This window comes from Cynocephalus volans, chromosome 7 (genome assembly GCF_027409185.1).
Source record: "Cynocephalus volans isolate mCynVol1 chromosome 7, mCynVol1.pri, whole genome shotgun sequence".
NCBI classification, from domain to species: domain Eukaryota; kingdom Metazoa; phylum Chordata; class Mammalia; order Dermoptera; family Cynocephalidae; genus Cynocephalus; species Cynocephalus volans.
Window position 1 is genome coordinate 125,299,063 of NC_084466.1, and position 72,089 is coordinate 125,371,151.

At 37.9% G+C, this 72,089-nt stretch overlaps 1 protein-coding gene across 3 annotated transcripts; it reads right to left on the bottom strand.

Annotated features, from left to right (window-relative positions):
• Positions 1-3,848: 3,848 nt before the first annotated feature.
• On the bottom strand, positions 3,849-59,099 carry LOC134382600 (cytochrome P450 2C9-like). 3 transcript variants are annotated; one of them, XM_063103299.1, is made up of 9 exons: positions 58,932-59,099; positions 57,612-57,774; positions 57,293-57,442; positions 54,412-54,572; positions 52,828-53,004; positions 19,843-19,984; positions 16,815-17,002; positions 5,687-5,828; positions 3,849-4,030 (listed from the first exon to the last, which is right to left on the bottom strand). In XM_063103299.1, the coding sequence occupies exons 1-9, from the start codon at positions 59,097-59,099 to the stop codon at positions 3,849-3,851; spliced, it is 1,473 nt and encodes a 490-aa protein (XP_062959369.1). The 3 variants fall into 3 exon arrangements, with proteins under 3 accessions (XP_062959369.1, XP_062959370.1, XP_062959371.1); XM_063103300.1 differs by lacking the exon at positions 52,828-53,004; XM_063103301.1 differs by lacking the exons at positions 57,612-57,774; positions 58,932-59,099 and adding an exon at positions 58,894-58,918.
• Positions 59,100-72,089: the final 12,990 nt, after the last annotated feature.

A 72,089-nucleotide genomic window follows, 5' to 3' on the forward strand; every position in this document is an offset into this window, starting at 1 on the left:
ATTTATAGATCTACCAGGATCACGGTTGGGGAATGGAGGAAGACAAGGAGGTGGAGGGTCTTGGCAGCCAAGGGGAGGGTCTGAGGAGAGAGGCCAGGGACTTTCCTGTCCCAGGGGAAGCAGCACTCGGTGCACAGAGATCAGGGAGATTATGCTCACTGACAATGGCTCCACCAAAGTCAACAAAAGCCTGGGGATTCATTTCTCGAGGCTCAAGATAAATTGCCGCTTGGGCCATTCTTTAGCTCAGCCCTGTAATCTTCTGTCTAGAAATCACAAGATTTCCTTCACCCACTCGAGCCCTCCACATATGATCATGAACTTTCAGTTCCAGCAACGAGTTCACCTCTGAGAAGATTAAGTGTTTTTTTCCATCTATCCTTTGAGACTTTAAGTCTCTTTCTGGTCTCCAGCTCTTCATATTCACAGCTCATCAGTCATTGGCTTCAGAACATCCCATCTCTTCCTGCAAGTCACAATCCACAATATGAGGTAAAATCCGAGATGCTTCCCTTTCTCTGTTGACAAAACTCAGTCATTTCACTTCCTCCCCCCTCAAGATGTTGATCTTCCCATTTGATCAGGGCTTCCTCAGTCTGGACGTCTTTATGGTGGCCTGTCTGTCAGGTGGACTATTTTCTTTCCTTCTTCAGCTACATTGGTATACGACAGATTTGTCTTGCTACTTTGAAGATTTAAATGCACACTTGACTCTGAAGCCTCCCTCTGTGTCCTCCTAAATCCTTTGCTGGGTCGTCAACATTCCATCCCCTGATTTCACCTTATCAGCCATGTTTTCACCCCAAGAGAAGTTGCCAGGACTTTGACCTTGAGCTAATGTCCTGCAGAGAATTTGCCTAACTCTCACACAGGCCTTACAGGTAACTGTGGAGACCCAGAGTCTTTTGTCAGTTGCTCACAGTAGTTTTAACTGTGTTTTAGCTCTTTCTGCTTGTGCTTCTATGAAATTGTTTTCATCTTCTCGAGCCTGGATCTATCTTGCTGTGAATCTTTTTTAGTACAATGTTATGCTACAATTCACATAATGTTCCTCAGTACTGGTGTAAACATGTCCAGGTCATCAGACACTTCTGTGCTGGCATCTTCCTCCAATCCAGGATGAAACTTGTTGAGAGTATTACCTTTTCCTACATCAGTGCTGAAATGCAAGTGGCCTGATCCTTGTCTCACTGTGGAGAAAGGCTTTCTTTGACTGCCGAGAAAATTCTGCCTATAAGCAAGATAGGAGAGCACACCTGAACTATCTCAGCACTTTTCACCATTTCCCATTAGAATGCAGGGACAGCAAGACTTGGTGTTTCATCATCAGTGGATTCTGCCATGAAACTCTTCAGTATCACCCAGGGTTCTTTAAAAATGCAGATCCCAAGCAGGATGAAGTCCATCCATATTAGCCCAATCTCCCCAATCTCATGCAGAGGCCCCTGCAGACACTATAGACTTTTGGAACACATCACACTGCAGAGATCACTGAGCTGAGTTCCACCAGGAACGAATCGTGTGCCAGGAAACCAGAACTGACCGTAATATAATTATTGTAGTAGAAGAAAGTAAACAGGAAATAATAAACACAGTAAGAGTTAATAGCATAATATGGATTAAACTGGAGGACATTATGCTAGTGAAATAAGCCAGTTACAAAAAGACAAATACTGTATAATTCCATGAATATAAAGTACCTAAAGTAGTCAAGATCATAGAGACAGTAAGTAAAAAATGATATCTAGGGGCTGGGGGTGGGGGACAGGGAAATGGAGAATTGTTTAATGGGTAAAGAGTTTCAGTTTTATAAGGTGAAAAATGTTATAGAGATGGATATTGGTGATGGTTGCACAACATTATGAATGTATTTTCAACCACTGTACTGAACAATTAAAACAGGTAAGTACAGCCTTGTAACACAAAGTTTACAGGATCAGATCCCTGTGCTGTCCAGCTGCAAAAAAAAAAAAAAAAAAAAAGGAAAGAAAGACATATATGGGAACTCAAACAAATTTTTTAAAATTAATAAAATAGTTAAGATTATAAATTTTGTTATGTGTATTATACCACAATTTAAAAAACTGGGGAAAAAGTATTAATAGCAAAGTTATTAGCAACCTCTCTTTTCCAACCAGATTGCCCTGGTTCAGGTCTTGCCTCTGTACCTTACCAGCTGTGTGACCTTGAACAAGATACATATCAAAATTTCACCTCAGGTGTTTATTGCTAAAATGGACATAATAATAGTGTGGTAGGCTGAATAATGACCTCATCCCCCACCAAAGATGTCCATGTCCTAATCCTTGGAAACTGTGAACCTGTAAATGTTACTTTATGAGGTAAAAGAGACATTGCAAGTGTGATTGTGCTAAGGATCACGACATGGGCAGAGTATAGTGGATTATCCAGGTGGGCCCAGTGTAATCTCAATGATCCCTATAAGAAGAAAATAAGAAGGTGTCAGTAGTAGAAGATATGATACTCCAAGCAAGAGATCTGTTCCTCTAAGAACAGATGCAAAGAAGGAGTCATCTTTATTTACTTATTTTTTATTACGAATGATGATGAGATACAAAGCTAATTGTCACCACTTGTGCCCATGATGTGAGGACCAGATTCACACTGGCAGCATACCTATTACCAGAAATTACTTTTGTACCCTGTGTCCCCAACCCAAGTAACCCCCAACCTCCCTCCCCCTCTCCTTTCCCTCCCCACTCCACTTCGTAGCCCTTAGGAATGTTCCCTCCTTCTGTAAGACCATCGCAATACTGTGGTCTTTCCTTCCTGCCTTCCTTCTTTCTCAAAGAAGGAGTCAAAGCCAAGAAATATTGGTGGACTCTAGAAGCAGAAAAAGTTAAGGGAAATGGATTATCTCCTAGAGCTCCTGGGAGGAACCATATCTATTGACACCTTGAACTCAGCCCAGTCCAGTTGATATTGGACCTCTGAACTCCAGAATTGTAATATAATCATTTGTATTATTTTAAGACATTAAGTTTGTGGTGATTTGTTAGAGTAGTAATAGAAATTAATATAAATACTATCTACCTCTTAGGTTTATAAGAAAGACTAAGTAACATAAAACTTGCAAAAGACTAAAAACAGTGTAAAAGGAATCAGAAGTCAATTGATGGGGGAAGGTGTTCACAGACAGGAGATTACAAGTTTTGATAAGACACTCAGGATAGTGTAGCCCCCATTGAGAATCTGCCTTTATTTACCTGTACAAGACTTCCTGTATGACCACACCATTGCCAACCCTTACATTAATACATTTTCATTTTCCAATCAAGAGGGTTTAAAATGTATACGATATATTTTAATTTGCACTTTTTATTTTTTTCATGTTTAATAACATTTTCTATTTCCCCTTTGTCCCTCTTTGTGCTTACCATGAGGAGAACCAGCATGGCTTGTTGGGACACTTCTTGTTTCTTACCTACATTATGCATAGAAGAATGAAAGGCTGCCCATTAACCTTACAATTAATAATGCTTTATATTTAGAACATACACAGAAGAAATGGCTCTGAATTGGGATATGATAACCATATTTCTGTGTTTTATATGACAACATTTTAATATTTTCACAGTAGATAAGTGGTAACGTATGTGGTGGTAAACACAAATTTTAGAGAATATAGGAAATAGGTGCATTTGTGCAGGGAAACTTCAGAAACTCTCCTTAATGAAGGTTGGGTATTCATTTGATCTTCAGGTAATGGCAAATGTGAGAAAAGAGGTCAGAGAAGGAAAACCCAGTAGTAGAAGGAGGTGGCCAACGCCCCAGAGGAGGGAAGGTTGCAGACAACAGCACAGCAGCAGTGGACAATCTGCCCTTCTTCAGACAGGATTGAAGCAGATCTGGTACGACGGCGGCACAGATGCCAATCCACTGGCAACTGGGGTGGTATCAAGGTCCTTTGCATCAACCAGAGATTTCAGGTTAAAGTTCTGTAAAATGGTGGTCAGGAACAAAAACAGCTCCATGCGGGCCAGGCTCTCTCCCAGACAAATCCGTTTGCCTGAAAATGACAAACATAGAAGGTAGTAACTCCATATGTGGAACTGTGATTGGGACAAATACTGCGTTGGTGACAGGCACACATGGAATATGCAGTAACTGATGACAGATTCAATGGATGGGTGGATGGGAAGAAGGAAGGATAGCTGGAAGGACGGTGGAATAGACTGATGGATGGAAGAATGGACACCTAACATCTATCAGCCTAATATCTGATCTGATCAGGCACTCTTCATTCAACAAATATTTATTGAGTATCATCTCGATGCCCTTCATTAAGTATTCTCAGATTATAACTGCTATTTTGACATTTCGAGTGTCCATCTATATTTTTCAAGAAACATGCCCACATTCTGTGTTTCCTGTTTTGAGTATTATGTTCCGGGATCTTTCCTCCATTCTTCATACCCAGTGTGCTCAGCTCTGGCTGTACACAATCTTCATCAATCTCAAACACACTATATAGCTTCAAGTTCTATATCATGCTGGTCTTTTTGACTAAGATGCACTTTGCTTGTACTACATTCAGGGCCTAGGTCCTATTTTCACTCTTTGTGATTCCCTCAAGCAATAAAACCTTGCCTTCTCTGGGTTTCCTCAACATTATATTCATGCTTCCATTGAAGCATGGCTCACCTGAAATCATAATTCCCTATTTATTTATATTTCTATTGTGCTATAATGTGAATTATTGAAGGGAGATCTCTGTCCTTGTCATCTTGTTATCCACAGTGCCAGTTTTAAAGCAGGCATCAAAAGTCATCCAGAGCCCATGCACAGAGACTCAGCATACACATTTCAGGATTTGAGATCACAGTTTCCAATATGTATGATCATGACTGAAGGAAGGGTAGGCTGCTCTCGAATTATGGCAAAGGATCCTGCCATATTCACAATATTACTCTGACCCTGTCATTATTTGGAAAAGGTTCTGGTACCCTAGATGTAGAGCAAATGTCCTGCTCCTGTGGTTTATTACCTCCTTAAAAAGGTCCTGCCTCCTCTTCTTTCCATTCTCTCTGACCCCGTTGAGGCAGCTCAAATGTCATTTCTGCTATTAGAATGTTGCTTACTCCATTTTATGCCTCTTTGTGGTTTATGAGAGAGCATGAAGTAGGCAGCTTCTCCACAACCCTGAAGCCTCCGTCCCCCTGCTATCCTTGCTTCCCTCTCTCACAGCACTAGTTGTATTGGAATTCAATGATCTCTTTACTCATCTGCCTAACTAACTCAGAAGTGAGCCTCTTAAGAAGCCATTCCGAGCTCAAGGGCACTGATGGACACTATGGAGAAGACACTCAAAGTTGTGGAGGTAGAAACCTTTCTCATATCTGGTCAGGACTGTCTACAAGAGTTTCTACTTTAAAGAGGAGCTCTAGGGTGCCTCAGTTTTATATCAAGAGGCAGAATTCAATTGTCCCATACTCTAGGTTTCTGAATCTGAAAGAACTGGGTCAACTCCCATGAGATTCACTCATGTGGCCCAACAATGAGGATGTATTATGTGCAGGAAAAATGTGTGGGTATTAGGACTGGTGCTCCTGATGATGTACAAAAAGCAATTCTTCCAGCACCAGAGGAGGCACCATGTGAGTTCCAACTGATCGCCAAATCTATCTCGTACCCTGACATAGAAATGGTAGTGAATTTCTATTACCTGCTGAGAAAGGCATGAAGTAGTCACTTTTCTTAAAGTTTCCACTCTCATCCAGAAAGTGGCCAGGGTCAAACACCTTTGGGTTGGGGAATTCCTTCTCATCGTGCAGCACAGATGAAAGTGATGTAAATATGGTTGTGCCCTGGAGTAAACACACAAAGATAAACTGAGTGATAGAGAATTCATGGAGCTGGAAGAAACAATGATTATCACTTACTTGAGTGTTTTTTATCTATAGATGAGGAAACTGAGGTCCAAAAAATGGCATTTTCATCCAGACAGACCAATTAATAAACAGGGATGAGTTTAGGGCTAGTGTCAATGAATTTGCCAACGTGGCCTCCAAATTGATGTAGTGGAGAGATTGATACGACAGTTTTCGCACATCTCATATATAGATTATGATTTTAAATGGTAGTCTGTATTGGCATTTGTAAAGTCCAAAGTGGGGGACCTCAGGAAGCGAGAGCAGTCAGTCCCCAGATACTGCTGGTAAGAGTGTGGGGCAAAATTGCATTGGTGGCCCTCTGCTGCTGCAGATCCTGCTGCCACATGGGTACTCTACCACTGCCACTGCCACAGCCACCAATGGCTGCAAGAGCAGCCTTCCAACACTAGCACCACAAAAGTGTTCTGCCTTAATAGCAACTGCCACTGCCAACACAGAAGCCACCACTGCCATCACAACCACAGATACTGTGCTGCCAGCCTGCCAACCACTCAACTGCACTGACATATCATCAGCAGAGACCAGAGGAAAAGGGTAGTGAGTGCAAACCCACAACCTGGTGGCCCAACCCACAAGGGGATTTACAGTGCCCAAGACAGTAATACACCTGGGGGTGGGAGGTACATGTGCAGCTCACATGAATGCCTTGATCCAGAAAGAGACACAAACAGAACCCCTAGAGAGTGCAGAAACCCAGGATAGCCAAATAGACTGAGGAAGAGAATTGCCAACCACCACCAACACAGCCCCAATGCAGGGAAGCAAGGAACCAGGAGGAGTCTCTGCCTGTAGGAAAGAAGAAAGAGAAACACCGTTCAGGGTCATGCATTCAAACTGAGAAGCTCCAGTGTACCCCAGTGCACCCATCATGGTAACAGGATGCTAGCTGGGGTTCCAAGTAGCCCACTCAGGGTCACCCATTCAGACTGAAGTGCTCTAATACATCCTAGTGCACACATCAGGGTCACAGGACACTAGCCAGGAGGCCAAAAAGCCCACCCAAGGTCATCCAACTAGCCAAAGAGTGACAGGGCACCCAGGTACTTCTCCCCAAAACTTGAGAGCTCAACCACATTTTCAACAGCCCAGCATAGTGTCACTAACCTCAGCAAGGAATCACTAAGGACCCCAGTGCCTAAACCATGGAGGCACTCACATGCAACTCCACCATTGAATACAACTAGTTACCCACAGACAGACTACAGAACTGCATCTACCCAGAAGCAATACTAAAACATGCTTATCAATGGTCATTATAAAACACATCTACAGGAGGAAGTCTGTCTCCTCAACTCCCACTCCAGAGTAATAGAAGAAGCAATTGCTCTTCTAGATGACCAGACATCAATGTAGAGATACTAGAAATATGACAGAACAAGGAAATATGACACCACCAAAGGAATACTATAATTCTCAAGTACTAGACCCCATAGAGCATGAAACACTTCAAATGACCAAAAAGTATTTCCGGGCAACAATCTTAAGGAAACTCAATGATATACAAGGAGAATCAGATAGACAACACACTGAAATGAGAAAAGTTATCCAGGATATGAAGGAAGAAATTTATGAAAACATTAATACCATTAAAAAGAAAGTAACAGAACTCCTGGAACTGAAGGATTCATTCAGAGAAATAAAAAAACACATCCAAGAGTTTAAGCAGCAGAATAGAGCAATCAGAAGAAATAACTCCTGATCTTGAAGACTGGAGGACTTCAAAATAATTTTTTGAAATAACTTAGAAGGACTAAAAGGAAAAAAAAATGAATAAAAAAATGAAGAAAGTCTAAGAGAGCTATCAGATAAGCTTAAGTGCACAAACATTCAAGTCATGGGTGTTCTGGAAGTGGAGAAGAAAGGAAAAAGCATTGAAAATACATTCAACAAAATAATAGCAGAAAACTGACCAAGTGTAGGGAGAGACATGGACTTTCAGATCCAGAATGCTCAAGATCCCCAAACAGGTTCAATTCAAAAATATCCTCTACAAGACATGGGTATCGTCTAACAGGCAACAGTGAAAGAAAGAATCGTGAAAACAGCGAGAGAAAATCTTCAAGTCATTTATAATGGAGTCCCCTCAGACTAGCAGCAGACTTCTCAACAGAAATTATACAGACCAGAAGAGAATGGGATGATATATTCAGAATCATAAAGGAAAAACCTGCCAGCCAAGAGTGTTATAACCTGCAAGGCTATCATTCAGAAACAAAGGAGAAGTAGGGTATTTTCGAGAAAAACAAAAAAGGTCGGTGTTTACCACCACACAACCAGAACTACAGGAAACCTAGTAATGCATCTGGAAACCAAAAAGCAGTAACTGTAACCATGAATATACAAGAAAGAACAAAACCCATTCGCAGAAAAAAATGCAATTAAGAAAGTGAAAGAAACTATGCCATGCCACCTCAAAAAACCAAGGAACACTGAAGACAAACAGTAAAAGGGGAAGAAAGGAATGAAAGATACTTTAAAACTCCAATGAAATTGATAGAATGCCAAAAGTAAGACAATACCTTTGAATAACAACAATAAATGTAAATGGATTGAATTCCCCACTTAAAAGGCCAACTGGCCAAATGGATTAAAAAACTAGACCCAATGATGTGTTGTTTACAAGAAGCACATGTCACCTGTAAATACTTATATTGAGTAATAGTGAAGGGATGAAGAAAGATGTACCACACAAATGGAAACCGAAAATGAGCAGGAGTAGCAATTCTAATATGAGATAAAATAGGCTTTAAACAAAAAACCATTAAAAGAGACAAAGAACACCATCATATAATGATAAAAGAATCAATCCAGCAAGAAGACATAAGGCTCCAAATTGGTCAGCTGCCACACAAAAAAAAATTCTCTTAAAAAAAGGAAAGAAGACATAATAATCACAAATATACATACACTCAAACTAGAACACTAAGATACATAAAATAAACACAATTAGACCTAAAGAAAGAGATAAAGTCCAATGCAGTAATAGTGGAGGACCTGAGTATCCCTCTCTCAGCCTTGCACAGGTCATTTTGCCAACAAATCAACAGACAAACACGAGATTTAAACTCACTTTAGAAGAACTAGGCTTGGCAGATTCTACAGAACATTTCATCCAATGACCACAGAATATAAATTCTTCTCATCAGCACATGGAACATTCTCCAGGGTGGAAAATATGTTAGATCACAAATCAAGTCTCAACAAATTTTTAAAAACTGCATTCATTTCAAGTATCTTTTCAGACTGCAACTGTTTAGAAGTACAAATCAATACCAAGCAAAACTCTGGAGACTTTACAAATACATGGAAATCAAACAACATGCTCCTGATCAGACTATGGGTCCAAGAAGGAATTAAACAGGAAATCAAAGAAATTATTGAAATCTTGAAAACAAGAGCACATCATACCAAAACCTGCGGGATGCTCACAAAGTAATACTGAGGGAAGTACATTGCAATAAAGGCTTATATGTGAAGAATAGGAAGATTTCAAATAAACAACCTAATGCTACGTCTCAAAGGACTAGGAAAACAATAATCCAATCCCAAATCAGTAGACAGAAAGATTAATTAAGATAAGAGCAGAACTTAATGAAACAGAGACCTAAAAAGTGACACAAAAGATCAGAGAAACAAAAAGTTTTTTTTTTTTTTTTTTTTTTTTTTGTGAAGATAAACAAAATATACAGACCATTAGCTAGGCTTACTACAAAAAGAAGAAAGAAGATGCAAATAATGAAAACAAGAAATGAAAAAGGAGGCATTACGAGTGATACCACAGAAATACAAAGAATCATTAAAGACCATTTATAAACAACTAAACAACAACAAATTTCAAACACTGGAGGAAATGGATGCAATTCTGGACACACGCAAACTACGAAGATTAACCAAGAAGAAATAGAAAACCTGAACAGGCAAAGGACAAGCAATGAGATTGAAGCAGTATTCAGTCTCCCAATGAAGAAAAGCCAAGTATTGGACAGCTTTACTGCTGTATTCTATAAAACCTTTAAAGAAGAATTAACGCCAATTCTCTTCAAACTATTCCAAAAAATTAAAAGGAAGGCCATTCTCCCAAACTCATTCTATGAGGCCAGCATCACCCTGATACCAAAATGAGACAAAGATAAAAGAAACAAACAAAAATATAAGCTACAGCCCAATATATTTGATGAACATAGACAAAAATATCCTCAACAAAGTATCAGTGAATAGAGTACAGCATCATGTCAAAAAGACGATACACCACATCGAGTGTGATTCATCACAGGGATGTAAGGATGGTTCAACATATGTAAGTGAATAAATGTGATTTGCTGCTTTGACAAAATCAAGGACACAAACCATAGTATTACATCAATAGATGCAGAAAAAGCATTGGAAAAAATCCAGTGTCATTTCATGAGAAAGGCTCTCAGAAAATTAGGTATAGAAGGAAAGTATTTCAACATGATAAAAGCCATATATGCCAAAACCTCAACCAATATCATCCTAAATGCTATCAGCTTTTCCCATAAGAACAGGAAGACAAGGATGTCCATTCTCTCCAATCCTGTTTAGTATCATATTGGAGGTACTAGCCAGAGAAATCAAACAAAAGAAACAAAGGATATCTACTTTGGAAAAGATGGAATCAAACTGACTCTTTGCAGATTACATGATCCAATACATATTAAAAACCCTAAAGACTCTACAAAAAAACACTTAGATCTGACAAATGATTTAAGTAAAGGTGCCGAGTACAAAACCAACATACAAAAAATAACATGCCATATAACAAAATCAACTCTTAATGAATTAAAGACTTAAATACAAGATCTGAAACTTTAAAATGTCTAGGAAAAAATGGAGAAAAAACTCCTGGATGTAGGACTAGACAAAACTTTCTAAATAAGACCCACAAAACACAGGCAACAAAAGAAAAAATAATTAAATGTGATTATATCAAACTAAAAACCTTGTGCACAGCAAAGGAACTAATCAACAGAATGAAAAGACAATTAACAGAACAGGAGAAAATAATATGCAACTTACACACCCAGTAAGGGGTTGATAACTAGAATATACGAAGAGCTCAAACGACTTTAGGGTAACAACCTGAATAATCCAATTAAAAAATGGGCAAAGGAGCTGAATACACATTTCTCAAAGGAGGACATACAAATGGCAAAAAGGTTTGTGAAAAAATGCTCAACATCACTAATTATCAGGGAAATGCAAATCAAAACTACTTTGAGATACCATCTCACCCCTGTTATACTGGCTATTAACAAAAAGACAGAGAATATCAAATGTGGGTGAGGATGTGGAGAAAAGGGAATCCTCCTAAACTGATGAATGGGACTGTAAATAGGTGCTACCGTTATTGAAAACAGTATGGAGGTTCCTCAAACAACTACGGACAGAAATGCCATAAGATCAAGCAACGAAATTGTCCACTGACGGATGACTCGATAATGAAAATGTGGTATATATACATAAGGGAATATTACTCAGCCATAAAAAAGAGTGAAATTCTGCCATTTGCAGCAACATGGATGAGCCTGGAGAATATTATGCTAAGTGAAGCAATCCAGGTGCAGTAAGTGACACCACATGCCCTCACTCATAAGCGGGAGCTGAATCCATAAATACACAGACAATAAAGAGAGAAACAACAATCACAATAATATATCAAACTTTTAGAAGGAAAGGAAAGAACTGTAGTTACTAGAGGAGGAAAAGGGGAGGGAAGGTCTACAGGGAAGGGGGTTTATGAGAAACTGGTTAATGGACACAAAGAATGATTATGTACCATAATGATGAAAAAGCTGACTATCCTGATCTGAGCATCACACGTTGTACACAACTATCGAAAGTCAACTCTGTACCCCAATTATATGTATAATCAACCACATTGTATATTGACAAAGTAAAATAAAATAAAATAAAAATGGATTAAAGACTTAAATATATGTCCAGAACAATAAAACTCCTTAAAAAAACATAGGGGAAATACTTCAGGAAGTAGGATTGGGTATAGACTTTATGAAAACGACCCCAAAAGCACATGCAACCAAAGAGGAAAAGTGAATAGGATTATATCAAACAAAAAGGCTTCCACATAGCAAAAGAAACAATTGACAGAGGAAAAAGACAAACAAGAGAGTGGGAGAAAATATTTGCAAAATATGAATCTGACAAAAGATTAATATCCAGAATATACAGGGAACTCAAACAACTTAACAGCTAAAAACCAAGGAACCCAATTTAAAAATGGGCATAGGAGCAGCATAGGCATTTCTCAAAGGAAGATATGTGAGTGGCCAATGGACACATGAAAAAATCCTCAGCATCACTTAGCATTCAGGAAATGCTAACCAATACCACTTTCAAGTACCATCTCACTCCAGTTTGGAAGGATAATTTCCAAAGACTGTGAATTATAAATGCTGGCAAGGATGTGGATGAACAGGAACCCTCCTACACTGTTGGTGGGACTTCAGAATGGTGCAGCATTCATGGAAAATTGTATGGAGTTTCCTCAAGCAATTACAGATACATCTATCGTGTTACCCAGAATTCCACTGTTGGGTATATACACAAAGGAATGGAAATCATCATGTTGAAGGGATACCTGTACTCCCTGTTTATTGCAGAACTATTTACAATAGCCAAGAGTTGGAACCAGCCTAAATGTCCAACATTGGATTAGAGGATAAGGAAAATGTGGTATATCTACACAATGGAATACTACTCTGCTATATATATATATACACACACACACACACACACACATATATACGTATACATATATATACGTATACATATATATATACGTATATATGTGTGTATATATATATGTATATATGTATATGTATATATATATATATGTGTGTGTATATATATATATAAATAAAATGAAATACTACCAGTTGCAGTAACTCAGATGGACTTAGAGAAAATTTTATTGACTGAAATAAGCCAGGCACAGAAAGAGAAGTACCATATGTTCTTACTTACTTGTGGGAGCCAATCAAAATAAATACATAAATATACAAACAAATAAATGGTGGGAGGAGGAAGAAGACACAACAATCACAACAATTCCTTGAACTTGTTAAGGCAAGTAAACAGATATGATTTGATGGGTGGGGGGAAGTGTAGAAGGAGGAGGGAAAATGAGGAATTGGTAAAGGGACACAAATATCAACTACATTGTATAATGATAAATTAAATTTTTTGTAGTCATTCTCATTTGTTTACACAGTGTCTGTGACTACTTCCATACCACAATGGCAGATTTCAGTAGTGCAACAGAAACCGCATGGCCTGCAAAGTCTAAAAATTTCCTGTCTGGTGCATTAAAGAAAAAGTTTACTAATTCATGTATGTGGCCATTATCTCCACCTAGATCAGTGCCTCAGCCTCTGGAATAAAAAAAAATCATTTACCTGATTTCTAAGGAAGGAGTCAGTCATGCAGTGTTGCATATTTCTATAATGGGCTGTCCAAGGCAGAAGGGAATGGATGGGCTTGGGGATCTGTGCTCTTTAGGCTCAAAAGCCACCAGAGTCTGCAGGTGCCACCATGCAAAGGAGTGAACAGGTGAGCTCAGCAGGTGCAACCCTCCCTTCAAGCAGCCCCCAAAGCTGATGCAGTGGATGGGGGATAGTGTCAATCCCTGCCTGATTCTTCAGTCTGTTTACCATTTAGGTGCTAAGAGGAGAGAGAAGTTTCATTGGTATTACCCTCAGACCCCAATATTAAGAAATATACTTCTTTGGTGAAAACACAGTGGAATGAAGTCTTACTCTTATACCTAATCTATAATCATCAAGACAAGTCCCATTACCTCTTGGTAGAGGCATCAATTCCTTCTTCTCCATGGCATGACATTAGTAAATGCAACCTTACCAATTTCACTACTTTTTTCCCCCATGAAAATACAATGTTTACTTACATTATTTCTAATTTTAAAAATAACATGCTCTAGCTTCAATTGGAGTAGAGAAGCTTGAAGCATGTAAACAAGAACTTCTAGATAAATACAGAATCCATGTGTTAGAAGGCACTGTAAAGCTGTTAAGAGAAAAGCTGGTCTCAAGATTTCAGAGATGAGAGAACCAAAGAGAGGTAAGCTAACAACTACAGTCAATTTTCAACTGTGTTTGTATCATGTCCAATGCTGAATCAGCACAGAAAGTGTTATATCATTAATACACCCTATAAGAGGGCAATAAAATCCTTCTGGAAGAACATAAACATCATCTGAAACTGCATTTTTTTATATATACTACCTGGCATTTAGGTATTCATCCAAAAGTTTTTACTCATTTAAGATACAACTAAGTGTCCACAAGCAGAAGAGTGAAAGGAGAGGAGGGTAATGGAAGCAGGCACACATTAAAGATCATTTCTAACCCAATGTTGTGAGGCCAGCATTACCTGAGCAGAAATCTGTCAAGAAAACTTTGAGGAAGAATAATCATAGACTGAGGGGGCTTCCAGTCAAGATGGTGGAATAGATGCTCCCCAACATCACCCTCTCCCTCAAATAAAGCTATTTCAACTATTAAAAGCCAGCAACAGCTTAGGTGGGGCCACTAGAGCACAAGGGATGAGGAGGAGAGACCTATAGAGCTCATGAAAGCAGGAGAAGCTGCAATGAGAGAAAGAAAGGACCACTCCGACTATTTTGAGCCCTGGCTGCTTCAAGGATGGAGCTGCTGAGCACACAGTACAAGAGGTGGCAAACCCGCAGCTGTGCATTTTGTAGGAAGTTGCTTGGAGGTGGCAAGGGAGAAAAGGGCCTTGGTGGCCCCCAGGCCATTAAGACCACTAACAGCATTCCTGTGGACCAACATAGGAACAAAGGTCCACAGACAAGAGATAAAAGGAACCACTTGCAAGACCAGCAAATGGTCCCAATTACAAGGGACCAGAAAATGGACCACCCCATGGGAAGAGTTTGGAGTGCAGGTGGTGAGGGAGATGGGCCCACTGGGGGAACATTGGGGCACATCATGGACAGCTGTCCTCCAATCAGCACAGGTCCACTAAGGGTAGACTGGTCAGGAATACAGAATTGCAGGGAGTGCAGTTTTCTGAAAAGACTCAAGCCTAGACCAGAGTTTCTACACAATTCAGGTCTACTGGAACTCAGAAGACCTGGAAGTACTTGTAAGGTCAACAGTTACAACCTGAGCTGCACAAAAAGCTTTCCCCAGGAAATTAACAGCAAAGTAACTTAGGTCAACTACAGGGCTCAAGTGCAGGTCCCCAGAGGAAGCTCGCCCTTTCTAGAAGTAAGCAAAGAACAACAGAATAGTTCCAGTGCAGGGTTTAAGAGGTGGGAACAGTGTATAATCCAACATAGAACTAAAAGAAAAAACAAAATACCCAGAGATCAGAGACAAATTCTGATATTAGCTAGTAAAGGTCTAACACCACCAAAGAACACAAAGAACACCTGCAAAACCTAGAAGGATGGGAAGGCCCCTGCGCTCCCAAGCCAGGAAGAGGGGAGGGCCATTGGCCAAAGACACAACCCCCCAACAACTATACCCAGCCCAGTGATGATCACCAGGTTGCCACCAGAAGCACCCTGGGTGCCCAAGCTTGGGCAGTGTTGGGCTGAGGGCCTCAGCCATGGCCCCCCAATGTCCACAACCAGCCCAGTGACAACCACTGAATCAATACAGGAAGCACAACTGGCTCCAGAGCCAGCAGGCAGCTAATGACCTTAGCCACACTGCCCTAACATCTGCAACCAGCCCAGCAACTACCAGCAAGCCACCACCCGAAACCCCTTGGTCACCCTTGACAGAATGAGGAGGGTGCCACGGGCCTCCACCAAGCCTCCCCTCCTTCCTATTCCTCCCATCCTATTTCCTTCCCCTTCTCCTCTCCCCTCTCCACAACTGCTTTGCAAAAACATTTTAGAATGTAAGAAAATGAAAATATTAATAAATACATAATTTTTTTAAAAAAAGAAAAATCAAAGACTGAAATCTCTTTTAAGTATGAATAAAGAAGCCCCAAATAATATGGAGCAAATCATATCCAGCTGTGCATTTACCTATACTATGTACACTTAGTGAGGAATGGGAAGCCATCTCATACAATCATACCAGTATATGAAGAGAATCAATATGAAAAAATTAGATATATTTTCAATATAAAAATTTATATAAAAATAACAGAAAATGATATACTTCTATAATCTGATAAAGAATAACTGCCAAAATGTACTTAAAAATATCGTTCTCAGTATTGAGATCTTAAACCCCCACCCACTATCACCAGTCTCTTCAATGCTATCCTGGAAATCCTGGCCAGTGTGATAATACAAAAAAGTGAAAATAAAGACACAAGAATTGGAAAATGAAATAAAACAAGTATTAACTCAGATAGCAGGATAATGTACATAGAAATTCAAAAGGAATCTACAGGAAAAATATTAATAATGATTAGTAAATTTAGTGAGGTTTTTGGGTATATGTTCATCAGTATAATAAAATCTATTATATTAATATATTCCAGGTACAGAAAATGGAAGAACCACAAACCTAACAAAAGATTTACAAGGCACTTCACTGAAAACACATCACATCCCAGTGTTTTGGGAATTTGACAAACTGATACTTTTAATTAATACTTATTAGAAAATGCAAACACCTAAGAGTGGCCAAAACAATCCTAAAAAAGCAGAGCAAATTTATAGATACAGTACAAGATATCAAGATCTGTTACGAAGCTTTAGAGCCCCAAACTGTAAACAGCATAAAGTCCATTAAGCTACCACATGTATGAGTTTTGCTCTTCTCCCATCTTTGTTGATAGAGGTTTGGAACCAAACTGTGACTTTGGGAACTTCAAGAACCCTGAGGAATAGTGTGTGAGAAACAATGTTACCTTAGGGATGAAGTAGTTTCTGAATTTAATGTCACATGTCACGGCATGGGGCAGGTTGGTGGGAAGGAGGTTAATGTATCTCTGGATCTCATGCACCACAGCATCCGTGTAAGGCATGCGGCTCCTGTCCTGCATGCAGGGACTCCGGTGTCTGCCAACCACACGGCCAATCTCTTCCTGGACTTTAGCTGATAAGACACAAGGAAGAACTGATGGAAAAGGAGAAAAATGGCACATTTGTGGTAGCAATTCAGGATTACATGAAGTATTATGAAGGTGTTCCACCAGCATTATAAACATAAATTATAGGGGAAGATTGCTATAATACAATAATATAATTGTGCCATTAATTAAATCTGAACATACATATATAAGCATATACATTAGTAATGCAAATAGAAATGATAAAATGTTTGAAAATATTGTTAGCATATATTTAAGTCAAGAAAATACTGTCTTGCAGAAAGAAAAACAGGAATCAGATATTAATTTTATTTCAAAACAATTATATGGTGCTTAAAAAATTAGATTCAGGATGGCTGGTTAGCTCATTGGATAGAGTGGGGTGTTAACACCAAGGTCCAAGTTTTGATCCCTGTACCAACCAGCTGCCAATGAAGAAAAAGTTAAAAAGAATTAAATCATGCTAAAGTACCTATTTGTAATGTATGTTTCTGTGCATGTTTACGTGTCCGTGTGTGTCTGTGTGTGCGTGCAGTTAACTATGGTACTGTCTTCAAATCCCCACTTCCCAGATGTGGCCATTTTGAACATTCTAGTAGCTTCTTCTAAAAATTAGATTCATATTTCTAAATAGCAACTCAGAATAAATAACAACTCTATTTTTCGCTTATCCATTTTCAACAATATTAATCATTTTCTGGTATGAGAAATGAGAATTCTAATCTCCATCTTCACCTCATATTTGGACTCACACCCACACACAGATACATAAACACACGTCTCCCCACTCTATTTTCTAGAATATATTTAGGCCAAAATTTAGGATATATCAATATTTATAATACACATGATTCCGACTATAGAAACATGGTTCCCTGGTAAGACCACTGAGATAACGTTTATTTTTGGCATTTTCCTGGACTTAATCATGTCTCTTTATTTCTATTCATAATTTTGTTTCCTGAGTTAGAATTATTTCCAAATACTCAGGCAGATGTTTGAAACTCCTCATAACAATTTCCTAATTACTGAGAAACCTCATAAAATCCATCACTTCTCTTCTGTTCTTGGGGTCTGCCCTCACACCTGCATTGTCCACCTGGTCCTTTCTGAGGTGGGTGTTTTCTAGGCCTGGTGTCCAGCAGCCTCCCTGACAGTCTCATTCTCCTACATGAGGCCTGCTGATCCCTGGAGCCCATGACTTACTCTGACTTGGTTTCAGACATTTGGATGGAGCACATCCTCCAGTATTCTTCTGAAAAAGGAAAACTAGGGGATAATGTTTTTGGCAAATGTGCAGGTTGGAAGATACCCTTTGTCCATGAATAAATGAGCTAATAGTTACTCTTGAGAATTCTGATACTGTTATAAATCCTAATCCTTTATATATGATCTGGTAGCTCTCTGAAAGTTTTTATGATTTTCTTTTTAATACTGGTGTTTTGAAAATTCATAACCCTGTACCTTGGGAAGGATATTTTTTATTTTATTCACTGTGCTGGACAAATGGAAAGAATTTTTGATTTAGATGGAAAAATACAACGATCTTTTCTCTAGAGCTGTGCACTCTCTGAAGGGTATGTCTGGCTGCTGAATTTCCAGAAGCAAGATGGAGAATAGTGCTAAGAGTCTCTGAATTCAAGAAGAGGATTCTTATGAAACATTCTCTTCCAGCCCCACATCTCACTCTTTCCCTGTCACTGCCCAGTGTCCCCAGTATAGGGGTTCTCAGACTCACTTTCTCTGAAGAGTGAGCCTTTGTTTTTCTTGAGAGAAAATCAGTTACCGGATAAAAGGAGTCATGGAGGGAACATGGGCAGGGAGAGACTCCTTTGTCAGCTTTATTCTCTACCTTCTCTGACACTTGCTACTTCCAAATAAATACAGAACCTTGTGGGATTTTAGGGGCACAGATTGGCTTTTCTTCCTTGATATAGCTTCCTCTTCTGACAATTAGGTTACAACTTCATCCAGTTTGCTGAGTTAGTGATCACCCTTCAATCTGCTCTCTGTGCTTCAAAAAAATTCTGAAGACTTCTTGGCTGTTTCCTGCACTTCTCTCCACCGACTTTAAAAGGACTAATCCTCATTTGTAATTCGGTTATTGCCATTTCAGTGGGATCCTGACACGGGTGGGGGCAAAGAGCATGTTTTTTATCTGCTGAATAATGGGAAATATTTAAAGATAAATTTCTAAAGTAAAATAATTTGTGAAAGATAGAATCATTGACAGATCCCCCCACCAAATTCTTATCGTGAGTCCACTAGTTTTATCACAAAAGACTTCTGAAATATTAAAATTCCTTTTGGTATATCTTCTGCCTAAGCAGAAACACCTTTCTTATGAATCTAAATTTTAGATTTCTTCACAGGCTGGAAATTATCTCAGGCAGCATCACTAAATTTCTAGAGTTTCCACTAATGTTTCAATAAACAGAGTTTCCCTTTTCCTACCCCAGTACTAGAACACCCAATTTGTAGAATGAGGAAAGGTATTTGCAAGAAGGTACCTATGTTAAAGGTGGCCTTTTTGTAATAAAACCAACACGCAATCCAGGCAAATTGATGCTGGCTCTGCATGCCATGAATCACCTCCCATGACATCCAGACATGGCACCAGAGCTTTATTGCTTTTCCTACTGCCATGCTGCCTTCACTCTTCTCAGTCACCCTCCTGTATTCTGCAAAGATGCCCCATTTTATCACATCCTTAAATTGGACAGATTACAGATGGTAGCACAGAAGTTTAATAATGAAGTCTCTCTAAGAGAAACAATGTGGAGGGCATTAGAAGGGTCTTCACATCTTTGCTGAAATTCACTGTGCTCCTCAGCTATGGTCTTACCTGTGACCTCCGGGTGCTTCAGTAGGAGCAAGAGTCCATATCTCATGGTGGTGCTTGTTGTCTCTGTCCCAGCTCCAAACAAATCAGATACACTGTATACCAAATTTTCAATAGTGAATCCAGAATGCTGATTGTGTTTTTCCTAAAAATGATTTGATACAATTACCTCACTAATTATTTATAAGCACATTTAACTGCACAAAATCCCAAATAACTCACCTTGCTGTAAAGTTAGCCAACACAGAAACTGGAAAGTCTATTGTTAGAAAAACTACTACATGGTATAGCACAGACTATGGATCAATTGGCCTGAACTTCATTTCTTACTCCATTATTCTTTGCTTGTCAAAAATTTCCATTCATGAGACTCTTTGCAGCTTGGTGAGCCAGGCAGCATATTACTTTCCCACAAAGCTATAAGTAGAATCCTATTGGTGCTCCTTCTCTATTTTCTCCCTCTCACGTAAAACACAGATGTGAATTAGGAGGTAAAGTGGACATCATCTTGGGATGTGAGGATTTAACCAAAGAAATGAAGCCTACATACCAAATATGGTGAATAAAAATGGAAGGCATGTGACTCTCTGATGCTTCAAGGCTAACATATTATCTGTACACTGGTCCACCATGAAAATCTTTCTATTTGAAGTAAATAAACCCACCACTTGTTTAAACCATTATAAACCAGATTTTCTCTTATTTAGAAGCAAACACAATCTTAATTAATCAAAATAGGTAAATAAAGGTCACAGCATAAAGATGTTATAAACCTGAAATAAGAGTGTGAATTCTCTTCTTCTGTCAAAAATTGACATAAATTCAATATTGCCTGCAGACTCATCATGAAATTGAAATTGTGCAAAAGCTAAAATGGAAGCAAAATCTAAAATGAATTATACGAAAAGGGATTGGGGTCACAAAGACAAGATGAAGCCAGCATTACTGTAGTCCAGATGGGAGAAATTGGGCAACTTGGTACAGGGAACAAATGCAGGAATGAATAGGATATACAAATTAAAGAGTCATTACTGCCATGAAGATAGAGAGTTTGAGGTGCTAACTGCCCATCAGGGATAAAGGAAATTGTAGGAGTAATGCATATATTCAGGCTGAGTGACTCATGAATGGAGTTCCCATGAATAGAAATTTGGGTGAGAGAAAGCAATTGACAGGGATAAGTAAGTTTGGTTTGGACCTGAAAAGATGATATGTCACAGAAGTGACAAGGGGGCAATTTTAAATATAAACTACAGAGGATCATTTATATTCAAATATATTATTTTCTAACCAGCAAGCATTAAATTAATAATGCTTTTATAATCTGCAGGTAACCTACGGCATGTCTAATATTATTTAATCAGCACCATGAAGATTAACTAACCCCTCTCAATACATTCCCTTGCAAGACAAAGACGGTCATTTTCCACAGTAATGTCGGCTTCACACAGTATTCTAAGCTCATCGACTTCAAATTACTCTTAAGCCAGAAGAGAAGTAGTGCACTCACAAATCAATAATTATATTTCCATCTGTTGAAGGGAATTTGGAGATTTAAGGGTTACATGCACATAACCTATCATAATTAAACAAGACTATATAAAATAATGTTGAAAGAAATAAAATAAAACCTAAATAAATGAAAATACATTTGATGTCACAGTATGAAATCCTAATGTTATGATGGCATTATGAGAGTAATATCACAAAAATGGTAAATCAGGAAGTTCAGCAATGAGTTCCTCCACATAAACAACCAGTGACCTTGTACAATATGTATGAAGAAATTATTTGGGGACTCTGGAGTCTAGTCAAACACTTGCATCATCTAAGGAATGTTTGATGAAGAAAGAGGTAAATTTCAGTAAATTAGACATCTTGTATAGAGGCTAACATTCCTCATAACCTACCACTGTGGTGGGAAGTTTGGGGGCATAGTGTACTATGTACCTGAGCAGATCACTGATGCTAGACTGGGCATTAGAAACCTTGTCCTACAAATGGGTAAAGGGCCACAAATAGCAATGATGGTGTATATTATTGAATATAATAATTATTCTGATGTGAGCATCACATATTGCATACGAGTATTGATGTTCAATTCTGTACACCACAGATATGTACAATCAACTTTGTTACAATAAATTTTTTTAAAAATCACAATCCAAAAAAAAGAAACATTTTTTTTTCCTTCAAAAATCAGCATTGTGTCTTTTGATTGCTGATGGGCTGACACAATCCCCATGGGCTAAAGCAATTTCCCCAGTGTCATTGGATTTGGGAATTTAAAGAAACAGAATGACTTCTTTTCTGTTATTTTGTTATTGGATCCAGGAACTTAAGGAAATTTGTGTCAGGTCACTGATTGACTGCAGAGGTAGCAGAAAAGAGATTCAAGTGATTATACATAACAAAAGATACAAAAATAGTTTGAAATAGTCACTAAAAAATTGATGACTGGAGCCTTCATCAAGGAACACCAGTAATTGCTGGAAGTAAAAAAAAACAAAACAAACAAAAAAAACCACCTTATATTCAGAGTTGACATATTACAATATACTAAATTTTAGGTTTTTAAAAAACTACAGAGCTACCAAGAAGCAAACAAAGAAACAAAACAAAACAAAACAAACATGTACTATGGCCTATTAACACTTAAAAAAGAAAATTTTGGCAGAAATCATCTCTAAAGAAGCCCAGAAATTTGACTTACAAGATAAAACCTTTAGTAAATGTCTTAAATATCCTCAGAAAATTGGAAGAACTATGTACAAGGAACTAAAGATATTGGGAGAATACTGAATTACAAAGCCAGGAATGTCAACAATGAGAAAGAAATTATGAAACGAAACCAAATGGAAATTCTGGAGCTAAAAATACAATAGCTGAAAGAAAAAAAAATTACTAAAGGGGTTCAACAGCAGACTGGAGCAAACAGAAGTAACAAATAGCAAACATGAGAATAGGACAACGGAAATTACCCAGTTTCAGTAGCAGAAAGAAAAACAAACAAAAAAATGAACAAAACCTAAAGGACCAATGGAACTGCATGAAGTGTACCAACATACACATTGCAGAAGCACTAGAGAGTGGAGTCAGAAAAAGAGGAGAAAAATATTAGAAGAAATAATGGCTGAAAACTTTATAAATCTGATAAAAGATGTGAATGTATATATCTTCAAGCTCAACGCACTCCAAGGAGGATAAAACCAAAGAGACTCATACAAAGGCCTATTTTAACTAAAGTGTTGAAAACCAGAGATAAACGGAGAGTGTTGAATGCAGCAAGAGAGAAGTTACTCAACCTGTACAAGGATCCTCAATAGAAGTAATAGCTGAGTTTTCCTCAGAAACTATGAAGGCCAGAAATCAGGGGAAGAATACCTTTAAAGCACTGACAGAAAAAAACAAGTAAACTAAAAACTGTATTTCTTTCAAAACTATCTTTACACAATAAAGGAAAAATTAAGACATTTCAGGATTTTTCAAAAACTAACAGTTCTTCACTAGTAGAGCTCACCTACAAAAATGCTAAAGGGACTTAGCTTTCAGGCTGATTAAAAAAAGCCAGTAAACAATAAATCAAAGCAATAGTAATATAAATATCTCTGTTGAGTAATTATATAAGTGTATGTAAAAGCTAATATTACTATATATTTGTATGTAACCCTCTTTATGTTTCTATATGATTTACAACAATAATTATAAATCTATGATAAAAATGCATGACACACAAGGTATAAGTATGTAATTTGAAACAACAACACAAAGGGGGAATGGAGTTGGATGAGATCAGAGCTAACGTATACAATTTGAAACTAATTTGGTATCAATTTTATATAAATTCAAACCAGTAATTTATTCTCTATTATTATTGAAATGGAATTGATTGTACATATCTTTGGGGTACAGCATTGAATATCAGTACCAATGTGCAACGTGTGATAATTATATATAGTCAGGATAATTAGTATATTCAACATCATACAATGTAGTCATTTTTGTGACTTTTGCCAATTACTCACTAACCTCCCTCTCCCTTCTCATTTCCCACATCTGGTGGCCTTGGTTCAGTTCTCTCATTTTGAAAGTTCAATGAATTATTGTGATTGTTGTATCTTTCTTTTTTATTGATGTGTTCATTTTTTAACTCCTACTTGTGAGTGAGGACATGTGGTATTTCTCTTTCTGTGCCTGAATTATTTCAATTAACATAATTATCTCTAAGTTCACCTCTGTTGGTTCAGATGATAGAATTTCATTCTTCTTATGGCAGAGTAGTATTCCATTGTGTATATCTGCCACCTTTCCCTTACTCGCTCATCAATAAATGGATATTTAGGTTGGTTCCAATTCTTCGCTATTGTAAATAGAGTTGCAATAAACATAGGAGTGCAGGTATCCCTTCAACATGATGATTTCCATCAAATCAGTATGTAATAAGATATATAAGATGTTAACAACAATCCACATGGTAACTATTAAGAAAAAAACTTAAAAATATACAGAGATAGAAATCAAAAGTGAATCAAAACATTTCATTAGAAAAAAAAATGATTAAGCAAAGAGTAAGGCGATACTGAAGGAATTGAACAAAAAAGATGTTAGGCATATAGAAAGATAGCATTACGGCAGAAGTAATTTTTTTAATATGGCTAATCACTTTAAATATAAATAAAATGAACTTGCCATTTGTAATGCAGATATTGAAAGAATGGATTTAAAAGAGAAACTTTATGCTATCTACAGGAGACTCACTTTATACCCAAAGACACATATATGTTGAAAGTGAAAGACTAGAAAACAACTTCCCATCCAGATTGTAACCAAAGAGAGCTGGGATGGCTATACTAATATCATACAAAAGAGATTTTAAGCAAAAGTTGTTAAAAGAAGCAAATAAGATTCTTCTATATGAGAAAAAAGTGAATTCATCAAGAATATGTAACTTTATAATGTATTTACCTCACTCAAAGAACCCCAAAATATGTAAAACAGACATTGACAGAATTAAAGGAGCAAATAGACAGTTCTACAATAATAGTGAGAGACTACAATACCCAACTTTCAATAATGGATAGGCCATCTAGACAGAAGATTGATAAAGAAATAGAAGACTTGAACAACACTAGATATCAACTATACTAACAGACATATGCAGCACACTTGACTCGACAACAGCAGAATAAACATTCTTCTCAAGTGCACATAGAACTTTCTCCAGGATAGACCACATGTTAGGTCATAAACAATTCTCACCAAATTTGAAAAGATCAAAATCATACAAACTATATTCTCTGACCACACTGAAATGAACCTAGAAATCAATAAGAGAACAAAATTGGACACTGAACAACATTCATTTGAACAACCAATGGTTAAGGAAGAAATCACTGGGAAAATTATCAAATATTGAGAGATAATGGAAATGAAACTTAATATGACAAAATAAGGTTATGTGACAAAAGCCGATCTCAGAGCAAAATTTATAGGTGTAAATATCTCTATTAAAAAAGAAACAGCTCCAATAAAGAACAGGCTTTACAACCTAGGAACCAGAAAAAGAACAATGAATTAAACTCCAACCCAACAGAAGGAAGCAGAGATAAATGAAAAAGGGAACACAAAAACAAACACAAAAGTAATTTGTAAAACCAATTCTTGGTTCTTCAAAAAGACTGACAAAATTGACAAACCATTAGCTATACTGGCTAAATAAAAAGAAAGAGAGAAGACACCAATAACAAAAATTGGAAATGAAAGCAGAGACATTACTACTGATTTCACAGAAATAAAAAGGATTATAAGAGAATACAATAAACAGTTGTGCACCAACAAATTCAATAATCCAGATAAATGGAAGACATCCTAGAAACACACAAATTATCAAAACTGACTCAAGGTGCAATAGAAAATGAGAACACCCAATAAGCAAAGACGTTGAATTGGAAATCAGAAATTCCCCAAAAAGGCAAAGAACAAAATGACTTCACTGGTGGATTCTACCAAAAAATTCAGAAAGAATTAAAATTAATCTTACTCAATTCTTTAAAAATTAGAAGAGGAGAGAATACATTCTAACACACTCTACAGTGCTACCCTGACACAAAAGCCAGATAAAGATGCTACAAAATAAGACCAGCATCTGTTATGAATATAGATGCAAAATTCTCAACAAAATATTAGTAAACCAAGTCCAACAGCACATTCAAAGTATTACACACACACACACGCACAGAAACCTATACAATCTGGTTCTTAAATGGGCACAGGACTTGAATAGAAGTATACAAATAGTGAATGAGCACCTGAAAAAAATGCTTGATGTCACTAACCATTAGAGAAATACAAATCAAAACCATATGAGATACCGCCTGACCCATTAGGAGAGCTTCTATTAAAAAACAAAAGACAGAAAATAACAAGTGTTGGCAAGGAAATCAAAACCTTTGTGTTCTGTTGGTGCACATGTAAAATGGTGTAGCACTATGCAAAACAGAGTGGCAGTTCTTCAAAAAATTAAAAATAGAATTACCATATAATTCAGCAATTCTACATCTGAGTATCTACCCAAAAGAACCAAAAGCGGAGTTTCAAAGAGGTATATGTGCAACCATGTTCACAGTGGCATTATTTACAATAGCCACAAGGTAGAAGTAACCCCAGTGTCTATCAACAGATGAGTGGATAAACAGAATGTCGTATATACATACAAGAGAATATTATTCACCCTTAAAATGGAAAGAATTTCTGATACATGCTACACATAAATGTAACATGAGGACATTATGCAAAGTTAAAAAAATTCAGTCACAAAAAGACGAATTCTGTAAGAGTTCATTTTTATGAGATACCTAGACTAATCAAATTTATAAAGATAGAAAGTAGAATGGTGCTTGCCAGGGGTTAAAGGGAGGAATAAATGGGAAGTTATTGTTTAATGGGTACAGAGTTTCCACTCTTCAAGGTAATAAGAGTTCTGGAGATAAATAGTGGTTGTGGTAGCACAAAAATGTGAATGAGCTTAATACCATTAAACTGTACACATAAAATGGTGAATATAGCAACTTTTATGTTGTGCATATTTTGCCAAGATTTTAAAATTTTTTAAAAAGATTGTATACCAAAACCAAGTGGTATTATTCCTGGAAATGCTAGGGTGGTTCAACAAGAAAATTACTCAGGGCTAGCCAGTTAGCTCAATTGGTTCAAATGTGGTGTTGTAACTCCAAGGTCAAGGGTTCAGATACTTGTACCAGCCAGGCACCAAAAAAACAAAACAAAACAAAACAAACAAAAAAGACAGAAAATCAATCTGTACAATTGCCATATTATTAGAGTGAAAGAAAAAAAACTACATTATTATCTTAATCGATGCAGAAGAAGTATTTGACAAAATTCAAAACGCTTTATGATAAAAACATTTGGAACACTATAAATACAGTGGAAATTTCTTATCATGATAAAATACATTTATGAAACTTCCAAAGCTAAATCATTCTCATTTGTGATAGCTGATCCACTAAAATCAGGGGGAAACAACCAAGGTTGTCCATGTCACCACTTCTATTCAACATAGCACAGGAAGTCCTAGCCAGAGCAATTTGACAAGATAAAGAAATAGAAAACATTTAAGTAGGAAAAGAAGAAGTAAAACTTTGTCTATTTAGGATAACATGATTCTATATAGAGAAACCCCCCACAATCCACAATAAAAATAACTAGAGCTAATAAATTATTTCAGCATAATTTCAGCATACAAGATCAACACAAAAATCAGTTGTGTGTCTATACAACAATTGTGAACAATCTGAAAATGAATTAAAATTAACTACAATTACAATATCATACAAAAGGTTAAATACTTAAGAATCTATAATGAAGGAGGTAAAAGACTCATAAACTGAAAATTATTAAATGTTGCTAAAAAAATTAGGAATACCAAAATAAATGGAAAACCATAAAATGATCAAGAATCAGAATATGTAATGTTGTTAGTATGGCAATACACCCTAAAGCAACTTAAAGATTAAGTGCAGTCACTATCAAAATTCCAGTAGCCAGTTTTGCAGAAATGGAAAAGCCAGTCCTCAAATTCATGATAAAGCACATTTATGACACTTGTGAAGCTAAGTCATACTCAATTGTGAAAGCTGATCCACTAAAAGGAGGAAACTAAATGGAGAGAAAAGACTCAACTTCCCAACTTTTCTCCAAAGGTACACAAATGGGAAACAGCACATGAAAAGATGTTCAATATCACTAATTACTAAGAATATGCAAGTCAAAATTGCAATGAGATAACACTTTATGCTGACTAGGATGGCCTTAATATACAAAAAAAGTTACAAAAGCAAAAGTGTTGTCAATTATGTGAAAAAATAAGAACCCTTGTACATTGCTTGTGTGAATATAAAATGGTGCATTCACTGTAAAAATGTTTAGCAGTTTCTCAAACAGATAAACATAAAATTACCATATGACCCCACAATTCTACTCCTGGAAATGTACGCAAGAAAAATGGAAACACTTCCATGAAGAAGCTTGTACACAAATGTTCATAGCAGCATTATTTATAAGAGCAAAAACGTAGAAATAACACAAATGTCCATCAACAGATGAATGATAAACAAATTGGTGTGTGCGTGTATATAAAATGAAATATTTTTCAGACAGGAAGAACACAGTACTGAGACATGCTACAACTTAAATATTATGATAGGTGAAAGAAGCCAGAAACAAATGGTCACATATGCTATGAGTCCTTTTATATGGTATATTTATAATGGTCAAGTCCACAGAGGCAGAAAGCAGATGAAAGTTTACTACATGATGGGGTGAAGGAATAGCAAACAATCATTTAGTGTATATGGTATGCTTGTGTGGAGTGATGAAAATGTTTTGAAACAATGAGTGCTGCTGGTTGCACAACATTGTGAATAAACCGTACACCTCTATAGGGTACAAGAAAAATTTTCAGTTGTATGGTATGTGAATTTCATTTCAAGATGTTTTTATTAAAACAAAACTGATTGTACATATTCATGTGGGGTATCAAGCTGAATATCATTATCTGTGCGCAATATATGATGCTCAAATAAGGACAATCAGCACATTCAGCATTATACAATGTGGTCACTTCCCATGGACCTCCACCAGTCCTTCACCAATCCCCTCTCCCTCTTCCCACCTCTGGTAATCCTAGTTCTCTTCTCTCCTTTTGAAAGTTCAATGTACAATTATGATGGTTGTATCTTTCTTTCTTCTTTTTTAAAAATTTATTCATGTTTTTCTTCAAGCTCCCACTTATGTGTGAGGGCATGGGGTATTTCTCTTTCTGTGCCTGGCTTATTTCACTTAACATAATTTTCTCTAAGTTCATCCATGCTGCCGTGAATGGCAGAATTTCATTCATTGTTTATGGCAGAGTAGTATTCCATTGAGTGTATATTCCACATTTTCCTTATACAGTTGTCTGTCGATGGACATTTAGCTTGGATTCAACTCTTGGCTATTGTAAATAGAGCTGCCATAAGCATAGGAGTTGTATCCCTTTGACAAGATGATTTCAATTCCTTTGGGTATATACCCAGAAGTGGGATTGCTGGATCGTATAGCAGTACTATCTATAGTTGATTGAGGAATCTCCAAACTGTTTTCAATAATGGTTGCACTAATTTACAGTCACACTGTAACTTAGGGGCATTTCCCTTTCCTCACATCCATGCTGCTATTGGTTACTCTCTGTCTTTTTTGATAATAATTAGTCTAACTGGGGTGAGATGATATCAATGTGGTTTTGATTTGCATTTCCCTGATGTCTAGTGATGCTGAGCATTTTTTCATGTGTCTGCTGGCCATTTGCACATTTTCCTTTGAGAAATGCCTATTCAGCCACACTTCCCTATTTTTAAATCAGGTTACTTATTTTTTTGCTGTTAAGTTGTTTGAGTTCCTTGTACATTCTGGATATTAATCCTTTGTCAGATGTACAGGTTGCAAATATATTCTCCCATTCTGTAGGTTGTCTTTTCACACAGTTTATTGTTTCCTTTGTTGTGCAGAAGGTTTTTGGTTTGATATAATCCCATTTTTTAATTTTTTCTTTTGTTGCCTTGTGTTTTTGGGGTCATATTCACAGAATCTTTGTTCAGTCCTATATCCTGAAGTGTTTGCCCTATGTTTTATTTTAAGAGTTTAATAGTTTCCACTCTTATATTTCAGTCTTTAATCCATGTTGAGTTGATTTTTGTATATGGCAGGAGTTACGGGTCTACTTTCATTCCTCTACATATGAATGTCCAGTTTTCCCAGCACCATTTAATGAAGATGGAGTCTTCACCCCAATGTATGGTGTTGCTGCCTTTGTCAAAGATCAGTTGACTGGAAATATGTGGGTTGACTTCTGGGTTTTCTATACTCATCGGTCCAAGTGTCTGTTTGTATGCCAGGACCACGCTGGGTTTTTTTTGTTTGTTTGTTTTTTTTGTTGTTGTTTTTTATTTCTTTATTGTAACATACTTGATTGTACATATCTGTGGGGTACACAGTTGAATATCAATACCTATGTGCAATATGTGATGCTCAAATCAGGATAATTAGTACGCTTAACAATATACAATGTAATCATTTTTCATGGCTGTTTACCAATTCCTCCCTTATCCCCTCCCCTTCCCACCCCTGTAAACTTCCATTCTGTTCTCTTCTTTTGAAATTTCAGCATATTAGTGTGATTGTAGTAGCTTTTTTTCGCTTTTTATTTATTTATTTATTTTTAGCTATTAAGTGATGACATGCAGTTTCCTTCTTCTGTGCCTGACATATTTCACTTAATATAATTTTCTATAAATTCACCCATTTTTCTGTGAATGGCCATATCTCATTCTTTTTATGGCAGAGTGGTATTCCATTGTGTGAATATACCATATTTTCCTTATCCATTCATCTGGGAGTGGACCTTTAGGTTGGTTCCAATCTTTCCTATTGTAAATATAGCTGCAATAAAGTTATCCCTTCAATATGATGATATCCATTCCTTTGGGATTGGAAATACCCAGCAGTAGGATTGCTAGATAGTACGGCAGTTGTATCTGTAGTTGTTTGAGGAACCTCCATACCATTTTCTATAATGGCTGCACCAATTTACAGTCCCCCCAGCAATATAGAGTGTTCCCCCTTCTCCACATCCTCACCAGCATTTGTTATTCTCTGTCTTTTTTTAATAGCCAGCCTAACTGGGGTGAAATGACATCTAAATGTGGTTTTGATTTACACTTCCATTAAGCTTACTGATTTTGAGCACTTTTTCATCTTCCTTATGGCCATTTTAATATCTTCCTTTGAGAAATGCCTATTCAGCTCTTTTGCCCATTTTTTAATTCTGAATATTTTAATTTTATTTTTAATTGTGTATTCTGAATATTAATCCTGTGTCAGTTGCATAGTACTAATATATTCTCCAATTCTGTAGATTGTATTGTTGCTCTATTAATTGTTTCTTTTGCTGTGCAGAACCTTTTTAGATTGATATAATCCCGTTTGCTTATTTTTTCTTCTGTTGGCTGTGCTTTTGGGATCATATTCATAACATCTTTGCCTAATCCTACTTCCTGAAGTGTTTGCCCTATGTTTTATTTTAGGAGTTGTATAGTTTCAGGCCTTATATTTAATTCTTTAATCCATTTTGAGTTGATATTGCTGTATGGCAAGAGGTAAAGTTCTACTTTCATTCTTCTACATATGGATGTCTAGTACCCTCAGCACCATTTATTGAAGAGGTAGTTTTTTTCCTAATGTATGTTCTTGTTGCCTTTGTCAATGATCAGTTGACTATTGGTTTGTGGGTTGATTTATGGGTTCTCTATTCTGTTATTTTGCCCTGCATGTCTGTTTTTATGCCACTACAATGATGTTTTGGTTACCATAGGTTTTAAGTTTAGTTTCAGTCAGGTAGTGTTATGCCTCTGGCTTTATTTTCTTTGCTCAATATTACATTCGCTATTCAGAGTATTCTGTTGTTCCATGTGAATGTTAGGATTTTTTTTCTATTTCTGTTAAGAATGTCATTGGTATTTTGATGGAGATTGCATTGAATGTGTAGATTGCTTTGGGTAGTATGGACATTTTCACAATGTTAATTCTTCCAATCCAATAGCATGCAATGTCTTTCCATCTGTTTGTGTCCTTTTTAATTTCTCTCAGCAGTGATTTGTAGTTCTCATTGTCCAAATCTTTCACTTCCTCATTTAAATTGATTCAAAGGTAGTTTATTTTATTGGTGACTGCTGTAAACATGTTTGCTTTCTTGATTTCTTTTTTGGCAAGTTCATTGTTAGAGTATTAAAAATTCTACTGATATTCACGTGTTGATTTTGTATTCTGCAATATTACTGAAATTGATTATCAGCTTTAAGAGTTTTTGTGTAGTTTTGTACATTTTTCGACATGTAGGATCATGTTTTCTGCAAACAGGGACAGTTTGACTTCATCTTTTCCAATGTGGATGCCCTTTATTTCTTTCTCTTGCCTGATTGATCTGGTAAGTACTTTCAATATGATGTTAAAGAGGAGTGGTGAAGTGAGAGTCCACTCCATTTAGGATTGGATTGTTCTTCTTTTCTTGTTCTTCGAGGTATAACATTCGGCTGTTTATTAGAAATCTTTCTATTTATTTGATGTAGTCTCTTATTTCAATTAATTTCCCTCTCAATACTGCTTTTGCACTATCCTATAGGTTTTGGTACGATGTGTCTTTATTTTCATTAGTTTAGAGAAATTTTTTGATCTCCTGTTTAATTTCTTCTTGGACCCATAGGTCATTCAGGAGCATGTTGTTTAACTTACATGTTTTTATATAGTTTCCAGAGTTTTACTTGTTATTGATTACTAGTTTTAATGTGCTGTGGCTGGAAAGGATCCTCAAAATGATTTTAATTATTCAAAATTTGTTGAGGCTTGATTTGTGAACTAACATGCTATCCTTCCTGGAGAATGTTTCATGAACTGATAGTAAGAATATATCTGTAGTTGTTGGGTGTAATGTTCTGTAGATACTGCCAAATCCAATTGATCAAAAGTATAGTTTAAATCTTATGTTTCCCTGTTGATTTATTGCCTAGATGATATGTCCAATGCTGAGAGAGGGGTATTCAGATCCCCAAATATTATTGTATCGGGGTCTGTCTTTTTCTTAGGTCTAACAGTGATTGCTTTCTACATCCCAGTGCTCCAGTGTTGGATGTCTTTATACTTATGATTGTTATGTCTTATTCCTGAATACAGACCTTTATCATTATATCATGGCCTTCTTTATCTCTTTTTATGGTTTTTGGTCTAAAGTCTACATTATCCTAAATAAGAATAGTTACTCCTGCTCGCTTTTGATTTCCATTTGCATGGTATATCTTTTTCCATCTCTTCACTGCTAGTCTGTGTGTGTCTTTACAGTTGAGTGAGTTTCTTGTAGACAGCATATAATTGGATCCAGCTTTTTAATCCAATCAGTCAGTCTGTTACTTGGAATTCCTTTCCATACATTTCAAGGGTGTCTTGCTTTTTTTGGGGGGGGGTGTTGAGAACTATCATATTCCTTTCGTTGTGTCATATTTTCTTATTTTTTCATATTTCTAGTATCTCTGTATTGATGATTGGTAACCTCATAGGGCATTTACTTCTAGTCTGGGCTTCAAGGAGAGAGACTTCTTCCTGTAGATGTGTTTTATATTGACTGCTGAGTAGGGTGTTTTCGTATTGGTTCCATGTAGACTCAGTAGGGTAGTCTCTGTGAAGATACCTCAGCTATACTCAATGTCAATGTAGCATGTGAGTGCCTCCATGGCCTAGCCACAGGCACTTAGTGGCTCCCTGCTGTGGTTAGTGACACTGTCTTGGGTTGTCAAGGATGTGGGTAAGATCTTGATGTCTTGGGCAAAGTGCCTGTGTGGGTGCCCTGGCACTCTTTGGCCGAGGTGGGTGGACCTGAGTGGGTTTGTTGGCTCCTTGGCTACTGTCCCATGACCCTGGTGGGTGCACTTGGGTATATTGGATCTCCTCAGCTTGAATGGGTGACCCTTGGCAGGGTTTCTCTTTCTTCATTCCTACAGACTGAGGCTTCTCCTGGGTACTTGCTTTTCTTTGTAGGGGGATGGGTTGGTGGTGGCGGTGAATTTTCTTCTTATATTATTTGGCTATTCTGGGTTTCTGTCCTCTCTGAGGTCTCTGTGTGTGTCTCTCCCTGGGTTAAGGCAGTCATGTGCACTGTACACATTGCTTCCACCACAGGTGCACAGCCACAGGAGCAGCATTATTCCCACTTTGTGTTGGGCCACTGGGACACAGGTCTGTGCTGGCTTACCTCTTTCTTGTGGTTCTGCTCATGACCTCCCTTCTGTCAATGAGTAGTGGTGGTAGTGGGTTCCTCGCTTGGCCAGTCTGACTGGTGCAGTGGCAGCAGTGGCAGTGTTTATGGTTGCCAGCAGCAGCAATGGCAGGAGCAAAGAGCTACAATGCATGTGGTAGTGATGGGGTGGGGGGTGTCCTGCACACAGCTGGGCTGGCTATTTCTTCAGCATTAGCAGGGGGTCCTGTGTGTGTCCAATCTGGTTGGTGTGATGGCTGCTGCTGGTAGTAGCCACACTGCAGGCTACTTCGAGGGTGGGGGTGTCCCTGTGCAACCAGGCTGGGTGATGAGGTGATTTGGATGGGGGTCTTGCAGGTGGTTGGACTGGCTTCAGCAAAAGGGGCTGCGTGGACAGCTGCTGGTGTTGGCCACTGTCCTGCAGGAGGCTAAGGCAGGGGTCATGCACACAACAAGGCTTACTGTTGCAATGGCATAGGTGGGGATCCTGTGTGCACATGGTCTGCCTGTTCTCACCTCAATTCTTAAATGGCATCACTCCATACATTGATGTACAAATTTAATACAATCCCTGTCCAAATTTCCACTGGCTTCCTTGCAGAAATTGACAAACTTATGCTAAAATCATATGGAAATTCAAGGGACCCAGAGTGCCAAAACAGTCTTATAAAGAACAACAGGACTTCTGGGATGATGGTGGACTAGAGGTGCCCAGAGCATGTTCATCCCACAGAATAGGATCAAAATAGACCCACAACCACCACTATTGCACTTGCTGGAGCCAGTGTCCAGTCCCAGAACCATTGCCCATCACAGAACTTTTCCCTGCAAAGCATCAGTCCTTCAGGTGGCCCATCACTACAACTGCAGACTCTGCAGATGTGAGTTAATCTCACTGATTCCAAGTAGACCACAGATGCACGGGAAATGGCTACAACCAGCAGTACCACTGCCACCCACACAAGGTAACCCCACTGCTGCCAAGGACACCACAGACACAAGGGAAGAGTTGCAGCCACTAGTGTTGCTGCCACTGCCATGAAGTAACCCCACTGCTGCTGAGAACACCACAGACACAAGGGAGGCAGTTGTATCCACCAGTTCCACTTCCTCCCCCATGAGGTGACCCTGCTTCTGCTGTGGACATCACACATAAGGGAGGCTGTTGCAGCCACCAGCAATGCTGTCACTGCCATGAGGTAACCCACTGCTGCTGCAAACACTGCAGATGCAAGGGAGGCAGTTGCAGCCAATGGTGCTGTTGACATCCCCATGAGGTGACCCTGCTGCTGGCAAGGACACTGCAAACACCAGGGAGGAATTTGCAGGTGCTACCACTGCAGCTGCCGCCACAGGTAACCCTGATGCCACTGTGGATACAATAGCTGCACAGGCCACGACTACAGACTCTGTAGCCAAACAGGCAGGTGCTGCAACTGCCACTGCTACAGTCACCACCATCACCATCATCATCTGAGCAGCCTTCACCACTGGAGCCACCACTGCACCACTGCCACATGGGCATCCCACCAATGCCACTTCAACAAACACCACAAATACTAGGGTGGCTTGCTATCACAACAGCAGCAACAGTAGCCACTACCACTTTGCAGAAAGACTGCTGACCACTCAACTGCATTGACATAATGACGGTCACCATCAGAGTCCATTGTAGGAGAGTAACAGAAGAAGCAACTGCTCTACCAGATGATGAGACACTAATGTAGAGATACTAGAAAAAAAAAGAAAAAGAAAAGAAAATATGAGTCTACTGAAGGAATACAATAAGTCTCAAGTACCAGGCCCCATAGAGCAGGAAACACTTGAAATGACTGAAAAGGAATTCCAAGTAAAAATCTTAAGGAAACTCACTGAGACACAAGAATACTCAGATGATACAATGAACTGAGCAAAATTATCCAGGACATGAAAGAGGAAATATACAAAGAGATTAATACTTTAAAAAAGAATGTAGCAGAACTCACAGAACTAAACAATCATTCAACAAGACAAAGCACAACTTAAGAGCTTAAACAGCAGGCTGGAACAAACAGAAGAAAGAATTTCTGATCTTGAAGACAGTCCCTTTGAAATAACTCAGACAAAAAAGGAAAAAGAATTTAAATAAATGAGGAAAATCTAAGAGAGAGAGAACACAATCTTAAGTGCACAAACATCCAAATCGTGTTCCTGCAGGGAAGGAGAAAGGAAAAGTCATTGAGAACATGTTCAACAAAATAACAGCAGAAAACTTTCCACAAATAGGCAGAGTCATGTACCTTCAGATTCAGGAGGCTCAGAGATCCCCAAACAGATTCAGTCTAAAAAGACCCTCTCCAAAACACATTATCATTAAACTGGCAAAACTCAAAGACAAAGAGAGAATCTAAAAACAGCAAGAGAAAAGCATTAAGTCACCTAGAAGGGAGTCCCCTTCAGTCTAACAGCAGACTTTTCAACACAAACACTACAGGCCAGAAGAGAATGGGATGATATATACAAAATACTTAAAGGTTAAAAACTTCCAGGCAAGTATACTATACCCGGCAAGGCTGTCATTCAGAAATGAAAGAAAAATAGTGTATTTCCCAGACAAACAATAACTACAGGAGTTCCCCATGATATGACCAGTCATACAAGAAATCCTTAAGAGAGGCGTGCATCTGGAATACCATGAGGAAAACAGAGCTGTTTAGTCAGGCACCCTTGCCTCAGGTCTGGCTGGGTGTGGTGCAGCACATCCCTTGTAAACAATTTGTGTGCAAGTAGAGATAGTGCACATACATGCACACTTATCCTTTTACTTCTTGCTATTTTTGTGTCCTCTTCAGTGTGTGAGGCAGCAGCTCTGAACTGCTGGTCGACAGAGCATGCATCTAAAATAAAGCCTATTATTTCTTCACCCATGGCTCCAAAAACCTTTTCCTGTTACCTAGCTCACAGATCTGCATGTGAAGGGTGTGTGACCCAGTCTGGACAATGGGCTCAAGAGGTCTGTGAGCTACAGCCCTAGCGCTACAATTGGTGTAGTTGTCAGGAAGATTCTGAGCAGGCACGGGAGCCAAAAGCCCCTGGGAGGATGAAATGTGTCTGCTTGTGAATATGTTGTGCCCTATTTCCACTTTCCCATTGACGGATCTGGTTGCTGCTCACTATACTGCCAAGTCAGCATAGACCAGGCACTACAGTGGACAACCCCTTGTTAGGGGGAGGAAATGTGGCTATCTTTGAGTATGTGGTGCCTGCTGGCCACTTTTCTGCTGACTGGAGCCTGGCTACTGCTCACTATGCTGCAAACTGATCAAGATTTGAAGTGAAAAGCAGAGTCGTTAGAAGTGAACATAAATGTCCTGGAGGATGACATTCAGCAACTGGCTGCTCCTTCTTCTCACACCAGTGGTGAGTTGGAGACTTTGTGTCTCCAGGCACAAGCTGTTGTGCATCAGAAAATGAAACATGAGCAGCCTATGGGACTGCGTGGACAAGTAGTCGGCAACCTGCAGGTGACCCAATTCACTACCTATGTTCTGAAAACCCAGGTTGAATTAATTGACTTGGGGAGACAGTTTTGACAGAAACAGGGGGAGCCCCTGGATGTTTGGCTGCTACAGTTATGGGACCTAGTGGGGATAGTCTGATGTGCTCTGGTGAGGAGATGGAAAAATTGGCCTCCATTACCATGCACCTGTCCCTGAGGCAACAGCTAAAGTATAGCCACAGATATGCACAAGGGCCAGGTAATCACTCCTTAATGGAATGGGTGAGTACAGCTGCCCGAACCATGTGGGTGAATGCTGGAGAACTGCCCAAGGTTGTTAGTAAATGGCAAACATATGCTGAGTTGTTTCAAATAATTTGGGAGCTGGGGATGCGGCAGTCCATGTTTAATGTGAACACTCGTGGCCCAGACAATGAAAATTTTATAGGTAGCATGAGAGACATTGGGCTGCAAAATGCCCCATCAATGTCCTTTGGGTCACTGATGGCTATACTGGCGCGATACATTGGTCATCCTATACATGAGGTAATGACCACGATAGCCAGCCTGGGTGAAGTAGAGTATAGGAGACAAGCAAAATGGGTACAAAAGGTGGCTAAGACCAAACCCCCAAGAAATGCCCAGGATTTTATACCAAGGGGACCAAGCAAGACTAGCCATAAGCAGATGTGACTTGACTTGCTTGCAGCAGGGATTGAGAGCAAGAAAATTGACTGACAGACAAATGCAGTTCTGTTTGTCTTGTGGCAGCAATTGCGCCCTGAACAGCATTTCACCAAATGTCGGTAAACAGGTAACAAGATACGTTCAGTGGATTTAAAGGACTTTTTGGTTGTTCCCAAAGAGGTGCATGAACTGTTCCATTTCAATTAGGGAGAAATCCAAGGTGCTCATCTTTTGGGGGCAGGCAAGGACTGGAGGCATCACTTTGAATTGGCAATATATTGGTTGAGGACAAATGTGCAGCGTGTTTTGGCATTGGTGGATACAGGTGCAGAATGTAGCCTGATATATGGCAATCTAGATAAGTTTCCAGGGGCTACAGTTCATATAGATGGTTATGAAGGACAGGCTACTGAAGTTATAGCTGTGTCACTGCCATTGGGCATAGGATGATTGCCCCTTCACATATACACTGTATATATATCCCCAGTATCTGAATACATCTTGGGTATGGAGGTTCTTTATGGTTTGCACCTGCAAACAATAGTTGGAGAGTTTTGACTGCGGATACAGACAGTGAAGCCTGTGTTATGGAGACATGCTAGACATGACCCACAGGTGTTACCCAAGCCAAGGGGTGTAGTTAATGTAAAGCAGTATCACCTAGTGGGAGGACATGCAGAGATAGGTGCCACTGTACTGGAGTTAGAGAAAGTTGGCATTATTCGTCTGGCTCATGGCCTTTTAATGTTCTGGTATGGCCAGTGAAAAAAACTTGATTGTACCTGGAGAATGATTGTAGACCACCGAGAACTAAACAAAGTAGTGCCTCCTTTGCATGCAGCTGTGCCTTCAGTTCATGACTTGATGGATCAGCTGACAACTCAGCTGGGAACTTATCATTATTATTGGACCTTGCAAATGGTTTATTTTCTCTATTCCAATCTCAGCTTATAGCCAAGATCAGTTTGCCTCCACCTGGGAAGGAAAGCAGTGGATCGTTCAAGTATTGCCCCAAGGTTATCTGCATAGCCCAACCATCGGTCATGGTTTAGTGACTGGGGACCTAGCCAAGTGGACTAGACCCAGCAGGCTTACAATGTTTCACTACATTGATGACATGTTACTAACCTCTGATTCTCTTTCAGATTTATCCCAGGCAGCACCAACACTGCTAAGTCTTTTGGACCAATGTGGGTGGGCTATGAACACAGCCAAAGTGCAAGGACCTGAGATGTCAGTCAAATTCCTAGGAGTGGTCTGGTCGGGTAAGATGAGAGTCATCTCAGAAGCTATTATAGTCAAGATGCAGGCATACCCTTGATGCACAACTATAGCTCAGCTACAGACATATTTGGGACTTTTGGGGTATTGGAGAGCTTTTGTACCCCATATGGCCCAAATGGCATGCTCACTGTATGCATTAACAAAGAAAGGAGCCCTCTGGGATCGGACTGACATAGTAGAACAGGCTTACCAGGCTACAAAAAGGGCAATACAGCAAGTACAGGCTTTACAAGTGGCTGATCCCACTAAGCCTTTTGAATTAGACATATGTATACAACAAGAAGGGTTGGGATGGGATTTGTGAAAGAGACAAGACTGATTCCAAACACCTGTAGGGTTCTGTTCTCAGCTCTGGAAGGGTGTTGAAGTGCATTATTCTCTAATAAAAAAACAGCAGCTTTATATCCTGCCTTGATGGACACTGAAGCTATCACAGGAACTGCCAAAGTCTTAGTAAGGATGACATACCCCATACTAGGATGGCTGTGCACATGGGCAACCAACTCTAAAGTGGGCGTAGCTAAGACTCCCACTCTGTCTAAATGGGGAGCATATATAGAACAAAGAAGCACTGTGTCAATGAGTCCTCCATCCAAAGAGTTGCAAACTGTGCTAGGACTGGTAGAGGTTATGGAGGATACTTTGGCAAAAACCTTATCCATGGAGATGGAGGCTACATCTTTCCATGAGGGACAGGGACCTATCACAGAGCAAGCTTGGTATACAGATGGTTGGCATGGGGCCTTCAGCATCGTGGAGAGCTGTTGCTGCCCAGCCCTAAAGAGATATCATGTAGTATGAAAATGGCACAGGGCAAAGCAGTCTATGGGCTGAATTGAGGGGAGTATGGATGGTGATAAAAAATTAGCCTGGGCCATTAACCATCTGTACTGAGAGCTGGGCTGTGCATACAGGTTTAGCCCTTTGGATCTCGACTTGCAAATACCAGTGGTGGATGGTAGGCCACCAACCCCTGTGGGGACAAGCCATGTGGCAAGAGTTATGGGAATTGGGACATGAGAAAGAAGTAACTGTTTTCCATGTCACAGGACACTTCCGCTTAGCCAGTCCAGGAAATGATGAAGCCGATGCCTTGGCTAACGTGAGATGGCTGGAGAGAGCCCCAGCTACTGATATAGCCCAGTGGTTACATTGACGAACACAGCATGCTGGCAGCAAGACCATGTGCATGGTGCCTCAAAGATGTGCCTTGCCTTTAAAATGGGAAGATGTGAATGACGGTTGTGTTTGTCCAGTATGTGCTCAAGAGAGTCCACACCCCTAGTGGGTGCACCATACAGATAGGCAAATAACTTGAGGAAGGGTGTCCATGACTCGATGGCAAGTGGACTTTGTTGGACCACTGCCAGGTCAGAGAATTTCAGATACATCTTCAAAGCTGTTGATATGGCCACTGGTCTTCTGTTTGTGTGGCCTTATAAAACCCCAGACTAGGTAAACACTGTGAACACATTGAATAGCCTTACTGCCATGTATGGCCAGCCTATAATCATAGACAGTGATAATGGAACTCACTTTACTGGACATGGGGTTCAGAGGTGGGCGTCCCAGTTGTCCATTCAGTGGAAGTTACATTTGCCATATCATCCCTCGGCAGTGGGAATGATTGAATGGTACAATGGTCTTTTAAAGAAAGGACTATGGTATTTTCACAACCCCTATCACTGAAGGGGTAGACACAATGGTCATGGCCAACAGTCAGGATTCTAAATGAGAGACCCTGCAAGGGCAGGCCCTCTCCTGTGGAAGCTCTATTGCATAGGGCTGCAGCAGCTATACAACTGCAAGTCACTACTAAAGATACGCTATTGAAGCCAGGTTATGGCAAGAATGGAAATATTCTCCTACCAGCCTCAACCTGTTTGCAACAGGGACAGACAGTATAATGAAAATGGCCTTGGAGAATTGAAGCCCCCATATATGCTGGGTAGGCCTAATAGGACCTTGGGGAAAGAATTAGAAGAATACATTTAAGTTTCACCTTGGGTGACAGATACCTGGCCTCCTCAAGTAAAGGTAACATGTCCTGGAACATATAAGTGCTCTATTCCAAAAGTCACATTTGTATTATAATTATGGCTAATTATGAATTCCCCTATAGTGTTACATGTACAACCTACAGATCAAACAGTGTTAGTGGATAATGTATGTTATCATAAACCAATTAAGTTGTCTACTCCTGCAACCATCCTTTCTCAGGATGGTAAACTGGCATGTATCTTACCAGAGGGGTGAGAAATTCCCCTATTGGTACCAATAACCCTTCTGTCTTTTTGCCCATAGAGTTCTGGCTGCAGGCACTGCACCAGAGTCATGTGATCAATGTGTTTGTCTACTGAATATGCATTGAACTTCAAATCAGTATGACTACAGGATTCCCATGGAAAATCACATCAATAATGACTACTAACTGGACATGTGCAGCTAAGAGTTGAAAGGACAAGACTACTTAAGGTCAAGCCTTAAGGCATATTGAACAGACAATAGCTTATATGGATGTAAGGGTCATTTATCCTTGCAAAGGGAACATTGCGGAAGATTCTGAGTGCATAGATTGTATGGTAAGGGACCCAGAAGGGGTGGAATGTGAGGAAAATGGAGTAGTTTAGTCAGGCCCTCTCACCTCAGGTCTGGCTGGGTGTGCTGCAGCATATCCTTTGTAAACAAGTTATGTGGGAGTAGAGTTAGTGCACATGTGTGCCCATGTATACTTTTGCTTGTTGTTATTTTTGTGTGCTCTTCAGTGTGTGAGGCAGCAGCTCAGAACTGTTGGTAAGCAGAGCTCGCATCTAAAATAAAGCCTATTATTTCTTCACCCACAGCTCTAAGTACCTTTTCCTGATACCTAGATCATAGACCTGCATGTGAAGGGTTTGTGACCCAGTCCAGAAAATGGGCTTGAGGGGACTGTGAGCACCAACCATAGCTCTACAAATACAAAAACAGGAATCACTAACATGAATACACAAGAAGGAACAAAACCCACTGGTAGAGCAAAAATGCAAATGAGAAAGAGAAAGAAAATACATCTTTCCAATTCCAAAAACCAACACACAGCATAAGACAAACAATAACAGGGAAAGAAAGAAACAGGAGATATTTGAAACACATAAATGAAAATTGATAAAATGCCAGGAGAAAAACAAAATCTCTCAGTAACAACTCTAAATGTAAATGGATTAAATTCTCCACACTAATGACACAGAATGGCAGATTGGATTAAAAACTAGTCCCAACTATACGCAGTCTACAAGAGACTCATGTCACCTGTAAAAACACAGCCTATGAAGAGATGGAAAAAGATATAACATGCAAATGGAAATCAAAAACAAGCAAGAGTAGCTATTTTTATATCTGACAAAATAGAATTTAAACAAAAACCTATAAAGAGAGACAAAGAAGATCATTATTTAATGAAAAAGGGATCTATCCAGCAAGAAGACATAACATTATCAAAAATATATGCACTAAACATTGGACCACCAGATATATAAGGTGAGCCCTATTAGACCTAAGGAAAGAGATTTACCCCAATACATTAACAGTTGGGGAACTTAACATCCCTTTCTCAACAAAGGAGAGATCATCTAGGCAACAAAGCAACAGAGAAACACAGGATTTAAACCACACTTTAGACCGATTGAACTTGGCAGATATCCTCAGAACATCTCATCCAACAAGTACAGAAAATACATTCTTCTCATCACCACGTGGAACATTTTCCAGTGTCGACCACATGTTAGGTCACAAATCATGTCTCAAAAATGTTTTTAGAAATTGAAATCATATCAAGTGTCTATTCAGACCACAATGGATTAAAACTAGAAATCAATAATAAGTGAAATTCTGGAAACTATACAAACACAAGGATATTAAACAACATGCTTCTGAATGGCATATAGGTCCAAGAAGCAATTAAACAGGACATCAATACATTTCTTGATATTAATGAAAACAAAGACATCTTACCAAAACCTTAGTACTGCAAAAGCAGGACTAAGAGGGAAGTTTATTGCAATATATGTTTACATTAAAAGAATGCTCATCACAGCTCTATTTACAGTAGCCAAGATATGGAAGCAAACTTAATGTCCATCAATGGCCAACTGGCTAAGGAAAATGTGGTATATATATATACAAAATGGAATACTACTCAGCCATAAAAAAGAATGAAAGCCTGCCATTTCTAACAATATGGATAAGCCTGGAGATAATTATGTGAAGTGAAATAAACCATGTGCAGAAAGAGAAATACCACATGTCCTCATACATAATTGGGAGTAAAGAAAGGAAGAAAGGAAGAAAGGAAGGAAGAAGGGAGGGAGGGAAAGGAAAGGAAGACCACAATAAAGTGGTGTACATTCAGAAGGAGAGAAGAGAACTATGGTTACTAGAAGTGGGAAGGGGGGCAGTGATTTGGGTTAAGGAGTAATTGTGTAAGGAACACAAAGAATAATTGTGAATTGTAATCATGAACATGCTAATAATATTGATTTGATCACCATACAATTTACACAAACACTGATAGTCATCTCTGTACCCCATAAATGTGTATAATCGATTATGATTCAATTCGAAAAATAAATTTAGAAAAAGAATAGAAAGATTTTAAATAAGCAGCCTAATGCTACCCATAAAAGAACTAAAAAAACAAGAATAATCCAATCCCGTAATTAGAAGGTGGAAAGAAATAATTAAGATCAGAGCAGAACTAAATGAAACAGAGATCTAAAAATGGTGTAAAAGATGAAAAAATAAAATTTGGGTTTTTGTGATGATAAACAAAATAGACAAACATTACCTAGGATAACTAAAAAAGGAGAGAAAACACGCAAATAACAAATATTGAAATGAAAAAGGAGACATTACAGCTGATACCACAGAAATGTAAAGAATCATTAGAGACTATTATAAACAACAAAATGTCACCAAATTTGAAAATCTGAATGAAATGAATAAATTTCTTTACACACACAAATTACCAAGACTGAACCAAGAAGAAATAGAGAAAATGAGCAGACCACTTATAACAAGCAACAAGAATGAAGCAGTAATCGTCAGTCTCCTGACAAAGAAAAGCCCAGGACCAAATGTCTTTACTGCTGAATTCTACAAACCACTTAAAGAATTAATAACAATTCTCTTCAAACTATTCCAAAAGATTGAAACAAAAGTCCCTCTCCCAAACTCATTCTTTGAGGCCAGCATTACCCCGATACCAAAACCAAAGATACAACAGGAAAAGGAAAACTTCACATCAATATCTTTGGTAAACATAGACACAAAAATCCTCAATGAAATTTTAGCAAACAGAATACAGCAACACATTAAAAGATTATACACTGTCATCAAGTGGGATTCATACCAGGGATGCAAGGATGGTTCAACATATGCAGGTAAATAAATGTGATACAGCACATCAAAAAAATCAGGGACAAAATCATACAATTCTCTCAATAGACACAGAAAAAATGCTTGATAAATTCAACATCCTTTCATGAGAAAGACTCTCAGCAAATAAGGTGTAGAAGGTAATTATCTCAACACAATAAAAGCTATATGTGACAAAGCCAGCACCAGTATCATCCTGAATAGCTAAAGCTTTTCCTCTTAACAACAACAAGAAGAAAATGATGCCCACTCTCACATCTCCTCTTTAACATAATATTAGAAGTACTAGCTAGTTCAGTAAGGGAAGAGAAAAAATAAAAGGGCATCCAGACTGGAAAGAGGAAGTCAAATTGTCTCTGTTTGCAGGTGACATGATCCTATATATTGAAAAGGTTAAAGACTCTACTAAAAAAAACAACAACAACAACAAAAAGTGTTAGATTTGATAAGTGATTTCAGTAAAGTTGCAGGACATGAAATCAACAAACAAAATCAGTAGTATTTTTGTACTCCAACAACAAATTACTAGAAAAAGAAATCAGGAAACTAGGCCATTTACAATAGTCATCCCACAAATAAAATACCTAGATTAAACGTTAACCTAGGAGGTGAAAGATCTGTACAACAAGAGCAAATAACTGTTGAAAGAAAATAAAGAGGATGCAAAAAGATGGAAAGACATTCCACACTCTTGGATTGGAAGAATTAATATTGTGAAAATATCCATACTACCCAAAGAGATCTACACATTCAACACAATCCCCATTAAAATACCATTGATATTCTTAAGAGAAATGCAAAAAATAATCTGAACATTCATAGGGAATAACAAAAGACCCTGAGTAGACAATGTGATCCTATGCAAAGAAAATAAAGTCAGAGGCATAACACTGCCTGAGTTCAAATTGTACTACAATGTTATAGTAACTAAAATAGCACAGTACTGGCATACAAACACTTGGATCAATGAAAAATAATAGAGAATCCAGAAATCAAACCATACACTTACAGCCAAATGATCTTTGACAAAGGAAAGAAGAACATACATTGGGGGAAAAGATTGTCTCTTCAATAAATGATGTTGGGGAAACTGGACATCCATAAGTAGAAGAATGAAACTAGACCTGTACTTCTCTCCAAATATCAAAACCAACTCAAAATGGGTTAAAGACAAATATAAGACTTGAAACTATAATACTCCTAAAAGAAAAAAACAGGGAAACACTTCAGGAAGTAGGATTGGCAAAGACATTATGAATATGACCCCAAAAGCACAGGCGGCAAAGGGAAAAATAAACAAATGGGGTTAAACCAAACTAAAAATGTTCTGCACAGCAAAAGAAACAATGAACAAAGTGAAAAGAAAACCTACAGAGTGGGAGAAAACATTTGCAAACTATGCATCTGACAAAGGATTAATATCCAGAATATACGAGGAACCCTACAACTTAACAGCAAAAAACCAAATAACCCAATTGAAAAGTAGGCAAAGTAGCTGAATAGGCATTTCTCAAAGGAAGATATACAAATGGCCAACAGACACATGAAAAATGTTCAACAGCACTCAGTAGTGGGGAAAAGCAAATCAAAATCACATGGAGGTGCTACCTCAGCCCCGGTAGACTGGCTATGATAAACAGACATTGAGATTCTGGTCAAGATTGTGGAATAGAAGGTCACCATCATTACTCTCTCCTAAAAATCAACCAATTTACAAAATTAAAGAAGCAACGACAGCCAAGGAAGAAGGGAGGGAGGGAAAGAGGAGGAGAGACCTATGGAATTCATGAAGACAGGAGAAGCCACAGTGAAAGAAAGAAAGGATTCCTGCCACCATTACAATCCCCAGCCACTTCAAGTCTGGATCTGGTGAGCTCACGAAGCAGGAGCTGGCAAAAGCCGCAGATTTGCCATTCCTATGAAGTTGCTTGGAAGCGGCAGCGGTAAGAGGGCTTTGGTGGTCCCCAAACTAGCAAGACCACTAAAAGGCTTCCTCTACACAAACATAGAAGTGAGGTTCCACAGACAAAAGAAAAAAGGAGCCATTCAGAGGCCAGTGAGTCATCACAAGAGACTGGCACATGGTCCATACATGGGAAGTGTTTGAGTACAGGTGGTGAAGGAGATGGGCCCCCCGTGGGATACAGGGGAACAGTATGGACAGCAGATCTGTCCTCCAATCAGGGCAGGTCCACTCAGTGGAGACTGGTCAAGAATACTGACCAATAGGGGGTTCAGTTTGCTGAAAATTCTCAGGCCCAGACCAGAGTTGCCACACAACCCAGGTATACCACACCTCATGAGTTCTGGAAGTACACACAAGGTCAACAATTAAAACTTGAGCTGCACAAAAAGTCTTCCTCATGGAATTAGCAGCAATGAAGCAGCATAGCTTGGCTCAAGTGCTGGTCCCTGCAGGAAGGTCCCCCATTTTAGAAGTAAGCAAAGGATGGACAACAAATTCGTACCAGTGCAGAATTAAAGTGGTGGAAAGAGTGAATAATCCAACACAGAACTGAAAGACAAAACAAAATACCCACACACCAGAGACAAAGTTCTGATATTAACTAGTAAAGGTCTAACACCACCTAGGAACACCTTTAAAACCTAGAAGGACTGGAAGACCCCCACACTCACAAGCCAGGGAGTGGAGAGGGCCAAGGGCCTCAGCCACACCACCCCGACATCTGCATTAAGCACACTTCGATTACTGAGCTGCTGCAGTAAGCACCTCAGGCCCCTGAGCCAGCGCAGCAGGGGTAAAAGGTCTTCAGCCATGACCCCCCAGCATCCTCAACCAGCTCAGCAATGTCTGAGCCACTGCTGGAAGCTCTTTGCGCTCCCGTGTTGGAATGAGGGGTTGCTACGGAACTCAATCATGCTCCCCCTCATTCCTCCTCTTCCCATTCTATTTTCCTCCCCCTTTACCTCTCCCCTTCTCCCTAAGCTGCTCTCCAACAATGTCTTAGAATCAGGCATGGAACCAGGTGAAGGTAAACACAGCCACAAATGATGAGCTGCTACCACCACCCCGGGACCCACTGGGGCCCTGAAGTATGGAGCTGGGGGAATCCAATCCAGCGATGACTAGGTGAACTGCCACCACCATCTTGGAACCCCACCAGACGCTGAGGTATGGAGCCAGGGGAATTCGAACTCAGCCGCAGGTAGGTGAGCTGCTTCCACTGCCCTGGTGCCCTCCTGGGGTCTTGAGGCATGGGTATTCACATCCAGCTCTGTACCCCACAGAGTATGCAGTACAATCAACTGTGTTTTAATAAAAAGAACGCAGTATAATCAACTGTGTTTCAATGAAAAAAAACAAAGTTGAAGGACTCATACTCCTCAATTTGGAACTTGATGCAAAGGTGCAGTAATTAAGACTTCTAGACAGTATACTACTGGCATAAGGACAGACATAGATGAATGGAGTAGAACTGACAGCCCACAAACAAACCCTCTCATTTCTAGCCAATTGATTTTTACAAGGATGTCAAGACAACTGAATGGGAAAAATAACCTTTTCAATAAATGATGCAGTGATCCCAACAAATTCAAAATAATTGGAATTATTCCATGTGTTTTTTTTCAGATCACAATTTATTAAAATTAGAGATCAACAAGAAAAGAAACTCTGGAAACTATACAAACACATGGAAATTAAACAACATTCTACTTAATGACATAGGGGTCCAAGAAGAAATTAAACAGGAAATCAAAAAGTTTCTTGAGACTAATGAAAATAATGACATATCATACCAAATCCTGTGGGATACTGAAAAAGCAAATTTGTCACATTAAATGCTTACTTCAGAAGAATAGAAAGATGGCAAATAAACATCCTAACACTTCACCTTCAAGAACTAGAAAAACAAGAACAATCCAAACCCAAACTTAGTAGATGGAAAGAAATAATTATGGTCAGAGCAGAACTAAATGAAATAAAAACCTGAAAAATGATACAAAAGATCAATGAAACAAAAAGTTGTTTTTTGGAAAAGATAAATAAAATTGACAAACCATTAGTAAGGCTAAGAAGAGAGAAGATGCAAATAAGAAATATTAGAAATGAAAAAGTTGGTATTACAACTGATACCTCAGAAATGCAAGGAATCATTAGAGACTACTATAAGCAAGTATAAGACAACAAATTTGAAAATCTAGAGGAAATGGATAAAATTCTGGACACACACAAACAATGAAAACTGAGCCAAGAAGATATAGAAAATCTGAACAGATCAATAACAATAAAAGAGATTGAAGCTGTTATCAGAAGGCTCCCAACAAAGAAAAGCTCAGGACCGGATAGATTCAACACAGGGTTCTAGTGAAAGTTCAAAGAGGAATTGATACCAATTCTCTACAAACTATTTTAAAAGATTGAAACAGAAGCTATACTCCCAAACTCATTCTATGAGTCAAACATCATCCTGATACCAAAACCAGACAAAGATACATCAAAAATAGAAAACTACAGGCCAATATCACTGATTAATATGGATGCAGAAATCCTCAGTAAAATGCTAGCTAACAGAATACAGCAACACACACAGAAAATTATACACCACTATCAAATGGGCTTCATCCCAGGGTTGCAAGGTTGGTTCAACATATGCAAATCAATAAATGTGATACACCACATCAATAAAAGCAAAGACAAAAACAATATGATCATCTTTATAGATGCTGAAAAAGCATTTGACAAAATTCAACATTCGTTCATGGTAAAGAATCCTAGAAGTTAGGTACAGATGGAAAGTATCTCAACACAAGTAAAGGATATATGATAAGCCCACTGCTAGTATCATCCTGGAGGGGACTGGACAAGGATGCCCACTCTCACCACTCCTATTCAACATAGTGTTGGAAGTACTAGCGAGAGCAATCAGAGAAGAGAAGGAAATAAAAGGCATCCAGATTGGAAAAGATGAAGCCAAACTGTTCCTGTTTGTGTATGACATGGTCCTATATCTAAAAAAAAAGAAAAAAAGAAAAAAAAGAAAAAAAAACCTCTTAGATTTGATAAATTATTTCAGCAAAGGTTCAGGATACAAAATCAACACAGAAAAATAAGTAGCATTTCTATATTCCAACAGTGAACATGCTGAAAAGGAAATCAGGAAAGCTAGCCCATTTACAATAGCCACCAAAAAAGTAAAATACTTAGGAATAATGTTAACCAAGGATGTGAAAAATCTCTACAAAGAGAACTACAAACCACTGTTGAGTGACATTAAAGAGGACACAAGAAGAAGGAAAGATATCCCAAGCTCTTGGATCAGAAGAATAAACATTGTAAAAATGTCCATATTACCCGAAGTCATCTGAAGATTCAATGTAATCCCCATCAAAATTCCAATGACATTTTTCTCAGAATTGGAGAAAACTATCCAGACATTTATATGGAATAACAACAGACCATGCATAGCCAAAGTAATCCTGAGCAAAATAAATAAATAAATAAATAAGTAAGTAAGTAAGTAAGTAAGTAAATAAATAAATAAATAAATAAATAAGTAAGTAAGTAAGTAAGTAAGTAAATAAATAAATAAATAAAGCTGGAGGCATTACACTGCCTGACTTTAAAGTATACTAGAAGGGTATAATAACCAAAGCAGCATGGTACTGGCATAAAAGTAGACAAACAAATCAATGGAATAAAATAGAGAACTCAGAAATCAACCCACACACCTACAGCCATCTGAATTTGACAAAGGCTTCAAGTCTACACACTGGGGAAGAGACTGCCTCTTCAGAAAATGGTGCTGGGAGAACTGGATATTCACATGTAGGAGAATAAAACTAGACCCGTACCTCTCACCATATACCCAAATCAATTCAAAATGGATTAAAGAATTGAATATACATCCTGAAACAATACAACTCCTTTAAGAAAACATAGGGGAAACACTCCAGGAGGTAAGAGTTGGCGCAGACCTCATGAATATGACCCCCAAAGCACAGGCATCAAAGGAAAAATAAACAAATGGGATTCTAACAAACTAAAAAGCTTCTACACAGCAAAAACAAACAAACAAACAAACAAAAAACAATCAACAGAGTGAAAAGACAACCAACACTGTGGGAGAAAATATTTGCAAAATATACATCTGACAAAGGATTAGTATCCAGAATATACAAGGAACTCAAAACAACTTTACAGCAAAAAAACAAATGACCAAATTGAGAAATGGACAAAGAAGCCTAATAGGCATTTCTCAAAGGAAGATATACGAATGTCCAACAGACACATGAAAAAATGCTCAACATCGCTCAGGACTCGGGAAATGCAAATCAAAACCACTTTGAGATAGTACCTCACTCTATTTATGATTGCTAATATCCTGACGACTGAGAATGATAAATGCAAGCGAGGTTGCAGTGAAAAAGAACTCTTGTACATTGTTAGTGGGACTGCAAAATAGTGGAGCCTTTACGGATAACGATATGGACGTTGCTTAAACCATTACCGATAGATCTACCATATGACCCAGCTCTGAATATCCCCATATCCCACTGCTGGGAATATCTCCAGAGGAATGGAAATCATCATGCAGAAGGGATACCTGTACTCCCACGTTTTTCGCAACACTATTTACAATAGTCAAGAGTTGGAACCAGCCCAAATGTCCATCACCAGATTAGTGGATAAGGAAAATGTGGTATATTTACACCATGGAAACTATTCTGCTATAAAAAAGAATGTGATACTGCCATGTGAAACAACATGGATGGACTTAGAGAAAATTATTTTAAGTGAAACAAGTCAGGCAAAGAAAGAGAAATACCACATGTTCTCACTTATTTGTGGGAGCTAAAAATAAATAAATAAACAAAATATAAACAAATAAAGGGTGGAGTTGGGGAAGAAGGCAGAACCATCACAACAATTCCTTGAACTTGTTACAACAAGTGAGCAGACATGATGTAGTGGGGCGGGGGGTAGGAAGCGAGGAACAGGGGGAAAAGGAACAGGTAAAGAGACACAAAAATCAACCTCAATGTATGTTGGGAAGTTCAAATAAAATAAAATAAATAAATAAATGATGCAGTGATAACAGGATACATACTTACAGATCACCATCCTCCGGACTACATTCCTGTGTAAAATCATTTTAGTTTACACTCAATTAAAGCTTCTCTCTTCCATCTATCTACTTTTTCCTGACACACACCTCTACTTCTCTACAGATACCACTCAACCCCTCTGAAAATCCCTCTTGTATCCCTCCTGCAAATATTTTAAGGTCTATTTCAATCTGGCAGACAAGCAGAAAGCCCACCTAGTTTAAGTCATTCTTTTCCATTCTCCCTCACTACGCATGCATTGATCATGTCCATCTTCATATTATGGTAATATATTTTGCATTTTCCAACTTGTTTGTAGCTGTTTCCATTTCACCTATGATCTGCATTTTGTATCTCCTCAAGTAGATTATTTTTATTTAAAGAACAGAGTTAATGTCGCTGGCCAGTTAGCTCAGTTGGTTAGAACACAACCTTACAACACCAAGGTCATGGGTTCAGATCCCTGAATGGGCCAACCATCCAAAATAAAAAAGAATGGAGTTAATGTATTCTAATTATTTAACAATTTAATTTCCTGTTTTCCATGATGCTTAGTGAAGATTCATGCACACAATATGTACTTAAAATACTTGTCAATCATAACCGGTCTGACCATTTAAGCATCCCTAGTAAACACAGAACTATTTAATGAACCACAAAATGCATGAGCAATTAAATAACTGAGCTGTTATTAACATTTTACCTGCTCCATTTTGATCAGGAAATAATCAATAAAGTCTCGAGGATTGTTAATGTCCAGCGATTCTTGGTGTTCTTTAACTTTTTCCAAAACGTAACTTCTTGTATAAGCAATATTTTTAAGTAATGTGTTATGAGTCCCTGGTAAATAGTCAATGAGAGGTGGAAAATTATTGCAGACCTAAAAGGAAATACAGTAATTTATTAAGTAAAAAAAAAAAAAATTAATAAAGACGTATACTGTATACCGAGCCAAAAAGGCAAAACTTTTTGAGTGCCAACATGATGCCACAGGTCAAAAATTCCACACCTGACCTCACGTGACCAGTTGTAGTCACAACTTTGTTTCATGAAGAAAATTATTAAAAATATTGTACTAAGTTACCCTCACCCTACACGTGTATAGGTGAGTATAAAATATAAATGAATTTAGTGTTTAAACCAGGGTCCCATCCCTAACATATCTAATTATGTATATGCAAATATTCCAAAATTCCAAAATTTGAAACACTTCAGGCCCCAAGATTTCAGATAAAGGATACTCGATCTGTATAATCTCTAAACTCATGAGATTTGAGAGAGAGAATTCTGACCAGAGCATCAAAGATGATAATTACTTCCTAGGTTCAGACATCACTTTTACACTATAAAAACATCTTTATATCAATTCTCTAATTTTTTTACATCAATTCTTCCCTACAAACTTGAAATATAAGATAGCATGATCTACTATGGTTCATGTTTTTTGTAGATGACAATAGAGGTTAAGGGAGTTTGGATTTAGAGAACAAAGCTAGTCCCAACTATTTTAATTTATATCAAGCAGCCTCAGAAATGGAATCAGTATTGTAGAAGTGATTCCACTTTGAGTGTCTTTGAGGGGCTCAAAGATACCTTGAAACCCAACCGTGCACCAGAGCAGTTAAGTGACTTCTCCAAGATCACACAATTATTATTGAGGCAGAGTGAAGAACACAGCAATCCAGCACAGGGTAAAATTTTGATGTTTGTTTATGATTCATACACATATAACCAATTATTTTGTCATTCCTAACCCAACCACCTTGTCAGCTAAGATCCCAGCTGAAGCATCAAACACTCCTACCCTACTCAGTGTTTCCTGGCAACTTGTATGGTCACAAGTGTTCTCCCTTCTTGAAGGAGATATTCTCTTCCTAAATCAGGATATTTTTATCAAGTAATATGACAAAATGTCTGTGAGTGTTGACTGGAGGACAAGCCTTGTGGATAATGGAAGCTTTCAAAAAGGGCCTGGATGTCCACTGAGTGATATGGGCTTCCTTTGGGCAGCCACCAAAGTACTTTATAGAAATAGCTTTGGTGTTTAGTGGAAAAATCACTGGTTAGAGGGCTAACGGCTTGAAAGCCATCTGTATATTTGTGCATTTGTTTTCCTGTGTGTAAATAAATAGCTCAGTCATCTTTCCCATATGTGCACTCCATGCCACTCAGGCAGGACTGAGATTTGCACACATTCACTCCACAGCATGTTGTGTATAGAATTTTGGACTTGTCAAGAAAAAAAGAGCATTAGTTGTTTCTCAAGAAGAAAAGATCTTGGTCTCACCTGCAACCATGCAGAACTCAAAATCCTGACATTCTCATTCAGTCTTTCCAACAAATTAAGAAAATTCTGATCTTTATAATCAAAACGATTCTGGAAAATAATGGAGCAGATCACATTGCAGGGAGCACAGCTCAAGATAAAAGTGGGATCACACGGTGAAGCTAAAGAATTGGAAAAAATATTAAAAGTACACATAAAACACTTTGTTAACAGGTAATGGTACTTTAGACATTTTAAGCAATATCTTACCTACCAATTCCCCTCACAGAAAAAAAAAAAAAAAAGAATTCAGCATACATAAAATCAACACATCACTTTTACCTTAAACCTGAGCTTACCATTACAACCTAGCTAATTAAATAATGGTATTTCAAATACTCAATTCACATCAATTTATCATTTACACCATTTTAACACTAGGTATCTGTTATTTTGGAATGAAGAAGACTTTTTAACCGAATAATTTAAGTTTTCAAAGCAGAATCACATCTGTCTGCAAAGCCTATAGACTGTAAAGTTCTGAGATGCAAAGGGATAGAATAGTGGGGGACCTGGTAACTTTTTATAATGAATGCCAGGAAGAGTTGTGTGTTGAACCAATAGAGAGGAACTTAAGAGAGATTTTGAGTGAATTCATGTATTTGAAGAAACAAATGTGAAAAGCAGAATGCATCCATGTTATATGTGAGGATAAACTAATATGAATGAACAGTAAGTATACAATGGACTAGTTTACCTAAAAATAAATTAAATAACATGGGAAGTTTTTATATAAAATATAAATCCCAGGTAAGGCAAAAAAAAGAGTAAATTTGTAAAAGGAGTCTTTTATTTCTCACTTCAATATTTTAAAAAAATGATTTCCTACCATAGTAAGTAAATGGCTATCATCTCCAATCAACCTCCACATTTAATTTAGTAGGGCATCACCACCCTTTTGTGAATTCTGAGATATTGTCCTGTACAACCATCAACAGAAATGTATGTTTTTAATAAATTTTAAAATGTGCCCATCAGTTAGGCCAAGTCTATCATTTTGCAGGTAAAGAAATTCAATTACATGAAAAGTTTTCTTTTTAGGTGGTGAGTCTATATAATAAAAAGGTTGTAATCAAATAATCAATAAACTCTACACATAAGAAGCTCTCAAATTCACATTTATAGACCCCACATAAGGCTGACTTGAATCAAAACTGTTCTGAGTAAATGGTAGGGAATTGAACAATAGGAAACCTGTTGAGATAACTGCTTCTATGCCAGGCGTTTAAAGCATTCCAGGGCTCTAAACATTCAGAAAAGTATTTTTTGTTTTTTTTTTTTTAGCTAAGTTGAAATAGAGTAATTTGGGATTCTAGTGATTGTGTTTGTGTGTGTGTGTGCGCGTGCGTGCGTGCGCTTTTGTGTCATTAACAGGTAGGATCTGATTTTTAGTCATTCCTTTCAGTTCATTTGGAAGAGAGAATTTTAAAATAAGGTAATTCGGAATCCAAACTGAAAATCAGATTTATTGTGAGACAGGCACATCATAGTTAGGAGAGTTGACATGAGAGGAAAGTAAATACCATAAAATTCTAACCCCAAATCCAATAAACATGAAGAAAAGAGATATGCAAAGCTGAAAGCAGAGACAAATTACACTTAGGGAAGGCAGAGTAAAGAGTTATTGATAATAGTTGAAGTCTAGTTAAATAAATCATTTTACAAATTGCTATTTGTGTATTTTGTAGAATTATGATCTGGCATATATTCACTCAAAATATATATACCAGTACAGTAATTAGTGGGTAAAACAAACTTGAAACAAGATAATAGCTAGATAAGAAGGATAAGTTCTAGTGTTTTATAATAGTACTTGGAGACCATAACTAACAATAATTTATTGTATATTTTCAAATGACTAGAAGAGAGGAGATTGATGATCTCAGCACAAAGTAATGATAGACATTTGCAGTGATGAATATGCTAGTTACCCTTATTTGTTCATTACACACTTTGCCCATGTTTCAGGGTATACATATCAAAGTGTACAGAGTATATACATATTACTCTGTATCTCATAAATATGTACAATTAGTATGTGTCAATTTAAAAAGAGTAAACTTTTTAAAGCATTATTGATAGTAGTAAAACCTATTTAAATAAATTATAATTTGATATTTGTGTATTTGGCACAATTTTTGTCTAGCATACATTTACTCAAATGTATCAATCAATACAGTAAGTAGTGGGTAATAAGAAATAATTCATGCTGATATTTCTTAAATAGTGCTGTGTTTACTGAAAAACAATAATGGACGAGAATTGTATTGAGATATGCCTAAACCCCTAGATAGCATCACTACTGGCAAGAACTGTAGGCAACGGCCTGTAAGAAACCCCCGGACATGTCAGGGAGGCCATTCATACACACACAGTCCAGTTAAGTGAAAGTTTATGTCACTTGGTTCATGCTCCATAAGGGTGAGGTGGGTTCATTCCCACCATGTCCATTTGCCAAGTATTCTCTATTAAATGTTCTGAAATAGGCAATCCACATTTATGCTATGGGGAAAATGTTACTTTTTAACTCCTTCATAAAATGAAGTCTAAACATATATTCATGATTTCTGATTTGAAAACAAAGAAAAGCAAAGTTTAAAAGAAAGTAGGATTAAATGGCCTTTCATACCCACACTGCATGCACAATCATACCTGTACACACAAAACATGGACACACAAAATTTCCTCGGCTCTCTGCTACAAAACATCCCTACTCCACATGAGGCCTGACAACCACTGCTTATGATGAAATATTTGGCTGTCCCTGAAATGTTTCCAAGGACATGATCACAGGAGAGAGTGGTCTGTTAAGGTCAGTGCTACAGAGTAAAGAGGCACCCACATTTGGTTTTTCTCAGCTCCTCCACAAGGCAGCGGGCTTCCTCTTGAACACGGTCCTCGATGCTCCTCTTCCCCATCCCAAAATTTCGCAGGGTCATGAGTGAGAAGCGTCGGATATCTTTCCATGTCTTTCCATTGTTGAAAACGATTCCTGACACAAGAAGGGCAAAAAACTAGGAGGGCGATTCCAGACAAGGAATAGGGAGCTGACACTGGGCAGCTAGTCAGATGGACCAAGCTCTGCCTGAGCACCTCTTCAAGTCTCTGTTTTCATCCTCCAACCCCCTTACAAATGTTAACACAGGCACATGCACACCTACCATGTCCTTTATTAGTTCTTTCAGCCACTGCTAAAATGCCTCTTCCAGAAAACTCCTCTCCCATATCAATCAGGGCTTCCTTCACTGCTTCATATCCATGCAACACCACGATGGGCTTCAGGCCAAAATACACAGTGAACACAGGGCCATAGACTTTTGAGAACTGGGGAAGGAAGCACAAATAATAGCAAAAGAAGTTGCTATTTTATTCATACATTTTGCCTAATGAAGACTGACATTATCATTGTGTTTCCTATGTTTTTATTCTGTTACACACAGCTTCAAATATTTCTGAATTTTATTTATAAATATGATTGTGATTGTTAAAGCTGTCATTTATGGATGGTCTATTATGTGCCATGCAATACCAAGGCAATTGGTGCACAGATTACAATTAATCCCCATACCAACACATTCACCAGATTTATTTGCCCTGTTTTACAAAGAAACTGAGGTCAGAGAATTCCAAATTTATTTTCAGAACCTCACAGCTACTACAAAGAAAACCCAATTTATCAGATACCCATGCCCACCTTGAGACCAATACCCAGCTGAAGGCTTCAGAATCCACTCTAAATTTCTTCCCATGTGGATCCTGACTCAGTAGCCCTGTGATAAACACTAGAAATCTATAGTTACAAAGTCACTCCAGGTGATTTTATTTTGAGCCCATTTTGGGACCTTATGGTATTACTAGCACAGAAAGAGTGAGCACCACATGGGCACTGCCAGGAATAGCCACTTCTCCTGGAAGAACAATTTCTAACATCCTTCAGCCTTCTTAGCCTAAGGCAGCAGCTTTTTGCAGAATCCAAAGAATTCTGACACCACCAATTCATTCACTTATACTGGTCCTGAACCCAGAGCTATTTCCTTGACATCAGGCATAAGTTAATTCTTCAGAGAAATTCAATTTTCATGTTAATTCTGAATAAAACACAAGGCAAATATAGTAGGTGAGTTTTTGAATATAATCTCTAATCACGAACACACACTACCCTTGGCATTTACATTTAGAAAAAAAAAATCATTAGAAATGGCTATAAAACAATTAAGAAAGCAGCACTCCCAACATTTGCCACTTTATTATTCTAATTCTACCTTATAAGAGCCTAAATGTTTCTCTACTCACAAAACACATTACTTCCTTCCACTGTTTCTAACAATGACAGACAAGAAAAGGCAAGAAGAAACATCAAAGTATTTCACTTTATGATGATCTATTATAATATTGTGCCTCCAAGAATATATTTTACTTAAAAATAGGTTTCAATTTACTTACCCTTTGCAAGCCACTGAAGGAACATAAAATATACTTACATTGCTTAAAGATTTGCTGATGTCCTTAACATCTACCTGTAGGATATTTCCAATAATTGGGAGAGGAGTGGGGCCCGGTGGGAGCTTCTCTCTCGCAGAACTCTGTCTCCAGAGTGAAAGAAGAAGCAAACAGGAGAGACAGAGCACCAGCACCACAAATGGATCCATTGAACCTTCTCTTCTTACTAAGACAACTTTGGTTTGCAATCCAAAGCTTTTATAACACTCCCTCCTAATTCAGAATGTGCCTCTTTGACATATAAAGTGATGAATAAGCTAAATCCACTTACATGCCCTTCTGAGTGGACTTTGGCCCACTGATAGAGGTAAAAATAAAACATTTTTTAGTCTTGCTTTCCTTCTTTCCAGTGCCCACCCTGGACATTCTGGTTAATTACACTGGGATGGAGCCCAAGTGTTGGTAATTAAAAAACAAACCAACCCAAAACAAACAAACAAAACAGGTGGGTCCAATTGCAGACATGATTGAGAAGAACTAAGGTAAATTACTTGAGGCAAGAAAATTTCTCAAAATTCTGGATTCTCTGATAAATGACCAGTTGGGATTTATGACTCTGAGGGAAATCAGTGTACTCTGTGATTTGTATATTTAAAAAATGTATGTTGTAATGCTAAATCAAACACTAAGAGACTTTGTCCTTGATAATGAAAATCCTTTCAAATAATTAACATACTCTACTAATATTACAGCTCTCTAAATATAAAATTACTATTATAACTGATGCACCTTGAATGACCAAACGTATATCAAGTTATTAGCTAATGAATTTCCAGACCTTTCACCATTAAGTCCTAAGTGAAAATGCTGGAAGACAGAAATTATTATTTTTTATTTTTCAAATAGGGGATGGAGACTCTTAGAGAACAGGGTACCTGTCAGTGTCACAGGTGGCAGAAGAGGGATTTAAACCGAGATCTTCTGCTGCCCATTGTGGGCACTATTGCCTATGTCAAAGCTGCCTTGAGATTTAGCATTAAAAACCCCCAAATATTAGTTATTCTTAATGCAGACTTCACCGACTGTTCACAAAGCAGTGGGCTACACAATAAATAGAAGTGCCTTATTTGACTACCAGGATTACAGGACCAGTGGTGTTTATGAGAAAAAACAAAAGATATAATTCTCCCTTCTCCATCATGGCAGAGATGAAACTTTCTCAGTGCTACAGAGGGAAGAGCAAATCTCAGAGAATTTTAGTGGGGAGGGCTTGAGAAACTATGGCAGCCCTCCCCATCCCCTCCAGATGAGGCTATTGCTGTTTTGTTTAGTCTGTCATTGTCAGAAGTAATAGAATGTAATAATGCATAGCAAGAAAGAGAAATTACAGACAGAACAACAGATGTGGACAACAGAGGATGAGAGGTATGGAAATCATTAAATGAACCCATAGCACAGAACCACAAAAATGTGCAGACCTGAACAGATGACATTTAGCGGTCAAGAGGATCTAAATACAACTGGAATGATATACATTACCAGATCACTAATGCCATTGATTGTGCAAAGGTGTGTTCTGTAAAGACATCATCATATTTATTCTAAAATAGTGTAATTTCTTCTAAGCACTTTTAGTAAAATAATAATAATAATAAGGTATGTTAATACCTAGTTATTCAATGTATTATTGCTCATGGTTACAGGGATTCTCACAATTTACAGAGAATTTTCACACCCATGATATCCCTTTTGAGTATCTTAATTATCTTTGACTAAGGTAAAATTATTCCCATTTTAGGGATGGGAAAGCTGGGCCTCAGAGATTCAGTGCCTTGGCCAAGGGCACACAGACTGCAGTTGACAGAGCTGAGACTGGAGTCCAAATACCCTGCCTCTTACACCCTCCCTCCAAGCAAAACATTCAGTTCAGCCAGGTTCACCAACATTCATTGACTGCGTGCTATGATTCAGTATTTTGTGATTGAGCCTAATAAGTGACTTTCAAAGTAAACATTAAATTAGTTAATAATTACAGCACCAGTTGACTAAAATGGGGGGTCAGAAGAGTTTGGTTTTATAAGCTTTGAGTGAGTCCAGGTCATGGTGAACTTTTATCCAGGGCAAAAAGGAATAGTAATTGCTGACTGACTCACATAGCTCTAAACTCTGAAAGAACTGCAACACCTTATTTTGGATATAATAAGCTCAGTTGTTTTCTCTAGAGAAGTCATTTCATTCCTTGAGAGATCGGTGTCCTTGCTCTGCTCCTTGTCTACTCTGCTGAGCTAAGGCTCCTCCCTGGACCTTTCTTTTTACAGAATGAAAGAATCATAAATAATTTAAGGATAGAAGAGATATCTGAGAACAACTAGTCTAAACCTTGCTTTGTTTTTTAGGAATGAGCAATTGGGGACTCAGTGAGATAGAGTGTCACCAAGGTATCCATACAAGAATTTGTCCTAAAGTCCCAGATTTCTACTCCCAGTTCAGTGATATCTCACAACCCATCTGACATAATGCCTATCTTATCCCAACTGATTAGGAGGGTATGAGCATTAAGCCCTCCTGAATCACCGAGTGATGCAAACATCATCTTGGCTAGAGTCATGGATTACACTGAGTTTTTATTAATCAATAGAATTTATTTTTCAGATTTAGGTTCACAGCAAAAGTATGTGTTCCCACATAATCCCTCCTCACACCAACCCATACCCTCTCCCACAATGAACAACCCTCACCAGTGTGATACAGTAGTTACAACTGATGTATCAACATTGATGCATCACCATCAACCAGAGTTCATAGTTTACATAGGGTTCATCCTTTGTGTTGCACAGTCTTCCCTCTGTATTCACAAGGGATTGCTTCCAGCCTCTGTCCCAATCCCTGACAAACACCAATATCTGCAGATGTTCAAGTCTCATACAAAATAGTGTAATATTTACATATAACCTATATGCATCCTCCCATATACTTTTAATCATCTCTAGATAACTTATAATACCTAATAGAATGTAAAGAGATGTTAAACTGTATTTGTATATTTTTGGGGGGAAGGTTATTATTTTTCTTTTCAATCTGTAGTTCATTGAATCCATGGATTAGGAATGTGAAGATATGCAGGGTCCACTGTACATTCTATGGGTTTTAACTAATGTATACTTGCATGTATCCACCATTGTAATATACAGAATGGTTTCACTGCCCTAAAAATCCTCTATGCTCTGCTTATTTATTTCTTCATCTTCCCACCCCAATCCCTTGGAAACAAATGATTTTCTTAGTGTCACCACAGTTTTGGCTTCTTCAGAATGAAGTAAGTTGGAATCATACAGCATGTAGCCTTTCCAGATTGGTATGTTTCACTCACTAATATGCATATGGTTCTTCCATATCTTTTCATGACTCAATGGTTCATTTCTTTTAAACACTAAATAATACTCCATTATATGGATGTACCACAGTTTATCCATTCAGCTACTGAAGGACATTTTGGTTGCTTCCAATTTGGGGCAGTGATATAAAGCTGCTAAAAATGCATATGTGCAGGTTTCTGTCTGGACATAATTTTTCAACTCCTTTGGGTAAACAACAAGGAGCAGAATTCTGCATTAGTTTTATTTTCATTTTTATTTTTATTTTTTTATTTTTTTGTCTTTTTTTGTGACCAGTAAGGGGATCGCAACCCTTGGCTTGGTGTCGCCTGCACCGCACTCAGCCAGCGAGCGCACCGGCCATCCCTATACAGGATCCGAACCCACAGAAGGCGCAACGCTGCGCTCCCAGCACTGCAGTCTCCTGAGTGCGACACGGGGTTGACCCCACAATTCTGCATTATATCATAGGCATATTTTAGTATTGGAATAAACTGCCACACTGTCTTCCCAAGTGGCTGTACCATTTTCCACTCCCACCAGCAATGACTAGCAGTTTCCATTGCTCCATATCCTTGCCAATATCTGGTTTTATCAGTGTTTAGAATTTTAGCCATTGTTAGGGGGTGTACTGATAATTCCTTTTTGTTTTAGTTTGCAAGTCCCTACTGATGCGTGATGTTGAACACTTTTTACTAATTTATTTGCCAACTATATATCTTCTTGAGTGAAGTGTCTGTTCAGATCTTTTGTCCATTTTATGAAGCAGGCTGTTGATTTCTTATTGTAGAATTTTAAGTGTTTTTGTATACTTTTGATAAAAGTCCTTTATCAGATATGTCTTTTGCAAATATTTCTCCCAGTCTGTGGCTTGTCTTCTCATTCTCTTAACAGTGTCTTTGCAGAGTAGAAGCGTTTGATTTTGATGAAGTGCAGCTTATTGATTCTTTCTTTCATGGATTGTGCCTTTGTTGTATTTTAAAAAACCAATGCCAGATCAAGGTCTTCTAGGTTTTCTCCTGTGTTGTTTTTGCAGAATTTTATCCTTTTGCATTTTACACTTAGGCAATGATCTATTTTAAGTTAACTTTTGTGAAAGCTATACAGATTCTTTTTTTTTTTTTTGCATGTAAATATCCACTTGTTCCAGCAACTTTTGTTTAAAAGACTTTCCTTTCTTTATTGAATTGCCTTTATTCTTTGTCAAAAAAAAAAAAAAAAAAACAGTTCACTCTATTTGTGTGAATCTATTTTGGGTCTCTCTATTCTGTCCCATTATCTATTCATTTATTCTCTTATTAATACTATACTGTCTTGGTAACTGGAGCTTTACATAAGTCTCAGGTATGGTCAGTCCTCTAATGTTTTTCAGTATTGGCTATTCTGGGTTTTTGGCCTCCCCATGTAAGCTTTACTACCAAATTGTCAATATCTAAAAAGAACTTGCCTGGATTTTGACTGGGATTGCTAATTTCAAATCCTAATTTTTCAATGTTCATATGTGGGAAGGCAACCGACTGCTACATATCAACCTTATATCCTGCAACTACACTATAATTACTTATTAGTTCCAGGAGGTTTTTATTGTTGTTCTTTGGGTTTGGGGGATCTTCTTTAATTCTTTGGGATTTTCTGCATAAATAATCCTGTAATTTGCAAACGATGAGCTTTATTTCTTCCCTCCTAATCAGCATAACTTCAATTTCGTTTTTTGTTATTTTATTCGGATTTCTAGTATGATGTCAAGCAGGAGTGGTAAGAGGGGACATCTTGCCTTGTTCTTGATCTTAACCAGAAAGCTTCAAATTTCTCACCATTGATGATGTTAGCTGTGGATTGTTGCAGATGTTTATCATGAAATCAAGAAAATTCTCCCTTTCTTCTTAGTTTGCTGAGAGTTTCTTTCATGAATGTATGTTGGATTTTTTAAAATGCTTTTTCTGCATCTATTGATATCACGTGACTTCTCTTCTTCAGAATGCTTATGTGATGGAGTACATTAGTTGATTTTCAGATGTTGAAACAATCTTGCAAACCTGGATAAAAATCCCACGTTGTCCTGATGTATAATTTTTATACACTGATGGATGAAATTTGCAAATATTTTGTTGAGGACTTTGTAACTATTTTTATTAGATATTTTGGTTTGTTGTTTTCCTTTCTCACAATGTCTTTGTCTGGTTTTAGTGTTAGGATAATGCTTTGTTCATAGATTAATTTAGGAAGAATTTCCTCTGCTACTTCCTTCTAGAAGACATTGTAGAAAACTGGTATAATCTCTTCCTTAAAATGCTCGGTAGACATAGGCGACCACTCAGCAGCTGCAGGAAGAACCCCAGGCTCTCCTGAGCTGGGGTGGTGGGGTGACTTGGGCCTCAGCCAAGACCTCCTGACACCCACAGCCAGCTCAGCGGAGATTACTGAGACACCAGACGAAGTGCCTTGGGCCTCCCAAGCTTTGATGGATTGCCTTGGTCCTCAGCCATATTCCCCAATACCTGCAGCCAGCCAAGTGGCAACTACCAAGCTGCCACAGGAAGTGCCACAGGCTCTCCTGAGCTGGGGCAGTGGATGGCCTCAAGTCTCGGTCACGCCCCTCCAACACATGCATACAGCCCAGTGATGACCACTAAGCTGCAGCAAGAAGGGCTCCAGGTTTCTGAGCTGCGATGGTGGGGGGCAAGGGCCTTTGCCATACCCCCCTGACATCTGCACCCAGCCCAGCAATGACCAAGCTACTGCTGGAAGCCCCCAGTCTCCCTTGTGGGAATGAGGGGGGTGCCAGAGGCCTCAATCCCACCCCTCCTCCTCCTGCCTTCTTCCATACTATTTCCTTCCCCTTTCCCTTCTCCCCTGCCCTCCCAACTGCTCCACGACAATATCCTGGAATGTAAAAAATAGTATTGATATAATTACATTTCCTTTAAAATATTGGTAGAATTCATCAGTGACCCATCTGGGCCTGGCACTTTCAGTTTTAGAGGTTATTAATTATTGATTCAATTATGTTAATAAATAAAGGGCTATTCAGATTATCTCCTTTTTGTGAGTTTTGGAAGATTGTGTCTTTAAGAAATTGATCCACCATGGGGTAGGTTGGGGAGGTGGTGGACTGTTGGGTATAAAACTGTTATCTACCTTAAGTGAATCATTTTGTGTAGTACATGCATGTATTGAAATAAAACACTCTACCCCACAAATACGTACAAGTAAAGGTTAAAATAAAAATTAAAGAAAGAAAGAAATTGACCCACGTCATCTAAGTTATCAAATTAGTGAACGTAGTGTTGTTCATAATATTCCTTAATTATCTTTTTAGTGTCCATTGTATGGCCTCTCTCTTTTAATTCTGACATTAGCAAAATGTATCTTGTCTCTTTTAATCTTGGTTAGACTGGCTAGAAGCATGTTAATTTTATTTTCAAAGAATCAGCTTTTGGGTTGACCAGTTAGCTCAGTTGGTGAGTGCACCTTTGTAACACCAAGGTCAAGGGTTCAGATCCCCAAACTGGCCAGCAGCCAAAAAAAAAAAAAAAAAAAAAAAATGTAGCCCACCTCCCCAAAAGGTAAAAAAATAAGAATAAAAATAACCAGCTTTTGGTTTCATCGATTTTTCTCTGTTTTCCTGTTTTCAATTTCATTGATTTTTGCTCTGACTTTTTATTGTTTTTTTTCTTCTGCTTTCTTTGGATATAACTTGTTCTTCTTTCTCTAGTTTCCTAAGATAGTATTTAGAATACTGTTTTTATGTCTTTCTTCTTTGCTAACATATGCATTCAGTGCTATGAGTTTCCTTCTAAGCACTGCATCCCACAAATTTTGAAAAGTTCTATGTTCATCTAATTTAGTTCAAAATATTTTAAAATTTCTCTTGAGATTTATTCTTTGGCCCATATAGTATTTTATTTTTATTTTTTAGCAAAGCAACTCTGTTACTCACAGATAGGCATCAAGGGACAGTAGAAGCCTAGGATTCGTGGTGAGCCATTCCCACAAGGCTCAGGAAAGCTGCCCAGGATGAACAGAGTCTTGTTTGCATGTGCCCAGTGTCAAACCACAGCCAAGGGACCCCAAAAGGCACTCCACCCTGGGTTTTATACATGAGGGTTGCTTGAGTTACCAGGCTAAGGCATTGCAGGACACCCTGTCCTAGGGGTATGTCTTGTATTATTCAGAAGTGTGTTGTTTAAAGCTTAAGTATTTTGGGATACTGCAGCTCTCTATCTGCTATTGATTTCTAGTTTAATTCCATTGTGGTCTGATAGCAGGCACACTGAATGACTCATATACTTTTAAGTTTGTTAGGGTGTATTTTATGACCCAGAATGTGCTCTATGTTGGTTAATGTTCCATGTGAGCTTGAGAACAATGTGTATTCTGCTTTCATTGGGTCAAGTACTCTGTAAATGTCAATTAATTCCACTTGATTATGCTGTTCAGCTCACCTATATCCTTCCTAAATTTCTGTCTCCTGGATCTGTTCATTTCTGATGGAAAAGTGTTGAATTATTTAGTTGTAATAATGGATTTATCTACTTCTCCTGCATTTCCATCTGGGTTTGCCTCACATATCTGGACATTGTATTGTTAGGTGTATATACTTTAAGGATTGTTATGTCTTCTCTGAGAAATGATCACTTTATTACTATGTAATACTCCCCTTAATATCTAATAATTTTCTTTCCTCTGAAGATGGCTTTGTCTGAAAGTAATATAGCTACTCCAGTTTTAATTCAGTTTAACATTTTTATGGTATATCTTTCCCCATTTCTTTAATTTAAATCTATATGCTTTTTTGTATTTCAGGTGGCTATCATGTAGACAACATACAAATAGATTGGTCTTGTTTGTTGATCTACTCTAACAGTCTCTGTATATTATTTGGTATATTTAGTGATGTTTAAAGTTATTTTGATATCACTGAATTAGTATCTACCACAAATTTGTTTCTGCTTTCTGTTTGCTATCCTTATTCTTTATTTTGTTATTGTCTTCAACTCTTTTTTCTGCGTTCTACAGTTTTAATTGAGCATGCTATATGAATCTATTCTCTCCTTTAAAAAAAAAACAAACATTAAGTGTATTTATGTATGCATTATACTAAACCAGTTCTCCAAATTTCTTGGTATTTTTAAAAACAAATTTAAGGATTTTCACCATTCTTCATTCAAATACTTAATACTATAATCAAAATGTTGCATCTATTTTCATAATCATAATGCTAAAAAATATTAAAATGGTCAAAGGAATCCTAATTAAATTTAAATCAGATTAGGTATTAGTTATAATTCTTTTTTTAAAAAAATATTTATTTATTTTATTTTATTTATTTATTTCAAACATTCATGAGATACAAAGCTGATTGTCCCCCCTCCTGCCCATGATGTGGAGGCCAGATTCATACTGGGGGCATACCCATTACCAGGAATTACCCTTGTACCCCTGTCCCCTTCCAATTATCCCCCAACTTCCCTCCCCTTCCCCTTCTCCCCTCAACTCCAATATGTAGCCCTAGGAATGTTCCCTCCTTCTGTTCGATCATGGGACTACCTGGCCTTTCTTTCCTTTTTTCCTTTCTCTCTTAGCTCCACATATGAGTGAGCACATGTGGTATTTATCCCTCTGTGCTTTGCTTGTTTCACTAAACATAAGTTTCTCCAGATTCATCCATGTGGTTGCAAATATATTTACAATTATTTGAAGTCAACTTTCAGATAGCGTTATACTGTTTCACTGGTAGTGCATCTACCTGTGACAAAGTGTTCTTAGTTCCTTCCTCCAATTTCTTATATCATTACTGTCTTTCATTTCACTTATACATAAGTTATTATCACCAAATATATTGTCACTTTTATTATTATGAACAAATTATTGTATGTTAGTTCAAATAAGGTGAAAGTTTTATGTTATCTTCAATTATTCGTACTCTGATTCTCTTCCTTTCCTTATATATGTTCGTGATTGACGTACATTATTTCTTCTTCCTGAAGAACTTCATTTAACATTTCTTACAAGGCAGGAACTAAAGACATTTTTTCTCTATATTGTTTGTGCAAGAGTCCTTATTTGTCCTTCATTTCCAAGGGATAATTTTACTGGTTATGAAAATCAAAGTAGGTTGGTTTTTCTCAACACTATTTTACCCCACGTTTTTCTTGTTGCATGAATTCTGAAGAAAAGTCCGATGTGATTCTTATCTTGTTTCTTTATAGGTCTGGTGTTCTCTTCCCTTGACTTATTTCAAGGTTTTCCATTGTCTTGATTTTATCCATTTGAATATAATATATGTAGGTGTAGACTTTTTGATATTTAACTTACTTAATGTTCTCTGAGGCTTCTGAATTTGTGAATTTGTATGTAACATTAATTTGGGAAATTCTCAGTCATTATGGCTTCAAATGTTCCTTCTGTAGAGCTGTCTGTTTTTAAATACACTTTCTCATTGAAGGATAATATATGTAGAAAAAGAAGCACAAGTTCTAAATGTACAGCTCAATGCATTAACATGAAGGCAACATTCCTGTACAACCTAAACCTAAATTCTTATGAAAAAGAATTTTGCTAGGACCTCAGAAACCCCTTTATTCCTCCTTCTCACAACCACCACATCCTCCCCCAGGTATCTGGTATCATACCACAAAGTAGTTTTGTTTGTTTGCAAACTTTATATAAATGGAATCATCCATTATGTATTTATTTACTGCATAGTTTTTCTTTATTTAATATTATGTTTGTGACATTCATAGATGCTGTTGCAAATATCAGCAGATAAGTTATGCTTTACCTGTAGTGTTTCCTTTAAAACTATTCCAAAATTTACTTTCCCATTGTATTGTTATGAATCTTTGGATCACTTTCAGTGTGGGGCTATTTTGATTGTGCTGTTATGTACCTCCTTATACCTGTATTTTGATATACTAGTGTAGTGTATTTCTGTTTAGTACATATCTATAAGTAAAATTGCTGAATATGCATGTGTTCAGTTTAAGTAAATTCTGCCAAAGAACGTCCAAATGGTTGAACCAATTTACAATTTTACTGTGAGAGGGCCAGTTGCTTCACTTTCTAGTTCATACATAATGTAATCTGTGTTTTTATTTATTTTAAACTTTCTGGGGGATTGTATAATAATATCTCATTGAAGTTTTAATTTGCATTTTCATAAAACCTAATGTTGCTGAGCACTTTTTCAGATGTCCATTGAGAATATTGATTTTTCATTTGTGAAAGACTGGTTTCTTTTGTATATACAAGCCCACAGTTGGCTTTATTTTTTAAAAAACAATCACTGGTATATGGAATAGTTGCTAGTATGTACAAAGAATTATTTTACTTCCAACCATTTGAAAGTAAATGCTGACTTGATCCCAGAGATCTGAAATGGTTTAGTTTATATTTCCTTAAAAGAAGATGATTCTATTATGTAATTATTGTAAAACTATCAAAATCACAAAATTAATATTGATGCATTCAGACTTCCTAATCTTCTTTCCCATTGCTATTCTGTTACACTTTCCTCTGTGTAACTGAGATAGACAAAAGAGAAAGAAAGAAATTTGCTTAAAATACAATCAATGAGGACTTGCGGGACTGCCACCCATCAGAGGAGCAGCCCTGATCCAAAATCAACCTTTCTTTTTATTGACAAGACAAGGAAGTTTCACAAGAAAAATCAGTTGATTCAATCATCAAAGAAGGATATAAGGATAGGCAGTGTAAAACTAGGAACAGCAGTTAATTAACAATGTGACATTCCAGATTGTAATTTGTAAAAAGCTGGGTTAATTCACCAACAAAGAGCTTGTCCTTAGTAAACATTTTCTTTTTCACTACTTCCTAAAGCAATTTCCTTAGCATATTTAAACAGCATTCAAGCAGTTTCCTTAACAAATCTCAAGAACCATCAGTTGGTTAAATAGTCAATAGTCACTCAAGCCCGTATCAAACCAGCAACCTAAAACAGTCAAAATACCCAATTCCATCCCAAAACAGTGATTAGAACTGATGAGATTGCTTTTGCCAACCTTATCTGTGGACTTCTGCCCCCTATTCAAAAAACTTTTGGCTCATTCATTCATTACCTAAAAATCCTTTTCGAAGACCAAAGGAGAATCAAGATTTCTAACCCACTATACTACTCCACCAGTAAGTTCCAAAGATATGATTTATGTCCCACTCAAAATTCAGTTCCAATTTTAGAACCACATGTTGCAACTAGTTGTCATATCTCTTTAGTCAACATCAATCTGGAACAGTTCTTCAGTCTTTACTTGAGTTTCATGACATTGACACTCTAAAAGACAAATATTCTTAAAATGTCTCTCAACTTCAGCTTGTCTTATGCTTCCTAATGAGTAAATTCAGTGTAAACATTGCTGGCAGAAATATCACAGAATGACAGTTTTTTTTCTCTCATTTTTGAGTGACAAACAATTTCAATCTGTTCCTTTAGAGATACTGTTCATTTGATTACTAGGTTCAGAGACTTTCTGACAGTCTCTGCCACTGTAAAGTGATTCTCCTCATATTTGAAATTGAAGTGTTTTTTGGGTAGATTATTGGAAGTCTTAAAACTATCATTCCTCATCAAGCCTTCAAGTTACTTATTTATTTACAAAATCAGTAAAGAATCATGGATTCAATTGTTTTCAATGAGATATAATCCATTACTACTATTAATTATTTTGGTGATCAAATTGTCTCCTAATGGCTAGATTTTAAGTCCTTAAGCAATTCCTTATTTTTTGGCAAAACAACATATTCCAGTTTCATTTTAAACTTTGTCTGCCCCTGTTCTTCAAGCAGCCATCTCTCTAAGGAACTGCCTTTTTATTTGTAAGTGTGGTTTGGATTCAAGATCGGCATATTAATTGTGTTCATTGCTGAGAGGGAGTCACAGGACTCTGGCCTTGTCAGAGGATAACATTAAAAAATACATGCATTGTAGATATAATATACATCTTGAAGAGAGAGGAAATGAGAAACTGAGTTTTAACAACAGAAAGAAATGGACTTTCTTGGGTTATTTCCTGTCAAGGCAATCATGACTTGAAGCAAAAGGTGGGAAGGTCTGAAGCACATGACCCAATGTATTGTAAAAATGAATACTTGGAGACCTACAAAATGATTGAATTAAATATCTAGAATTAAATATCTAGAAGAAATGCTGGAAAGAGCCATTTCCTCTCATAGGCAGTTTCCGTTCTTAGATCCAAAAACTCATGATAACTTGTTGAGAGCTTGGGAGCCCAAACAAACCCTACCATCTGCCAGAGGAAGTTACAGATATAAGATAAAGAATTGCCCGATGGTGATTAAATACAAGCTTCCAGATATGAATCCTCAGGCAGTAGATGAACCCAATGGAGCATTTCACAGGGATCATTTGCTTTCTGATTTCCGGGCAAAGGATACTGATTCTCTAGAGACAGGAGGATACCTCATTCCTCCCCTCAGACCCTCTCCTTGACTGCAAGGCTGTCCTCCAACTTTCTTCCCAAACTTGAAGCTTCCCCTGGGTCCAAAAGGGCTGGGCTTAAAATCAGAAATAGGGAGCTTCCTCCTTTTCCCAAGTCCCAAATCTGAGTCCCTGTTCTTTTTAGAACTAATCTCTGGAAGGCCCAGGGTCCCAAGGATAGGCCCTGAGAATACAAGATGTTTGTGAGGAACCTCACTTCCAGGTACGGTCCTGCTGGGCTCCTCACTGTTCACTGTCTGGAGGACTTGCAGGCATACTGAGGTCAGGGATTTGCAATCAGGATAAACCAATTTCCCAGATTGCTACCAGCGATTCACTCTGTGGTAGGAGCTGTGCTGCTGGAGAAG

Excerpts from the sequence above, each read along its gene's own strand:
- LOC134382600 (XM_063103299.1), bottom strand. The coding sequence starts at position 59,099 with ATGGATCCATTTGTGGTGCTGGTGCTCTGTCTCTCCTGTTTGCTTCTT. Across the intron at positions 54,573-57,292 it reads GGAGCTGAGAAAAACCAAAT|CTTCACCGTGTGATCCCACT; the intron begins GTGGGTGCCTCT and ends CCAATTCTTTAG. Across the intron at positions 19,985-52,827 it reads TCCTGATCAAAATGGAGCAG|GAAAAACACAATCAGCATTC; the intron begins GTAAAATGTTAA and ends AATCATTTTTAG.